At 47.4% G+C, this 72,089-nt stretch overlaps 7 non-coding genes across 7 annotated transcripts; all 7 read right to left on the reverse strand.

Moving 5' to 3' along the window:
• Positions 1 to 1,117: 1,117 nt before the first annotated feature.
• On the reverse strand, positions 1,118 to 1,224 carry LOC136588943 (U6 spliceosomal RNA). Its single transcript, XR_010787730.1, has one exon. It is a non-coding gene; the product is annotated as a U6 spliceosomal RNA (small nuclear RNA).
• A 2,542-nt stretch (positions 1,225 to 3,766) lies between these two features.
• On the reverse strand, positions 3,767 to 3,873 carry LOC136588944 (U6 spliceosomal RNA). Its single transcript, XR_010787731.1, has one exon. It is a non-coding gene; the product is annotated as a U6 spliceosomal RNA (small nuclear RNA).
• A 6,239-nt stretch (positions 3,874 to 10,112) lies between these two features.
• LOC136588945 (U6 spliceosomal RNA) lies at positions 10,113 to 10,219 on the reverse strand. Its single transcript, XR_010787732.1, has one exon. It is a non-coding gene; the product is annotated as a U6 spliceosomal RNA (small nuclear RNA).
• A 17,414-nt stretch (positions 10,220 to 27,633) lies between these two features.
• On the reverse strand, positions 27,634 to 27,740 carry LOC136588946 (U6 spliceosomal RNA). Its single transcript, XR_010787733.1, has one exon. It is a non-coding gene; the product is annotated as a U6 spliceosomal RNA (small nuclear RNA).
• A 26,486-nt stretch (positions 27,741 to 54,226) lies between these two features.
• On the reverse strand, positions 54,227 to 54,333 carry LOC136588865 (U6 spliceosomal RNA). The gene has a single exon (XR_010787669.1). It is a non-coding gene; the product is annotated as a U6 spliceosomal RNA (small nuclear RNA).
• Positions 54,334 to 62,458: 8,125 nt separating this feature from the next.
• LOC136588947 (U6 spliceosomal RNA) lies at positions 62,459 to 62,565 on the reverse strand. The gene has a single exon (XR_010787734.1). It is a non-coding gene; the product is annotated as a U6 spliceosomal RNA (small nuclear RNA).
• Positions 62,566 to 69,445: 6,880 nt separating this feature from the next.
• Positions 69,446 to 69,552, reverse strand: LOC136588948 (U6 spliceosomal RNA). Its single transcript, XR_010787735.1, has one exon. It is a non-coding gene; the product is annotated as a U6 spliceosomal RNA (small nuclear RNA).
• Positions 69,553 to 72,089: the final 2,537 nt, after the last annotated feature.

The following is a 72,089-nucleotide window of genomic DNA, read 5'->3' on the forward strand; positions in this document are numbered from 1 at the left end:
ATGCCCACCCGTATCACATCTTGTATCCAACCTAGAGGTGGTACAACAGGGTACTAGAGCCTCCATGCCTGTCTGTATTACATCTTGTATCCAAGCTAGAGGTGGTACAACAGGGTATTAGAGCCTCCATGCCTGTCTATATCACATCTTGTATCCAAGCTAGAGGCGGTACAACAGGGTACTAGAGCCTCCATGCCCACCTGTATCACATCTTGTATCCAAGCTAGAGGTGGTACAACAGGGTACTAGAGCCTCCATGCCCGCCCGTATCACATCTTGTATCCCAGCTAGAGGCGGTACAACAGGGTACTAGAGCCTCCATGCCCGCCTGTATCACATCTTGTATCTAAGCTAGAGGCGGTACAACAGGGTACTGGAGTCTTCGTACAAGGCATCAGTTTTCCGCAATAAGGGTGGTTTCACACAGGCAAGAAAATCGTGCGATTTTCGGCTGATGCGATAGTCAGTAAAAAAGCAGATTATGAAACCAACGGTTTCCTTCCCATCTGTGATGTTTTCACTGATGTGATGTTGAGAGAACAAAAAATAACGGCTGCTCTATCTTTCTGCGATGTGCGATTCTTTTTATCTCCCAGGTTTCGCTATGGAGCCGCTCCTTTTTATCGCCTCGCAATGCAACAAGATTGTGTTGCGATGCAATTTTGATAATGGAAAGTCCTATTCATTTTCGCAATAAAAAATTGTACATTTTTTATCGCGCAATTTTATTGTGGCCGTCAGCACTGCGATGGGAGATTATTCTAAAAAAAAAGCATTGCTGGCAACCAAATATTGCAGACACAAAATAGGGGGTCGCCCGTGTGAAAGTCGCCTAAATGATCCTTTTACTCCGATATTGTAATCACTCACTTATAACAACGTTACAATCACACAGACAAAAGTGTCATCCCACAACTTCTGGGGGGGGTTACACTGTACGTGGTTATGGCGCCTCGGGTACATTTGCTGTATGCCTGTAGTCACATGGCACAAAAAATACACCTTTTAGTGGTGGCACCGTGAGACAATTATTATTATTACTCCAAGTTAAAACCTATAAGGAGAAAAAAATGTTATGTTAGAATTTTTTTTTTTGTTCTAATTGAAGAATCGGTGCAAAAATATGGAACGCCTCACGAATTTGCGTGTCATCCTTGCGCAGGGGCCATGCTAATCTTCTCTGTATCGTTCCAATTTTAGTATATGTGCTGCCGAAGCAAGCACGATACTGCAGACAGCCCCGGCGGTATTTATGGTCCCGCGGGAGAGAAGTTCTTACATTGTGGAGAGATTACTTTTATAAATTAAAAATAATGTATCCTGCTGTGATATTTTACCTAATATGTCATGCCTGTAATAATAAAACCCATTAATATAGAGTATTTGGGCCAAACTGAAGAGCATTTTGTGACAATGTTATATGCAAATGAGAAGAAGCCGCAGTGCATGCTGGGAAGAATGCTGGTCTCGGAATACGGACCTTGTACCACAGAAGGCGCAGCTGGTGTGGAATGTACTGCGGATGACTGCAGCGCTCTGCTTCCATCAGGAGAGCAGCTGCTCACTGCTGCACCACTGGCTGACGGTCACATTAGGACGTGATTGCCGGCTCACGCCTACTGCTGCTGGACGTGGCGCTATAGCATTAGGGCTGGGCGTGCAGCAGTGCAGCGCCTTCTGCCCACCGGTCTGCCCTGGCCGGAGTACAGCGATGCGTGCCCTTACCTATCAGCTGACAAGTGTGCTCGGCCGCACACACAAGGGGGTCACAGGAATGTCCCACAACATTGTCACACTTCCGTGGCTGCCAGGTCAAATTTATCACCAAGATAACATGTATGGGACCATCTGGGAGACCAACTTCTACAACCTACAACTTTGCATGATCTAAAGGTTCAGTTACATAGCAAATGTGGAGCAATATGCCACAGGATACCATACAGAACCTGTATGCCGCCATGCCCGCCAGTATCACATCTGGTATACAAACTAGAGGCAGGGCAACAGGGTACTAGAGCCTCCATGCCCACCCGTATCACATCTGGTATCCAAGCTAGAGGCAGTGCAACAGGGTACTAGAGCCTCCATGCCCACCTGTATTACATCTTGTATCCAAGCTACAGGTGGTACAACAGGGTACTAGAGCCTCCATGCCTGTCTGTATCACATCTTGTATCTAAGCTAGAGGCAGTACAACAGGGAACTAGAGCCTCCATGCCCGCCCGTATCACATCTGGTATCCAAGCTAGAGGCAGTGCAACAGGGTACTAGAGCCTCCATGCCCACCCGTATCACATCTTGTATCCAAGCTACAGGTGGTACAACAGGGTACTAGAGCCACCATGCCTGCCTGTATCACATCTTGTATCCAAGCTAGAGGTGGTACAACAGGGTACTAGAGCCTCCATGCCTGCCTGTATCACATCTTGTATCCAAGCTAGAGGTGGTACTACAGGGTACTAGAGCCTCCATGCCTGTCTGTATCACATCTTGTATCCAAGCTAGAGGCAGTACAACAGGGTACTAGAGCCTCCATGCCCGGCCGTATCACATCTTGTATCCAAGCTAGAGGCAGTACAACAGGATACTAGAGCATCCATGCCCACCTGTATCACATCTTGTATCCAAGCTAGAGGCGGTACAACAGGGTACTAGAGCCTCCATGCCCACCTGTATCACATCTTGTATCCAAGCTAGAGGCGGTACAACAGGGTACTAGAGCCTCCATGCCCGCCCGTATCACATCTTGTATCCAAGCTAGAGGCGGTACAACAGGGTACTAGAGCCTCCATGCCCGCCTGTATCACATCTTGTATCCAAACTAGAGGCAGTGCAACAGGGTACTAGAGCCTCCATGCCCACCCGTATCACATCTGGTATCCAAGCTAGAGGCAGTGCAACAGGGTACTAGAGCCTCCATGCCCACCCGTATCACATCTTGTATCCAAGCTAGAGGCAGTGCAACAGGGTACTAGAGCCTCCATGCCCACCCGTATCACATCTTGTATCCAAGCTACAGGCGGTACAACAGGGTACTGGAGTCTTCGTACAAGGCATCAGTTTTCCGCAATAAGGGTGGTTTCACACAGGCAAGAAAATCGTGCGATTTTCGGCTGATGCGATAGTCAGTAAAAAAGCAGATTATGAAACCAAAGGTTTCCTTCCCATCTGTGATGTTTTCACTGATGTGATGTTGAGAGAACAAAAAATAACGGCTGCTCTATCTTTCTGCGATGTGCGATTCTTTTTATCTCCCAGGTTTCGCTATGGAGCCGCTCCTTTTTATCGCCTCGCAATGCAACAAGATTGTGTTGCGATGCAATTTTGATAATGGAAAGTCCTATTCATTTTCGCAATAAAAAATTGTACATTTTTTATCGCGCAATTTTATTGTGGCCGTCAGCACTGCGATGGGAGATTATTCTAAAAAAAAAGCATTGCTGGCAACCAAATATTGCCGACACAAAATAGGGGGTCGCCCGTGTGAAAGTCGCCTAAATGATCCTTTTACTCCGATATTGTAATCACTCACTTATAACAACGTTACAATCACACAGACAAAAGTGTCATCCCACAACTTCTGGGGGGGGTTACACTGTACGTGGTTATGGCGCCTCGGGTACATTTGCTGTATGCCTGTAGTCACATGGCACAAAAAATACACCTTTTAGTGGTGGCACCGTGAGACAATTGTTATTATTACTCCAAGTTAAAACCTATAAGGAGAAAAAATTTTTTTTTTTAATTCTAATTGAAGAATCGGTGCAAAAATATGGAACGCCTCACGAATTTGCGTGTCATCCTTGCGCAGGGGCCATGCTAATCTTCTCTGTATCGTTCCAATTTTAGTATATGTGCTGCCGAAGCAAGCACAATACTACAGACAGCCCCGGCGGTATTTATGGTCCCGCGGGAGAGAAGTTCTTACATTGTGGAGAGATTACTTTTATAAATTAAAAATAATGTATCCTGCTGTGATATTTTACCTAATATGTCATGCCTGTAATAATAAAACCCATTAATATAGAGTATTTTGGCCAAACTGAAGAGCATTTTGTGACAATGTTATATGCAAATGAGAAGAAGCCGCAGTGCATGCTGGGAAGAATGCTGGTCTCGGAATACGGACCTTGTACCACAGAAGGCGCAGCTGGTGTGGAATGTACTGCGGATGACTGCAGCGCTCTGCTTCCATCAGGAGAGCAGCTGCTCACTGCTGCACCACTGGCTGACGGTCACATTAGGACGTGATTGCCGGCTCACGCCTACTGCTGCTGGACGTGGCGCTATAGCATTAGGGCTGGGCGTGCAGCAGTGCAGCGCCTTCTGCCCACCGGTCTGCCCTGGCCGGAGTACAGCGATGCGTGCCCTTACCTATCAGCTGACAAGTGTGCTCGGCCGCACACACAAGGGGGTCACAGGAATGTCCCACAACATTGTCACACTTCCATGGCTGCCAGGTCAAATTTATCACCAAGATAACATGTATGGGACCATCTGGGAGACCAACTTCTACAACCTACAACTTTGCATGATCTAAAGGTTCAGTTACATAGCAAATGTGGAGCAATATGCCACAGGATACCATACAGAACCTGTATGCCGCCATGCCCGCCAGTATCACATCTGGTATACAAACTAGAGGCAGGGAACAGGGTACTAGAGCCTCCATGCCCACCCGTATCACATCTGGTATCCAAGCTAGAGGCAGTGCAACAGGGTACTAGAGCCTCCATGCCCACCTGTATTACATCTTGTATCCAAACTACAGGTGGTACAACAGGGTACTAGAGCCTCCATGCCTGTCTGTATCACATCTTGTATCCAAGCTAGAGGCAGTACAACAGGGAACTAGAGCCTCCATGCCCGCCCGTATCACATCTGGTATCCAAGCTAGAGGCAGTGCAACAGGGTACTAGAGCCTCCATGCCCACCCGTATCACATCTTGTATCCAAGCTACAGGTGGTACAACAGGGTACTAGAGCCACCATGCCTGCCTGTATCACATCTTGTATCCAAGCTAGAGGTGGTACAACAGGGTACTAGAGCCTCCATGCCTGCCTGTATCACATCTTGTATCCAAGCTAGAGGTGGTACTACAGGGTACTAGAGCCTCCATGCCTGTCTGTATCACATCTTGTTTCCAAGCTAGAGGCAGTACAACAGGGTACTAGAGCCTCCATGCCCGCCCGTATCACATCTTGTATCCAAGCTAGAGGCAGTACAACAGGATACTAGAGCATCCATGCCCACCTGTATCACATCTTGTATCCAAGCTAGAGGCGGTACAACAGGGTACTAGAGCCTCCATGCCCACCTGTATCACATCTTGTATCCAAGCTAGAGGCGGTACAACAGGGTACTAGAGCCTCCATGCCCGCCCGTATCACATCTTGTATCCAAGCTAGAGGCGGTACAACAGGGTACTAGAGCCTCCATGCCCGCCTGTATCACATCTTGTATCCAAACTAGAGGCAGTGCAACAGGGTACTAGAGCCTCCATGCCCACCCGTATCACATCTGGTATCCAAGCTAGAGGCAGTGCAACAGGGTACTAGAGCCTCCATGCCCACCCGTATCACATCTTGTATCCAAGCTAGAGGCAGTGCAACAGGGTACTAGAGCCTCCATGCCCACCCGTATCACATCTTGTATCCAAGCTACAGGTGGTACAACAGGGTACTAGAGCCACCATGAATGCCTGTATCACATCTTGTATCCAAGCTAGAGGTGGTACAACAGGGTACTAGAGCCTCCATGCCTGTCTGTATCGCATCTTGTATCCAAGCTAGAGGCAGTACAACAGGGTACTAGAGCCTCCATGCCCACCCGTACCACATCTGGTATCCAAGCTAGAGGCAGTGCAACAGGGTACTAGAGCCTCCATGCCCGCCCGTATCACATCTTGTATTGTGGTGGAAGCCCAGTATATATCTATATGGATCGGTGGGCCTTGGCAGTAGACAGTTGTCAATTTAACATTCTGTATACATATTTGCTTTCTGTCTTGCTACAAATATAATGTTCTTACAGTTATGCAATAGGTACTTCCGCTTATATGAAATATCTGTTTTATAAACTCTGCTGGATGGAATTTAGCACGCAACCAAGATATAAATATATCTGTTTGTCCGGTTGCATGGGTGATTAAAGGAACTAGGAAGTAGACAATGAACCGAATCTGAGACAAGCTTCCGCTTTCAAGTTACCGCGAAAATTTCCCCAGCAACTTTACTGGAAACGTATGCAAATAACATGGGAGGTTTGTGCAATTTATAGTTCATGATGTAACATCCAATCATATCGAAGGAACCACACGTGGCTCCAAGACAACCCACTCATCTCATCCACCACCTGATGGCCAATCACAGATGACCGGAGGATGGAAGAATTGCAAGATGCTTATCCAATAATTAAACAATACGTTGTATCTATGTAATCTTTGACCTGCCCAGATGGGCGGATGTGTTAAACTCTTAAAACAGGCTACACGCCGATCATTAAAGTTAGAATTGAGGAAGCTATGCATGCTGAACCTCGTGTCAGTGTGGAAACTTCTTATGCACATTATCAATTCAGAATTAATATGGAAGGGTGTAAACATTCCAAATTGAGTAAGCCGTGATTCCGCAAAGGAATTCTACGACAGTATCCAAGCTAGAGACGGTACAACAGGGTACTAGAGCCTCCATGCCCGCCCGTATCACATCTTGTATCCAAGCTAGAGGCGGTACAACAGGGTACTAGAGCCTCCATGCCCGCCCGTATCACATCTTGTATCCAAGCTAGAGGCGGTACAACAGGGTACTAGAGCCTCCATGCCTGTCTGTATCACATCTTGTATCCAAGCTAGAGGCAGTACAACAGGGTACTAGAGCCTCCATGCCCACCTGTATCACATCTTGTATCCAAGCTACAGGTGGTACAACAGGGTACTAGAGCCTCCATGCCTGCCTGTATCACATCTTGTATCCAAGCTAGAGGCAGTACAACAGGGTACTAGAGCCTCCATGCCCGCCCGTATCACATCTTGTATCCAAGCTAGAGGCGGTACAACAGGATACTAGAGCCTCCATGCCCACCTTTATCACATCTTGTATCCAAGCTAGAGGCGGTACAACAGGGTACTAGAGCCTCCATGCCCGCCTGTATCACATCTTGTATCCAAGCTAGAGGCGGTACAACAGGGTACTAGAGCCTCCATGCCCGCCCGTATCACATCTTGTATCCAAGCTAGAGGCGGTACAACAGGGTACTAGAGCCTCCATTCCCGCCTGTATCACATCTTGTATCCAAGCTAGAGGCGGTACAATAGGGTACTAGAGCCTCCATGCCCGCCCGTATCACATCTTGTATCCAAGCTAGAGGCGGTACAACAGGGTACCAGAGCCTCCATGCCTGTCTGTATCACATCTTGTATCCAAGCTAGAGGCGGTACAACAGGGTACTAGAGCCTTCATGCCCGCCCGTATCACATCTTGTATCCAAGCTAGAGGCAGTACAACAGGGTACTAGAGCCTCCATGCCCGCCCGTATCACATCTTGTATCCAAGCTAGATGCGGTACAACAGGGTACTAGAGCCTCCATGCCCACCTGTATCACATCTTGTATCCAAACTAGAGGCAGTGCAACAGGGTACTAGAGCCTCCATGCCCACCCGTATCACATCTGGTATCCAAGCTAGAGGCAGTGCAACAGGGTACTAGAGCCTCCATGCCCGCCCGTATCACATCTTGTATCCAAGCTAGAGGCGGTACAACAGGGTACTAGAGCCTCCATGCCCGCCCGTATCACATCTTGTATCCAAGCTAGAGGCGGTACAACAGGGGACTAGAGCCTCCATGCCCGCCTGTATCACATCTTGTATCCAAGCTAGAGGCAGTACAACAGGGTACTAGAGCCTCCATGCCTGACCGGATCACATCTTGTGTCCAAGCTACAGGCGGTACAACAGGGTACTAGAGCCTCCATGCCCGCCCGTATCACATCTTGTATCCAAGCTAGAGGCGGTACAACAGGGTACTAGAGCCTCCATGCCCGCCTGTATCACATCTTGTATCCAAGCTAGAGAGAATACAACAGGGTACTAGAGCCTCCATGCCCGCCCGTATCACATCTTGTATCCAAGCTAGAGGCGGTACAACAGGGTACTAGAGCCTCCATGCCCGCCTGTATCACATCTTGTATCCAACCTAGAGGCAGTACAACAGGGTACTAGAGCCTCCATGCCTGTCTGTATCACATCTTGTATCCAAGCTAGAGGTGGTACAACAGGGTATTAGAGCCTCCATGCCTATCTGTATCACATCTTGTATCCAAGCTAGAGGCGGTACAACAGGGTACTAGAGCCTCCATGCCCACCTGTATCACATCTTGTATCCAAGCTAGAGGCGGTACAACAGGGTACTAGAGCCTCCATGCCGGCCTGTATCACATCTTGTATCCAAGCTAGAGGCGGTACAACAGGGTACTAGAGCCTCCATGCCCGCCCGTATCACATCTTGTATCCAAGCTACAGGTGGTACAACAGGGTACTAGAGCCTCCATGCCTGTCTGTATCACATCTTGTATCCAAGCTAGAGGCAGTACAACAGGGTACTAGAGCCTCCATGCCCGCCCGTATCACATCTTGTATCCAAGCTAGAGGCGGTACAACAGGGTACTAGAGCCTCTATGCCCGCCCGTATCACATCTTGTATCCAAGCTAGAGGCGGTACAGCAGGGTACTAGAGCCCCCATGCCCGCCTGTATCACATCTTGTATCCAAGCTAGAGACGGTACAACAGGGTACTAGAGCCTCCATGCCTGTCTGTATCACATCTTGTATCCAAGCTAGAGGTGGTGCAACAGGGTATTAGAGCCTCCATGCCTGTCTATATCACATCTTGTATCCAAGCTAGAGGCGGTACAACAGGGTACTAGAGCCTCCATGCCCACCTGTATCACATCTTGTATCCAAGCTAGAGGCGGTACAACAGGGTACTAGAGCCTCCATGCCCGCCCGTATCACATCTTGTATCCAACCTAGAGGCGGTACAACAGGGTACTAGAGCCTCCATGCCCGCCCGTATCACATCTTGTATCCAAGCTAGAGGCGGTACAACAGGGTACTAGAGCCTCTATGCCCGCCTGTATCACATCTTGTATCCAAGCTAGAGGCGGTACAACAGGGTACTAGAGCCTCCATGCCTGTCTGTATCACATCTTGTATCCAAGCTAGAGGCGGTACAACAGGGTACTAGAGCCTCTATGCCTGCCTGTATCACATCTTGTATCCAAGCTAGAGGCGGTACAACAGGATACTAGAGCCTCCATGCCCGCCTGTATCACATCTTGTATCTAAGCTAGAGGCGGTACAACAGGGTACTGGAGTCTTCGTACAAGGCATCAGTTTTCCGCAATAAGGGTGGTTTCACACAGGCAAGAAAATCGTGCGATTTTCGCCTGATGCGATAGTCAGTAAAAAAGCAGATTATGAAACCAACGGTTTCCTTCCCATCTGTGATGTTTTCACTGATGTGATGTTGAGAGAACAAAAAATAACGGCTGCTCTATCTTTCTGCGATGTGCCATTCTTTTTATCTCCCAGGTTTCGCTATGGAGCCGCTCCTTTTTATCGCCTCGCAATGCAACAAGATTGTGTTGCGATGCAATTTTGATAATGGAAAGTCCTATTCATTTTCGCAATAAAAAATTGTACATTTTTTATCGCGCAATTTTATTGTGGCCGTCAGCACTGCGATGGGAGATTATTCTAAAAAAAAAGCATTGCTGGCAACCAAATATTGCAGACACAAAATAGGGGGTCGCCCGTGTGAAAGTCGCCTAAATGATCCTTTTACTCCGATATTGTAATCACTCACTTATAACAACGTTACAATCACACAGACAAAAGTGTCATCCCACAACTTCTGGGGGGGGTTACACTGTACGTGGTTATGGCGCCTCGGGTACATTTGCTGTATGCCTGTAGTCACATGGCACAAAAAATACACCTTTTAGTGGTGGCACCGTGAGACAATTATTATTATTACTCCAAGTTAAAACCTATAAGGAGAAAAAAATGTTATGTTAGAATTTTTTTTTTAATTCTAATTGAAGAATCGGTGCAAAAATATGGAACGCCTCACGAATTTGCGTGTCATCCTTGCGCAGGGGCCATGCTAATCTTCTCTGTATCGTTCCAATTTTAGTATATGTGCTGCCGAAGCAAGCACGATACTGCAGACAGCCCCGGCGGTATTTATGGTCCCGCGGGAGAGAAGTTCTTACATTGTGGAGAGATTACTTTTATAAATTAAAAATAATGTATCCTGCTGTGATATTTTACCTAATATGTCATGCCTGTAATAATAAAACCCATTAATATAGAGTATTTTGGCCAAACTGAAGAGCATTTTGTGACAATGTTATATGCAAATGAGAAGAAGCCGCAGTGCATGCTGGGAAGAATGCTGGTCTCGGAATACGGACCTTGTACCACAGAAGGCGCAGCTGGTGTGGAATGTACTGCGGATGACTGCAGCGTTCTGCTTCCATCAGGAGAGCAGCTGCTCACTGCTGCACCACTGGCTGACGGTCACATTAGGACGTGATTGCCGGCTCACGCCTACTGCTGCTGGACGTGGCGCTATAGCATTAGGGCTGGGCGTGCAGCAGTGCAGCGCCTTCTGCCCACCGGTCTGCCCTGGCCGGAGTACAGCGATGCGTGCCCTTACCTATCAGCTGACAAGTGTGCTCGGCCGCACACACAAGGGGGTCACAGGAATGTCCCACAACATTGTCACACTTCCGTGGCTGCCAGGTCAAATTTATCACCAAGATAACATGTATGGGACCATCTGGGAGACCAACTTCTACAACCTACAACTTTGCATGATCTAAAGGTTCAGTTACATAGCAAATGTGGAGCAATATGCCACAGGATACCATACAGAACCTGTATGCCGCCATGCCCGCCAGTATCACATCTGGTATACAAACTAGAGGTAGTGCAACAGGGTACTAGAGCCTCCATGCCCACCCGTATCACATCTGGTATCCAAGCTAGAGGCAGTGCAACAGGGTACTAGAGCCTCCATTACCACCTGTATTACATCTTGTATCCAAGCTACAGGTGGTACAACAGGGTACTAGAGCCTCCATGCCTGTCTGTATCACATCTTGTATCCAAGCTAGAGGCAGTACAACAGGGAACTAGAGCCTCCATGCCCACCCGTATCACATCTGGTATCCAAGCTAGAGGCAGTGCAACAGGGTACTAGAGTCTCCAAGCCCACCCGTATCACATCTTGTATCCAAGCTACAGGTGGTACAACAGGGTACTAGAGCCTCCATGCCTGCCTGTATCACATCTTGTATCCAAGCTAGAGGTGGTACAACAGGGTACTAGAGCCTCCATGCCTGCCTGTATCACATCTTGTATCCAAGCTAGAGGTGGTACAACAGGGGACTAGAGCCTCCATGCCTGTCTGTATCACATCTTGTATCCAAGCTAGAGGCAGCACAACAGGGTACTAGAGCCTCCATGCCCGCCCGTATCACATCTTGTATCCAAGCTAGAGGTGGTACAACAGGGTACTAGAGCCTCCATGCCCGCCTGTATCACATCTTGTATCCAACCTGGAGGCGGTACTACAGGGTACTAGAGCCTCCATGCCTGTCTGTATCACATCTTGTATCCAAGCTAGAGGTGGGACAACAGGGTATTAGAGCCTCCATGCCTATCTATATCACATCTTGTATCCAAGCTAGAGGCGGTACAACAGGGTACTAGAGCCTCCATGCCCATCTGTATCACATCTTGTATCCAAGCTAGAGGCGGTACAACAGGGTACTAGAGCCTCCATGCCGGCCTGTATCACATCTTGTATCCAAGCTAGAGGCGGTACAACAGGGTACTAGAGCCTCCATGCCCGCCCGTATCACATCTTGTATCCAAGCTACAGGTGGTACAACAGGGTACTAGAGCCTCCATGCCTGTCTGTATCACATCTTGTATCCAAGCTAGAGGCAGTACAACAGTGTACTAGAGCCTCCATGCCCGCCCGTATCACATCTTGTATCCAAGCTAGAGGCGGTACAACAGGGTACTAGAGCCTCCATGCCCGCCCGTATCACATCTTGTATCCAAGCTAGAGGTGGTACAACAGGGTACTAGAGCCTCCATGCCCACCTGTATCACATCTTGTATCCAAGCTAGAGGCAGTACAACAGGGTACTAGAGCCTCCATGCCTGTCTGTATCACATCTTGTATCCAGGCTAGAGGTGGTACAACAGGGTATTAGAGCCTCCATGCCTGTCTATATCACATCTTGTATCCAAGCTAGAGGCGGTACAACAGGGTACTAGAGTCTCCATGCCCACCTGTATCACATCTTGTATCCAAGCTAGAGGCGGTACAACAGGGTACTAGAGCCTCCATGCCCGCCCGTATCACATCTTGTATCCAAGCTAGAGGCGGTACAACAAGGTACTAGAGCCTCCATGCCCGCCTGTATCACATCTTGTATCCAAGCTAGAGGCAGTACAACAGGGTACTAGAGCCTCCTTGCCTGTCTGTATCACATCTTGTATCCAAGCTAGAGGTGGTACAACAGGGTATTAGAGCCTCCATGCCTGTCTATATCACATCTTGTATCCAAGCTAGAGGCGGTACAACAGGGTACTAGAGCCTCCATGCCCACCCGTATCACATCTTGTATCCAAGCTAGAGGCGGTACAACAGGGTACTAGAGCCTCCATGCCCGCCCGTATCACATCTTGTATCCAACCTAGAGGCGGTACAACAGGGTACTAGAGCCTCCATGCCCGCCCGTATCACATCTTGTATCCCAGCTAGAGGCGGTACAACAGGGTACTAGAGCCTCTATGCCCGCCTGTATCACATCTTGTATCCAAGCTAGAGGCGGTACAACAGGGTACTAGAGCCTCTATGCCCACCCGTATCACATCTTGTATCCAAGCTACAGGTGGTACAACAGGGTACTAGAGCCTCCATGCCTGCCTGTATCACATCTTGTATCCAAGCTAGAGGTGGTACAACAGGGTACTAGAGCCTCCATGCCTGTCTGTATCACATCTTGTATCCAAGCTAGAGGCAGTACAACAGGGTACTAGAGCTTCCATGCCCACCCGTATCACATCTTGTATCCAAGCTAGAGGCAGTACAACAGGATACTAGAGCATCCATGCCCACCTGTATCACATCTTGTATCCAAACTAGAGGCAGTGCAACAGGGTACTAGAGCCTCCATGCCCACCCGTATCACATCTGGTATCCAAGCTAGAGGCAGTGCAACAGGGTACTAGAGCCTCCATGCCCACCCGTATCACATCTGGTATCCAAGCTAGAGGCAGTGCAACAGGGTACTAGAGCCTCCATGCCCACCCGTATCACATCTTGTATCCAAGCTACAGGTGGTACAACAGGGTACTAGAGCCTCCATGCCTGCCTGTATCACATCTTGTATCCAAGCTAGAGGTGGTACAACAGGGTACTAGAGCCTCCATGCCTGTCTGTATCACATCTTGTATCCAAGCTAGAGGCAGTACAACAGGGTACTAGAGCCTCCATGCCCACCTGTATCACATCTTGTGTCCAAGCTACAGGTGGTACAACAGGGTACTATTGCCTCCATGCCTGCCTGTATCACATCTTGTATCCAAGCTAGAGGCGGTACAACAGGGTACTAGAGCCTCCATGCCCGCCCGTATCACATCTTGTATCCAAGCTAGAGGCGGTACAACAGGGTACTAGAGCCTCCATGCCCGCCTGTATCACATCTTGTATCCAAGCTAGAGGCAGTACAACAGGGTACTAGAGCCTCCATGCCTGTCTGTATCACATCTTGTATCCAAGCTAGAGGTGGTACAACAGGGTATTAGAGCCTCCATGCCTGTCTATATCACATCTTGTATCCAAGCTAGAGGCGGTACAACAGGGTACTAGAGCCTCCATGCCCACCTGTATTACATCTTGTATCCAAGCTAGAGGTGGTACAACAGGGTACTAGAGCCTCCATGCCTGCCTGTATCACATCTTGTATCCAAGCTAGAGGTGGTACAACAGGGTACTAGAGCCTCCATGCCTGCCTGTATCACATCTTGTATCCAAGCTAGAGGTGGTACAACAGGGTACTAGAGCCTCCATGCCTGTCTGTATCACATCTTGTATCCAAGCTAGAGGCAGTACAACAGGATACTAGAGCATCCATGCCCACCTGTATCACATCTTGTATCCAAGCTAGAGGCGGTACAACAGGGTACTAGAGCCTCCATGCCCGCCTGTATCACATCTTGTGTCCAAGCTACAGGTGGTACAACAGGGTACTTTTGCCTCCATGCCTGCCTGTATCACATCTTGTATCCAAGCTAGAGGCAGTACAACAGGGTACTAGAGCCTCCATGCCCGCCCGTATCGCATCTTGTATCCAAGCTACAGGTGGTACAACAGGGTACTAGAGCCTCCATGCCTGTCTGTATCACATCTTGTATCCAAGCTAGAGGCAGTACAACAGTGTACTAGAGCCTCCATGCCCGCCCGTATCACATCTTGTATCCAAGCTAGAGGCAGTACAACAGGGTACTAGAGCCTCCATGCCCGCCCGTATCACATCTTGTATCCAAGCTAGAGGCGGTACAACAGGGTACTAGAGCCTCCATGCCCGCCTGTATCACATCTTGTATCCAAGCTAGAGGTGGTACAACAGGGTACTAGAGCCTCCATGCCTGCCTGTATCACATCTTGTATCCAAGCTACAGGTGGTACAACAGGGTACTAGAGCCTTCATGCCTGTCTGTATCACATCTTGTATCCAAGCTAGAGGCAGTACAACAGGATACTAGAGCATCCATGCCCACCTGTATCACATCTTGTATCCAAGCTAGAGGCGGTACAACAGGGTACTAGAGCCTCCATGCCCGCCTGTATCACATCTTGTATCCAAGCTAGAGGCGGTACAACAGGGTACTAGAGCCTCCATGCCCGCCCGTATCACATCTTGTATCCAAGCTAGAGGCGGTACAACAGGGTACTAGAGCCTCCATGCCCGCCCGTATCACATCTTGTATCCAAGCTAGAGGCGGTACAACAGGGTACTAGAGCCTCCATGCCCGCCTGTATCACATCTTGTATCCAAGCTAGAGGCAGTACAACAGGGTACTAGAGCCTCCATGCCCGCCTGTATCACATCTTGTATCCAACCTAGAGGCGGTACAACAGGGTACTAGAGCCTCCATGCCTGTCTGTATCACATCTTGTATCCAAGCTAGAGGTGGTACAACAGGGTATTAGAGCCTCCATGCCTATCTATATCACATCTTGTATCCAAGCTAGAGGTGGTACAACAGGGTACTAGAGCCTCGATGCCCACCTGTATCACATCTTGTATACAAGCTAGAGGCGGTACAACAGGGTACTAGAGCCTTGATGCCCACCTGTATCACATCTTGTATCGAAGCTAGAGGCGGTACAACAGGGTACTAGAGCCTCCATGCCGGCCTGTATCACATCTTGTATCCAAGCTACAGGTGGTACAACAGGGTACTAGAGCCTCCATGCCTCTCTGTATCACATCTTGTATCCAAGCTAGAGGCAGTACAACAGTGTACTAGAGCCTCCATGCCCGCCCGTATCACATCTTGTATCCAAGCTAGAGGCGGTACAACAGTGTACTAGAGCCTCCATGCCCGCCTGTATCACATCTTGTATCCAAGCTAGAGGCAGTACAACAGGGTACTAGAGCCTCCATGCCTGTCTGTATCACATCTTGTATCCAAGCTAGAGGTGGTACAACAGGGTATTAGAGCCTCCATGCCTGTCTATATCACATCTTGTATCCAAGCTAGAGGCGGTACAACAGGGTACTAGAGCCTCCATGCCCACCTGTATCACATCTTGTATCCAAGCTAGAGGCGGTACAAAAGGGTACTAGAGCCTCCATGCCGGCCTGTATCACATCTTGTATCCAAGCTAGAGGCGGTACAAGAGGGTACTAGAGCCTCCATGCCCGCCCGTATAACATCTTGTATCCCAGCTAGAGGCGGTACAACAGGGTACTAGAGCCTCTATGCCCGCCTGTATCACATCTTGTATCCAAGCTAGAGGCGGTACAACAGGGTACTAGAGCCTCTATGCCTGCCTGTATCACATCTTGTATCCAAGCTAGAGGCGGTACAACAGGGTACTAGAGCCTCCATGCCCGCCCGTATCACATCTTGTATCCAAGCTACAGGTGCTATAACAGGGTACTAGAGCCTCCATGCCTGTCTGTATCACATCTTGTATCCAAGCTAGAGGCAGTACAACAGGGAACTAGAGCCTCCATGCCCACCCGTATCACATCTGGTATCCAAGCTAGAGGCAGTGCAACAGGGTACTAGAGCCTCCATGCCCACCCGTATCACATCTTGTATCCAAGCTACAGGTGGTACAACAGGGTACTAGAGCCTCCATGCCTGCCTGTATCACATCTTGTATCCAACCTAGAGGTGGTACAACAGGGTACTAGAGCCTCCATGCCTGCCTGTATCACATCTTGTATCCAAGCTAGAGGTGGTACAACAGGGTACTAGAGCCTCCATGCCCGCCTGTATCACATCTTGTATCCAAGCTAGAGGCGGTACAACAGGGTACTAGAGCCTCCATGCCCGCCCGTATCACATCTTGTATCCAAGCTAGAGGTGGTACAACAGGGTACCAGAGCCTCCAAGCCCACCCCTATCACTTTTTATATCCAAGCTAGAGGCGGTACAACAGGGTACTAGAGCCTCCATGCCTGTCTGTATCACATCTTGTATCCAAGCTAGAGGCGGTACAACAGGGTACTAGAGCCTTCATGCCCGCCCGTATCACATCTTGTATCCAAGCTAGAGGCAGTACAACAGGGTACTAGAGCCTCCATGCCCGCCCGCATCACATCTTGTATCCAAGCTAGAGGCGGTACAACAGGGTACTAGAGCCTCCATGCCCACCTGTATCACATCTTGTATCCAAACTAGAGGCAGTGCAACAGGGTACTAGAGCCTCCATGCCCACCCGTATCACATCTGGTATCCAAGCTAGAGACAGTGCAACAGGGTACTAGAGCCTCCATGCCCACCCGTATCACATCTTGTATCCAAGCTAGAGGCAGTGCAACAGGGTACTAGAGCCTCCATGCCCACCCGTATCACATCTTGTATCCAAGCTACAGGTGGTACAACAGGGTACTAGAGCCTCCATGCCTGCCTGTATCACATCTTGTATCCAAGCTAGAGGTGGTACAACAGGGTACTAGAGCCTCCATGCCTGTCTGTATCACATCTTGTATCCAAGCTAGAGGCAGTACAACAGGGTACTAGAGCCTCCATGCCCACCTGTATCACATCTTGTGTCCAAGCTACAGGTGGTACAACAGGGTACTATTGCCTCCATGCCTGCCTGTATCACATCTTGTATCCAAGCTAGAGGCGGTACAACAGGGTACTAGACCCTCCATGCCCGCCCGTATCACATCTTGTTTCCAAGCTAGAGGCGGTACAACAGGGTACTAGAGCCTCCATGCCCGCCTGTATCACATCTTGTATCCAAGCTAGAGGCAGTACAACAGGGTACTAGAGCCTCCATGCCTGTCTGTATCACATCTTGTATCCAAGCTAGAGGTGGTACAACAGGGTATTAGAGCCTCCATGCCTGTCTATATCACATCTTGTATCCAAGCTAGAGGCGGTACAACAGGGTACTAGAGCCTCCATGCCCACCTGTATTACATCTTGTATCCAAGCTAGAGGTGGTACAACAGGGTACTAGAGCCTCCATGCCTGCCTGTATCACATCTTGTATCCAAGCTAGTGGTGGTACAACAGGGTACTAGAGCCTCCATGCCTGTCTGTATCACATCTTGTATCCAAGCTAGAGGCAGTACAACAGGATACTAGAGCATCCATGCCCGCCTGTATCACATCTTGTGTCCAAGCTACAGGTGGTACAACAGGGTACTTTTGCCTCCATGCCTGCCTGTATCACATCTTGTATCCAAGCTAGAGGCAGTACAACAGGGTACTAGAGCCTCCATGCCCGCCCGTATCGCATCTTGTATCCAAGCTACAGGTGGTACAACAGGGTACTAGAGCCTCCATGCCTGTCTGTATCACATCTTGTATCCAAGCTAGAGGCAGTACAACAGGGTACTAGAGCCTCCATGCCCGCCCGTATCACATCTTGTATCCAAGCTAGAGGCAGTACAACAGGGTACTAGAGCCTCCATGCCCGCCCGTATCACATCTTGTATCCAAGCTAGAGGCGGTACAACAGGGTACTAGAGCCTCCATGCCCGCCTGTATCACATCTTGTATCCAAGCTAGAGGCAGTACAACAGGGTACTAGAGCCTCCATGCCTGTCTGTATCACATCTTGTATCCAAGCTAGAGGTGGTACAACAGGGTATTAGAGCCTCCATGCCTGTCTATATCACATCTTGTATCCAAGCTAGAGGCGGTACAACAGGGTACTAGAGCCTCCATGCCCACCTATATTACATCTTGTATCCAAGCTAGAGGTGGTACAACAGGGTACTAGAGCCTCCATGCCTGCCTGTATCACATCTTGTATCCAAGCTAGAGGTGGTACAACAGGGTACTAGAGCCTCCATGCCTGCCTGTATCACATCTTGTATCCAAGCTAGAGGTGGTACAACAGGGTACTAGAGCCTCCATGCCTGTCTGTATCACATCTTGTATCCAAGCTAGAGGCAGTACAACAGGATACTAGAGCATCCATGCCCACCTGTATCACATCCTGTATCCAAGCTAGAGGCGGCACAACAGGGTACTAGAGCCTCCATGCCCGCCTGTATCACATCTTGTATCCAAGCTAGAGGTGGTACAACAGGGTACTAGAGCCTCCATGCCCACCTGTATCACATTTTGTATCCAAGCTAGAGGCGGTACAACAGGGTACTAGAGCCTCGATGCCCACCTGTATCACATCTTGTATCCAAGCTAGAGGCGGTACAACAGGGTACTAGAGCCTCCATGCCCGCCCGTATCACATCTTGTATCCAAGCTAGAGGCGGAACAACAGGGTACTAGAGCCTCCATGCCCGCCTGTATCACATCTTGTATCCAACCTAGAGGCGGTACAACAGGGTACTAGAGCCTCCATGCCTGTCTGTATCACATCTTGTATCCAAGCTAGAGGTGGTACAACAGGGTATTAGAGCCTCCATGCCTATCTATATCACATCTTGTATCCAAGCTAGAGGCGGTACAACAGGGTACTAGAGCCTCCATGCCCACCTGTATCACATCTTGTATCCAAGCTAGAGGCGGTACAACAGTGTACTAGAGCCTCCATGCCCGCCCGTATCACATCTTGTATCCAAGCTAGAGGCGGTACAACAGGGTACTAGAGCCTCCATGCCCGCCTGTATCACATCTTGTATCCAAGCTAGAGGCAGTACAACAGGGTACTAGAGCCTCCATGCCTGTCTGTATCACATCTTGTATCCAAGCTAGAGGCGGTACAACAGGGTACTAGAGCCTCTATGCCTGTCTGTATCACATCTTGTATCTAAGCTAGATGCGGTACAACAGGGTACTGGAGTCTTCGTACAAGGCATCAGTTTTCCGCAATAAGGGTGGTTTCAGACAGGCAAGAAAATCGTGCGATTTTCGCCTGATGCGATAGTCAGTAAAAAAGCAGATTATGGGGGGGCGTGGCCTGGACGAGCTTAAGATGGCCGTGTAAATCCGGAGCTCCGCTCGGTCTTCCACCTAAAAGCTACCCTTAGCCGATGAAAAAGAGCTTCCCCTCTCGCAAAATACCTCCAGTAACCTCCCTGGACCTGAGCACTCATCAGGAAATGTCCCGACGCCGAGCTCAGCGCCCGCAGCCGAAGCGGCTGGAGGAGTTCTTCACAGCGCCGACAGCTAAACTGACACCTGCAGCGAGTGCTCCGAACTGTCCCGCGCCCTGCACAAGCATAGGAGGAGAAGGCTCTCTCTCTCCACTGGCACCGGAGGACTCCTCACCAGATCGGTCTCCTGGAATTGCGGTGAGTGAAACTGCAAACACCTCAGACCACATTAAAAAGACTGACAAAAGGCTTAGCAGTGCCCACAATATGCCCACAAAATGGCGCCCGGCACTCCCAGGCATACAACACCAGAGGAAACTGCTTGTTCTGCTTATTCAGACTGTTAAAAGCAGAGTTCTCGGTCTGGGGAGAGTTCCCCCACAGATCACGTATTACACACCTCTGACAGTGAGCTCCAAGAATCCCTAGCTCCTCATATGCCCGCAGAAAAAAGACATAACATGTCTCCACATGATGCCCACAAAATGGCGTCGGTCTCCTCTTCACTTGCAGTGAAAGGACAGTCCCCTACAATAAGTCCGCTCAAACAGAAACCCAGATTGGAAGAGCCATTAAACAAACAACTAAACACCCCATCTATAAAAGAGTACATTACAGCTCTCCCTTCATCCTCTCAACCAGCTTCAGAGTCTTTCATTAAGGAGATGGTAATCGCTTTCAGCGACTCCCTACAACACAATTTTAACTCTTTGAAAACCTCCCTTAAAGCCACATTAGAAGACCTAGGAGAAAGAGTATCTCATACAGAAAATAAAATGGGAGAATTCTCTCAGTCGCATAATGCATTGATAGATGCGCATTACGAGCTGGTAGAGGAAGTAACCCAACTTAAAACGAAATTAGCCGACATGGAGGATAGAAACAGGAGAAACAATATTAAATTCCGTGGAATCCCGGAAAACATCTCAACATCTGAAATTCCAACGTACTTAAAGAGCTTAATGGCTACTTTGCTCCCCAATGCCTCCAACCTAGATCTATCAATTGACAGAGCACATAGGCTACCCAAGCCTAGATTTCTCGCAGACTCTATCCCAAGAGACATTATTGCAAGAATACACTTTTTCCAGACAAAAGAAGCCCTCATGCTAGCCGCGAGGAAAGTAAATCCGCTACCAGCACCCTTAGAAAATATCCGTCTATATACAGATTTATCCAAAACCACTATGCAGGAGAGAAAGAGATTCTCCTCATTCACCGAAGCTCTACGCCATGAAAAAATTCCATATAGATGGGGCTTCCCGACTAAAATCCTGATAAAGAAAGACGACACTATCCACGTTATTCTCAAACCAGAAGATGCCGTCCAGATTTGCAGAAAATGGGGGATAAATATACCTCCACCAAATAACCAAAATACATTCTCAAAGAACAGCTACGCGAAAGATCAAAGGCCGCCTTACAACTAACCACCTTCTGAGAAGAGGAAGTTCCTTCAATTTTAACCTCTCGAAAATATGAGGTGGTCAGGCCCGGCGTATTCCAGGCGAACTTTCCCCCCCCAATATTTTTGGTACAGGTTTTTAACCTGAAACAAACCATACCTCACTCTATTTCACACCTGAAAAGTCAAATATTACTGTCTTGATTCTTAGTTGCATTCTTTCTCTTTTTCTTCCTTCCAATCTTAAAAGTAAAATTTGCAACGTTATTTTGCAATATTGAGATACTTTAGATATCTGTTAAGGAATATAAAAAGTGGTTTCACCGTTATTTTGTTAATCCTCTTAACCACTAACAGGTCCACGTAACGCCCGACTTTCCACGTCTCTCACCTCCTACTTCAACAAACGTAGAAACAATGCCAATAAAAATATTTTCTATAAACGCAAATGGGCTGAATTCCCCTTTTAAAAGATCCTCACTATGGAAGGAAGCAATTTCCCCCAATGCGGATGTTGTGTGTGTGCAGGAAACTCACCTTGCATCCTCCACCTCCTTGACACTACTTCACAAAAAATTTCCTAAAATTTTTACTGCATGCTCCTCAAAAAAGAAAGCAGGGGTTTTAATAGCATTTAGAGATACTATTCATACAGAAATTCTTTCAGAAACCGCAGATCCTGACGGTAGATATCTCATCCTGACAGGGTTATTAAACTCTAAACCATTTACACTTGTAAACCTATACGCGCCTAATTACGCCCCGCTACGCTTCTTAAATAAACTAATGAGGAAAATTAGGAAATGCGAAACAGGAACCTTAATCATATGCGGAGACTTTAATGCAGTCCCGGATAAATCAATGGACTCATCAAGAGGACAACTAAGATCCTCTCCCTCTCTGCTACCCTGGCTACATAAGGAAAATATCTTTGACACTTTCAGATGCTTAAACGCATCCTCAAAAGAATATTCCTTCTACTCGGCTAGATATAAGTCCTTCTCCAGAATTGATCTCATCCTAACCAACAAAAACGCTTTATCACTACTCACGAGAGCCCAAATAGGCAAAATAACATGGTCCGACCACGCCCCAACATTACTCTCCATAAATCTGGAAGGCTCACAGGGAAAAACAAAAACTTGGAGAAACAATACGTATCTCATGAAAATCCCGAAATTTCGTGAAAAAATCCAGACAGACCTAGGAGAATATTTTTCAAACAACACTACCTCTGAGGTATCCCCACTCACTATTTGGAATGCTCACAAAGCATTTATAAGAGGTTCCTTAATTACAATTAGTTCACAATACAAAAAGGAAAAAACGAAACACTTAGACACGCTTATAACTCAGATATCCATCACAGAACAAAAATTACGCGAGTCCCCTACGGAAAAGATACACGAGGAACTGTTTGAATTAAGACACAAACTTAGGAATACCCTGCTCGACAACTACGACAGAGAGCAGAAATCATTCCGCTCCACCTTCTACATTTCCAACAATAAACCCTCGCGCATGATGGCGAAAATGGTCAAAAAAAGAATACAAAAATCTTCAATTCCCTTCATTCTAGACCCAAACAACCAAAAGACAAAACTATTCCATCCCAACCAAATATCAGAAACCTTCCGACAATATTATAAAAAACTCTATAATTTAAGGGAAGATAAAGACACGCCCCAACCATCTCCCCAGATAATAAACTCCTTTCTAAAGAAAATAAAACTTCCAACCCTTACAGAAAAACACCTAACCTACTTAAATACTCCTATCTCACCCGAGGAAATTAAAGACACCATTCAAACCTTAAAACTACAGAAAGCACCTGGTCCAGATGGATTCTCGAATGATTACTACAAAACCTTTTACTCACCTCTGGTCTCTCATATGTCACAGGCTTTCAACCAAGGCATCCAACAACATTCTTTCCCCCCGGAGATGTTAGAAGCAACGATAGTCACAATTCCTAAACCCGGGAAAAATCCCACCTCTCCGGACAACTTTAGGCCTATCTCGCTACTTAATTGCGATATTAAAATCTATGCAAAAACCATCGCCCGCAGACTCATAAATATCCTACCTGATATAGTGCATTCAGATCAGGTAGGTTTCACTAGTGGAAGACAGGCATCAGATGCGACCAGAAGAATCCTAAATCTGATCCATAAAAATTCCAAAACTCAATCCCCTTCTATACTGGTGTCCCTGGATGCTGAAAAAGCATTTGACCGCCTGCATTGGGAATTTGCTTTTTCGACACTAAATAAATTTGGATTCAGCGGTAACATCTTTAACGCAATAACAGCACTATATACAACTCCATCAGCTAGAGTCCTAGTAGATGGGAATCTATCAAACTCATTTTCTATAACTAACGGTACTCGCCAAGGATGCCCCTTATCACCTCTATTATTTACACTGGTCATGGAACCCCTAGCTGAACACATTAGAAACAACTCAGACATACACGGCATTCACGCAGGACACCGCCAACACAAAATCAGTCTATTTGCAGACGACATCCTACTCACACTTACAAATCCACTTCAATCCCTCAGAAAAGTACACCATATCCTATCCGAATTCGCAGAGGCATCCTTTTACAAACTAAACATTACTAAATCCCAAATTCTGGGCATACACATAAATGAAAACCTAAAACAAGATATCAAAAGAGAATTCTTGTTCCAATGGCAGAATAATAGTATCCCATACTTAGGGATAAAATTATGCTACCCCATTTCAAACTTAAAGGAGATGTCTCGAGGAAGCAGTGATTTTTTTTTTTTGCCCAGTCCCCCCCATTAAGTATACATTACTAAGCCCCCCTGTAAATGACTTTTCTAGCTGGTTCGTACTTACCGTTCCAGCGTTTCAGCAACTTATAAAAGTTTCCCCAAGATGGCCGCCGACTCTTTTCCCGTCGCTCGCTGCAGCCCGACGTGCGCGCTCCCGAGACGCTGCCAGCTGTGTCTCCATGGCAACACGACGCCCCGCAGCCGCCGACCGGACCCACCGCAGCCGCCGACCAGTCACCCACCGCCAGGCAGCAGGTAACCGGCGCTAGCCCCCGGCTCGCCAGCGCTACGCTCCCGGCTCCCCAGCGCTACGCTCCCGGCTCCCCAGCGCTACACTCCCGGCTCCCCAGCGCTAGACCCTCAGCCCAGGTGAAGGCCCCGGAGCCCAGCGCTAGGCCCCGGAGCCCAGGTGAAGGCCCCGGAGCCCAGCGCTAGGTTCCGGAGCCCAGGTGAAGGCCCCGGAGCCCAGCGCTGGGTTCCGGAGCCCAGGTGAAGGCCCCGGAGCCCAGCGCTAGGTTCCGGAGCCCAGCGCTGGGTTCCGGAGCCCAGCGCTGGGTTCCGGAGCCCAGCGCTGGGCTCCGGGGCCTTCACCTGTCAGTGAACATCACCCCCGACCCATCACTTACCTGGGCGGCTTCTCGGGACAGCTGGACACCTGGGCAGCTTCTCAGGACGGCAGCTCCAGTTTCTGCACCTTCCTCTAACAGAGGAAGGTACAGAATGGCCGCTCCAGCGCGCTCCCGAGCAGTGACAGCTCGTCTGCGCATGCGCAGAAGAGCTGTAGCGGGGAGCACACTGAAGCGGCTCGTGCTGAATGGAGAAGACCGGACTGCGCAAGCGCGTCTAAAAAAGCAAGCTGCCAGCGAATTTAGACGGAACCATGGAGACGAGGACGCTAGCAACGGAGCAGGTAAGTGGAATAACTTCTGTATGGCTCATATTTAATGCACGATGTACATTACAAAGTGCATTAATATGGCCATACGGAAGTGTATAACCCCACTTGGTTTCGCGAGACCACCCCTTTAATCCCGGCTAACTTCTCCCCCCTCCTAACGGAGATACAAAAAGAACTAGACGCTTTCAGCACACGAAACCTATCGTGGTTGGGACGAGTGACAGCATACAAAATGATTATTCTCCCAAACATTTTACACTTCTTCAGAACCCTACCTATACAAGTTCCGAAACAAATAGTCCAAAGTTTTCAAAAACAACTATCCAAATATATTTGGCAAAATAAAAAACCAAGAATAGCACTCTCTATCCTATCATTAAATAGAGACCAGGGAGGTTTAAGCCTGCCCAATCTAGAATTCTATCGTAAGGCCACTATTTTAAGTCAAATATCCTCTTGGATAAAATATAACGCAAACATAAGTTGGCCTGCTTTGGAAACAGAATACAACAAACAGAGACCTCTAACTTTACTGTTATACGCACAAACTCTAGCCTCAACTGCTCCTCACTTTAACAAACACTTGAACCTCCCCGGTCTCTCTCCTACTATGCAGGCCACGTTGGAGGCCTGGAGGGATTTCTTACAAAAAACTGAAAAACATTCTAGCAACGTCTTTAACAAAATACCCCTCAGAACACTGGAATATTTCATTCCCGACCTCTATTTAAAACCATGGCTAGACAGAGGAATCATATATTTCTCTGACCTGTTTCCCAAGAAACACTTCATATCCTTCCAGGAACTTCAATCTAAATACCACATAACATCGCATGAAAAACTCAAATATCTCCAAATCGCTTCCTTTTTTCATTTACAAGATATTAAATCTCTGAAAATCCCCAAACCAGTGCTTATCATACTAAACAACACCCAAAAGATACCAAATACGAGATCTTTTTATGATGTTTTCACAGGCCTGCTGGGAACAACAAAAAAATGCCACTTACTTAACTGGGAAAGAGACTTAGAACATGAAATTCCCACAGACCATTGGAAGAAAGCATTTAGATGGGCAAAACGGGCCTCACGAGGGGCAAACTTGATAGAGACCCATTTAAAGGTACTTACCAGATGGTATTTCACTCCAACTCTGCTAAAAAGCAGAAATTTATCCCCAAATGACCTATGCTGGAGAGGATGTGGAGGTCGAGGTTCCCTGCTACACATCTTTTGGAATTGTCCACGCCTAAAACCTTTCTGGAAAGACACATACAAAATACTACAAGATGTTTCTGGAATTCGCCTACCTTTCAACCCAAAACTAGCCTTACTTCTAGTAGACTCGGATGGGATAGCTCCTCAAACAAAAAACCTCATAGGACATATCCTGTTGGGTGCCAAATTTCTGGTCACTAAAAACTGGAGGTCTGAATCCCTGCCGAGTCGGTCAGATCTCATACATTTGATATCTAAACATAGCTCATTTGAAAAAATACTAGCCCTAAGAAGTAATACGATTCTGAAATTTAATGAGACGTGGGGACCCTGGGTAAAACTATTCTCGAACAAAAACATTTCATCACTGGACCTACCTGAAGATTAAGTGCTGTTTATAGGCCTTGTTTATGGCCTTCCCTTGCTTCTAATTTACCTACCCATCTCACTTCCCCCACCCATCTACCCACCTCATCCCCCTTTTTACTCCTCGACCTTCCCTCTCCCTCCCCTCCCCCCCTCCCCCCCCCCCCCCCCACAATAACTAGCAGTCGCATGACACATTCGATAATGATGCAACAATTGTTTAAACTGTACAAATTATGCTACTGGTTTTTCTCTTTTATTCACCCCCCCCCCCCCCTTAATATTGAAAAATGTTTCGGACAGCATGCCAATGTTTAACATGTGATCCACCCGCTAAAGTAATGTAAGTAATAATTGTTTACTTCTCATACATGTCTACATGCAAAAGTATTTTGATAATTTGTATCACATACGCAAGCTGTCCAACAATAAAAATCTTTGATTTAAAAAAAAAAAAAGCAGATTATGAAACCAACGGTTTCCTTCCCATCTGTGATGTTTTCACTGATGTGATGTTGAGAGAACAAAAAATAACGGCTGCTCTATCTTTCTGCGATGTGCGATTCTTTTTATCTCCCAGGTTTCGCTATGGAGCCGCTCCTTTTTATCGCCTCGCAATGCAACAAGATTGTGTTGCGATGCAATTTTGATAATGGAAAGTCCTATTCATTTTCGCAATAAAAAATTGTACATTTTTTATCGCGCAATTTTATTGTGGCCGTCAGCACTGCGATGGGAGATTATTCTAAAAAAAAAGCATTGCTGGCAACCAAATATTGCAGACACAAAATAGGGGGTCGCCCGTGTGAAAGTCGCCTAAATGATCCTTTTACTCCAATATTGTAATCACTCACTTATAACAACGTTACAATCACACAGACAAAAGTGTCATCCCACAACTTCTGGGGGGGGTTACACTGTACGTGGTTATGGCGCCTCGGGTACATTTGCTGTATGCCTGTAGTCACATGGCACAAAAAATAGACCTTTTAGTGGTGGCACCGTGAGACAATTATTATTATTACTCCGAGTTAAAACCTATAAGGAGAAAAAAATGTTATGTTAGAATTTTTTTTTTAATTCTAATTGAAGAATCGGTGCAAAAATATGGAACGCCTCACGAATTTGCGTGTCATCCTTGCGCAGGGGCCATGCTAATCTTCTCTGTATCGTTCCAATTTTAGTATATGTGCTGCCGAAGCAAGCACGATACTGCAGACAGCCCCGGCGGTATTTATGGTCCCGCGGGAGAGAAGTTCTTACATTGTGGAGAGATTACTTTTATAAATTAAAAATAATGTATCCTGCTGTGATATTTTACCTAATATGTCATGCCTGTAATAATAAAATCCATTAATATAGAGTATTTTCGCCAAACTGAAGAGCATTTTGTGACAATGTTATATGCAAATGAGAAGAAGCTGCAGTGCATGCTGGGAAGAATGCTGGTCTCGGAATACGGACCTTGTACCACAGAAGGCGCAGCTGGTGTGGAATGTACTGCGGATGACTGCAGCGTTCTGCTTCCATCAGGAGAGCAGCTGCTCACTGCTGCACCACTGGCTGACGGTCACATTAGGACGTGATTGCCGGCTCACGCCTACTGCTGCTGGACGTGGCGCTATAGCATTAGGGCTGGGCGTGCAGCAGTGCAGCGCCTTCTGCCCACCGGTCTGCCCTGGCCGGAGTACAGCGATGCGTGCCCTTACCTATCAGCTGACAAGTGTGCTCGGCCGCACACACAAGGGGGTCACAGGAATGTCCCACAACATTGTCACACTTCCGTGGCTGCCAGGCCAAATTTATCACCAAGATAACATGTATGGGACCATCTGGGAGACCAACTTCTACAACCTACAACTTTGCATGATCTAAAGGTTCAGTTACATAGCAAATATGGAGCAATATGCCACAGGATACCATACAGAACCTGTATGCCGCCATGCCCGCCAGTATCACATCTGGTATACAAACTAGAGGCAGTGCAACAGGGTACTAGAGCCTCCATGCCCACCCGTATCACATCTGGTATCCAAGCTAGAGGCAGTACAACAGGGTACTAGAGCCTCCATGCCCGCCCGTATCACATCTTGTATCCAAGCTAGAGGCAGTACAACAGGGTACTAGAGCCTCCATGCCCGCCCGTATCACATCTTGTATCCAAGCTAGAGACGGTACAACAGGGTACTAGAGCCTCCATGCCCGCCCGTATCACATCTTGTATCCAAGCTAGAGGTAGTACAACAGGGTACTAGAACCTCCATGCCCGCCCGTATCACATCTTGTATCCAAGCTAGAGGCGGTACAACAGGGTACTAGAGCCTCCATGCCTGTCTGTATCACATCTTGTATCCAAGCTAGAGGCAGTACAACAGGGTACTAGAGCCTCCATGCCCACCTGTATCACATCTTGTATCCAAGCTACAGGTGGTACAACAGGGTACTAGAGCCTCCATGCCTGCCTGTATCACATCTTGTATCCAAGCTAGAGGTGGTTAAACAGGGTACTAGAGCCTCCATGCCTGTCTGTATCACATCTTGTATCCAAGCTAGAGGCAGTACAACAGGGTACTAGAGCCTCCATGCCCATCCGTATCACATCTTGTATCCAACCTAGAGGCGGTACAACAGGATACTAGAGCCTCCATGCCCACCTGTATCACATCTTGTATCCAAGCTAGAGGCGGTACAACAGGGTACTAGAGCCTCCATGCCCGCCTGTATCACATCTTGTATCCAAGCTAGAGGCGGTACAACAGGGTACTAGAGCCTCCATGCCCGCCCGTATCACATCTTGTATCCAAGCTAGAGGCGGTACAACAGGGTACTAGAGCCTCCATGCCCGCCTGTATCACATCTTGTATCCAAGCTAGAGGCGGTACAACAGGGTACTAGAGCCTCCATGCCGCCCGTATCACATCTTGTATCCAAGCTAGAGGTGGTACAACATGGTACCAGAGCCTCCAAGCCCACCCCTATCACTTTTTATATCCAAGCTAGAGGCGGTACAACAGGGTACTAGAACCTCCATGCCTGTCTGTATCACATCTTGTATCCAAGATAGAGGCGGTACAACAGGGTACTAGAGCCTTCATGCCCACCCGTATCACATCTTGTATCCAAGCTAGAGGCAGTACAACAGGGTACTAGAGCCTCCATGCCCGCCCGTATCACATCTTGTATCCAAGCTAGAGACGGTACAACAGGGTACCAGAGCCTCCATGCCCGCCCGTATCACATCTTGTATCCAAGCTAGAGGCAGCACAACAGGGTACTAGAGCCTCCATGCCCACCCGTATCACATCTTGTATCCAAGCTAGAGGCGGTACAACAGGGTACTAGAGCCTCCATGCCCGCCCGTATCACATGTATCCAAGCTAGAGTCGGTACAACAGGGTACTAGAGCCTCCATGCCCACCTGTATCACATCTTGTATCCAAACTAGAGGCAGTGCAACAGGGTACTAGAGCCTCCATGCCCACCCGTATCACATCTGGTATCCAAGCTAGAGGCAGTGCAACAGGGTACTAGAGCCTCCATGCCCGCCCGTATCACATCTTGTATCCAAGCTACAGGTGGTACAACAGGGTACTAGAGCCTCCATGCCTGCCTGTATCACATCTTGTATCCAAGCTAGAGGTGGTACAACAGGGTACTAGAGCCTCCATGCCTGCCTGTATCACATCTTGTATCCAAGCTAGAGGTGGTACAACAGGGTACTAGAGCCTCCATGCCTGTCTGTATCAAATCTTGTATCCAAGCTAGAGGCAGTACAACAGGGTACTAGAGCCTCCATGCCCGCCCGTATCACATCTTGTATCCAAGCTACAGGCAGTACAACAGGATACTAGAGCATCCATGCCCACCTGTATCACATCTTGTATCCAAGCTAGAGGCGGTACAACAGAGTACTAGAGCCTCCATGCCCGCCTGTATCACATCTTGTATCCAAGCTAGAGACGGTACAACAGGGTACTAGAGCCTCCATGCCCGCCCGTATCACATCTTGTATCCAAGCTAGAGGCGGTACAACAGGGTACTAGAGCCTACATGCCCGCCTGTATCACATCTTGTATCCAAGCTAGAGGCAGTACAACAGGGTACTAGAGCCTCCATGCCCGCCCGTATCACATCTTGTATCCAAGCTAGAGGCGGTACAACAGGGTACTAGAGCCTCCATGTCCGCCTGTATCACATCTTGTATCCAACCTAGAGGCGGTACAACAGGGTACTAGAGCCTCCATGCCTGTCTGTATCACATCTTGTATCCAAGCTAGAGGTGGTACAACAGGGTATTAGAGCCTCCATGCCTATCTATATCACATCTTGTATCCAAGCTAGAGGCGGTACAACAGGGTACTAGAGCCTCCATGCCCACCTGTATCACATCTTGTATCCAAGCAAGAGGCGGTACAACAGGGTACTAGAGCCTCCATGCCGGCCTGTATCACATCTTGTATCCAAGCTAGAGGCGGTACAACAGGGTACTAGAGCCTCCATGCCCGCCCGTATCACTTCTTGTATCCAAGCTACAGGTGGTACAACAGGGTACTAGAGCCTCCATGCCCACCTGTATCACATCTTGTATCCAAGCTAGAGGCAGTACAACAGTGTACTAGAGCCTCCATGCCCGCCCGTATCACATCTTGTATCCAAGGTAGAGGCGGTACAACAGGGTACTAGAGCCTCCATGCCCGCCCGTGTCACATCTTGTATCCCAGCTAGAGGCGGTACAACAGGGTACTAGAGCCTCCATGCCCGCCTGTATCACATCTTGTATCCAAGCTAGAGGCAGTACAACAGGGTACTAGAGCCTCCATGCCTGTCTGTATCACATCTTGTATCCAAGCTAGAGGCGGTACAACAGGGTACTAGAGCCTCTATGCCTGCCTGTATCACATCTTGTATCCAAGCTAGAGGCGGTACAACAGGATACTAGAGCCTCCATGCCCGCCTGTATCACATCTTGTATCTAAGCTAGAGGCGGTACAACAGGGTACTGGAGTCTTCGTACAAGGCATCAGTTTTCCGCAATAAGGGTGGTTTCACACAGGCAAGAAAATCGTGCGATTTTCGCCTGATGCGATAGTCAGTAAAAAAGCAGATTATGAAACCAACGGTTTCCTTCCCATCTGTGATGTTTTCACTGATGTGATGTTGAGAGAACAAAAAATAACGGCTGCTCTATCTTTCTGCGATGTGCCATTCTTTTTATCTCCCAGGTTTCGCTATGGAGCCGCTCCTTTTTATCGCCTCGCAATGCAACAAGATTGTGTTGCGATGCAATTTTGATAATGGAAAGTCCTATTCATTTTCGCAATAAAAAATTGTACATTTTTTATCGCGCAATTTTATTGTGGCCGTCAGCACTGCGATGGGAGATTATTCTAAAAAAAAAGCATTGCTGGCAACCAAATATTGCAGACACAAAATAGGGGGTCGCCCGTGTGAAAGTCGCCTAAATGATCCTTTTACTCCGATATTGTAATCACTCACTTATAACAACGTTACAATCACACAGACAAAAGTGTCATCCCACAACTTCTGGGGGGGGTTACACTGTACGTGGTTATGGCGCCTCGGGTACATTTGCTGTATGCCTGTAGTCACATGGCACAAAAAATACACCTTTTAGTGGTGGCACCGTGAGACAATTATTATTATTACTCCAAGTTAAAACCTATAAGGAGAAAAAAATGTTATGTTAGAATTTTTTTTAAAATTATACTCTGACTCAATAACATGGCTGTAAGCGTATCGGTTGAGGTAACTTCTCTTGTAGTTATGGACCAGTACTCACACCAGGTATATGTTGTCAGACAGCATCCAACTCGACTGCAGAGGCATGTGAGAAGATTCCAGGGTTTATTCAGGTAGAAATCTTGTATAATGCACATTCAGCAGTAGGTAAAAAGAATGATGGTTAGCCAGAGCACAGAGTAGAGACCTAAGACATAGGCTATAGACAGGAAACTCCCTAGCAGGAGGAAAGGGAGGGGTTATGCAACACAGGGGGGTACAGAGAACCAGGAGGGACAAACTAAAGAAGGCAAGCACTTACAGCTACAGTACAGGTTATACATGTCAATGAATAGAGTCAGGTAGATGAGACATGACACTCCCCGTCTGAAATCTTTAGATTTCACTGAATACTGTTTTGACATAATGTCCTTCAAAGTCCAGAAATTCTTGTTCAACCTAAAAACGAATAAACAAATGCAACAGCAATAATAAATGAATAGAGATGAGCGAGCACCAAAATGCTCGGGTGCTCGTTATTCGGGACGAACTTTTCGCGATGCTCGAGGGTTCGTTTCGAGTATCGAACCCCATTGAAGTCAATGGGCGACCCGAGCATTTTTGTATTTCGCCGATGCTCGCTAAGGTTTCCTTGTGTGAAAATCTGGGCAATTCAAGAAAGTGATGGGAACGACACAGCAACGGATAGGGCAGGCGAGGGGCTACATGTTGGGCTGCATCTCAAGTTCACAGGTACCACTATTAAGCCACAATAGCGGCAAGAGTGGGCCCCCCCTCCCAAAAACTTTTACTTCTGAAAAGCCCTCATTAGCATGGCATACCTTTGCTAAGCACCACACTACCTCCAACAAAGCACAATCACTGCCTGGATGACACTCCGCTGCCACTTCTCCTGGGTTACATGCTGCCCAACCCCCCCCCCTCTCCCCTCCCCCCCACAGCGCACACCAAAGTGTCCCTGCGTAGCCTTCAGCTGCCCTCATGCCACACCACCCTCATGTCTATTTAGAAGTGCGTCTGCCATGAGGAGGAACCGCAGGCACACACTGCAGAGGTTGGCACGGCTAGGCAGCGACCCTCTTTAAAAGGGGCGGGGCGATAGCCCACAATGCTGTACAGAAGCAATGAGAAATAGAATCCTGTGCCACCGCCATCAGGAGCTGCACACGTGGGCATAGCAATGGGGAACCTATGTGTCACACACTATTCATTCTGTCAAGGTGTCTCTGCATGCCCCAGTCAGACCGGGCTTTTTAATTCATAGACACAGGCAGGTACAACTCCCTATTGTGAAGTCCCTGTCGACCGACAGCATGGGTGGCTTCCTGGAACCCACCGGCGATACACAAAAATATCCCATTACATTGCCCAACACAGCTGAGGTAGTAATGTCGTGCTTAATGCAGGTGGGCTTCGGCCCACACTGCATGCCCCAGTCAGACTGGGGTTCTTTACAAGTGGACACATGTAGGTTAAACTCCCTGTGGACCCACAGCATGGGTGGCTCCCTGGAACCCACCGGCGATACACAAAAATATCTCATTGCATTGCCCAACACAGCGGATGTAACGTCAGCTGTAATGCAGGTGGGCTAAAAATTCATTTGATTACACTGTAGGCGAGGGCCCACAAAAATTGCTGTATCAACAGTACTAATGTACATCCAAAAAATTGGCCATGGCCAACCAAGAGGGCAGGTGAAACCCATTAATCGCTTTGGTTAATGTGGCTTAAGTGGTAACTAGGCCTGGAGGCAGCCCAGTTTAGCGAAAAATTGGTTCAAGTTAAAGTTTCAACGCTTTTGAGAGCATTGAAACATATAAAAATTGTTTAGAAAAATTATATGAGTGAGCCTTGTGGCCCTAAGAAAAATTGCCCGTTCGGCGTGATTACGTGAGGTTTCAGGAGGAGGAGCAGGAGGAGGAGGAGGAATATTAGACACAGATTGATGAAGCAGAAATGTCCCCGTTTTGGATGGTGAGAGAGAACAATGCTTCCATCCGCGGGTGCAGCCTACGTATTGCTTAGGTATCGCTGCTGTCCGCTGGTGGAGAAGAGAAGTCTGGGGAAATCCAGGCTTTGTTCATCTTGATGAGTGTTAGCCTGTCGGCACTGTCGGTTGACAAGCGGCTACGCTTATCTGTGATGATTCCCCCAGCCGCACTAAACACCCTCTCTGACAAGACGCTAGCCGCAGGGCAAGCAAGCACCTCCAGGGCATACAGCGCGAGTTCAGGCCACGTGTCCAGCTTTGACACCCAGTAGTTGTATGGGGCAGAGGCGTCACGGAGGACGGTCGTGCGATCGGCTACGTACTCCCTCACCATCCTTTTACAGTGCTCCCGCCGACTCAGCCTTGACTGGGGAGCGGTGACACAGTCTTGCTGGGGAGCCATAAAGCTGGCAAAGGCCTTGGAGAATGTTCCCCTGCCTGCGCTGTACATGCTGCCTGATCTCTGCGCCTCCCCTGCTACCTGGCCCTCGGAACTGCGCCTTCTGCCACTAGCGCTGTCGGATGGGAAGTTTACCATCAGTTTGTCCACCAGCGCCCTGTGGTATAGCATCATTCTCGAACCCCTTTCCTCTTCGGGAATGAGAGTGCAAAGGCTCTCCTTATACCGTGGATCAAGCAGTGTGTACACCCAGTAATCCGTAGTGGCCAGAATGCGTGTAACGCGAGGGTCACGAGAAAGGCATCCTAACATGAAGTCAGCCATGTGTGCCAGGGTACCTGTACGCAACACATGGCTGTCCTCACTAGGAAGATCACTTTCAGAATCCTCCTCCTCCTCCTCTTCCTCCTCCTCAGGCCATACACGCTGAAAGGATGACAGCCCAGCAGCATGTGTACCCTCACCAGTGGGCCAAGCTGTCTCTTCCCCCTCCTCCTCCTCCTCATGCTCCTCCTCCTCCTCCTCAACGCGCTGAGATATAGACAGGCGGGTGCTCTGACTATCCAGCGACATACTGTCTTCCCCCGGCTCTGTTTCCGAGCGCAAAGCGTCTGCCTTTATGCTTTGCAGGGAACTTCTCAAGATGCATAGCAGAGGAATGGTGACGCTAATGATTGCAGCATCGCCGCTCACCACCTGGGTAGACTCCTCAAATTTTCCAAGGACCTGGCAGATGGCTGCCAACCAGGGCCACTCTTCTGTAAATAATTGAGGAGGCTGACTCCCACTGCGCCGCGCAAGTTGGAGTTGGTATTCCACTATAGCTCTACGCTGCTCATAGAGTCTGGCCAACATGTGGAGCGTAGAGTTCCACTGTGTGGGCACGTCGCACAGCAGTCGGTGCACTGGCAGATTAAACCTATGTTGCAGTGTCCGCAGGGTGGCAGCGTGCGTGTGGGATTTGCGGAAATGTGCGCAGAGCTGGCGCACCTTTCCGAGCAGGTATGACAAGTGGGGGTAGCTTTTCAGAAAGCGCTGAACCACCAAATTAAACACATGGGCCAGGCATGGCACGTGCGTGAGGCTGCCGAGCTGCAGAGCCGCCACCAGCTTACGGCCGTTGTCACACACGACCATGCCCGGTTGGTGGCTCAGCGGCGCAAGCCAGTGGTCGGTCTGCTCTGTCAGACCCTGCAGCAGTTCGTTGGCCGTGTGCCTCTTCTCTCCTAAGCTGAGTAGTTTCAGCACGGCCTGCTGACGCTTGCCCACCGCTGTGCTGCCACGCCGCGTGACACCGACTGCTGGCGACGTGCTGCTGACACATCTTGATTGCGAGACAGAGGTTGCGTTGGAGGAGGAGGAGGAGGAGGAGGAGGAGGAAGGTGCTTTAGTGGAGGAAGCATACACCGCCGCAGATACCACCACCGAGCTGTGGCCCGCAATTCTGGGGGTGGGTAGGACGTGAGCGGTCCCAGGCTCTGACTCTGTCCCAGCCTCCACTAAATTCACCCAATGTGCCGTCAGGGAGATATAGTGGCCCTGCCCGCCTGTGCTTGTCCACGTGTCCGTTGTTAAGTGGACCTTGGGAGTAACCGCGTTGGTGAGGGCGCGTACAATGTTGCGGGAGACGTGGTCGTGCAGGGCTGGGACGGCACATCGGGAAAAGTAGTGGCGACTGGGAACCGAGTAGCGCGGGGCAGCCGCCGCCATCATGCTTTTGAAAGCCTCCGTTTCCACAAGCCTATACGGCAGCATCTCTAGGCTGATCAATTTTGCAATGTGCACGTTTAATGCTTGAGCGTGCGGGTGCGTGGCGTCGTACTTGCGCTTGCGCTCAAACTGTGGCACTAGCGACGTCTGGACGCTACGCTGAGAGACATTGCTGGATGGGGCCGAGGACAGCAGAGGTGAGGGCGTGGGTGCAGGCCAGGAGACGGTAGTGCCTGTGTCCTCAGAGGGGGGTTGGATCTCAGTGGCAGGTTGGGGCACAGGGGAAGAGGCAGTGGTGCAAACCGGAGGCGGTGAACGGGCATCGTCCCACCTTGTGGGGTGCTTGGCCATCATATGCCTGCGCATGCTGTTGGTGGTGTCTCCCCAGCTGATCTTGGCGCGACAAAGGTTGCACACCACTGTTCGTCGGTCGTCAGGCGTCTCTGTGAAAAACTGCCACACCGTAGAGCACCTTGACCTGTGCAGGGTGGCATGGCGCGAGGGGGCGCTTTGGGAAACAGTTGGTGGATTATTCGGTCTGGCCCTGCCTCTACCCCTGGCCACCTCACTGGCTCGGCCTGTGCCCACACCCTCACTTGGCCCTCCGCGTCCTCGGCCGCGTCCACGTCCTCTAGGCCTACCCCTACCCCTCAGCATGCTGTATTACCAGTGATTTGATTTCCCAGGCAGGAAATAAATTGGCGCAAGCCTGCAGGCCAAATATAATTTTTTCGCTTTTTTGCAAAGGGAAGGCCCCACTGCGTATATTCAATGAACAATACGTTTAATAACTGTGGTGTGGCCCTGAAAAAGTGTCACACAACTTTAGTGTAGCAGAGTTATTAACTCTAGCAGAGCAGGTATTTGCCAGTCAGGAAAGACAATGGCGCAAGCCTGCAGTAAACCGTAGCTGGTTGCGTCTGATTTTTGTACGTTGTCCACGCAGCACACACGTACACGGAGACCTTAGGACTGACACAGGCTGGCCAAATATAATTTTTTGTCCTTTTTAGCAAAGGGAAGACCCCACTGCGTATATTCAATGAACAAGAAGTTTAATATCTGTGGTGTGGCCCTCAAAAAGTGTCACACAACTATAGTGTAGCAGAGTTATTAACTCTAGCAGAGCAGGTATTTGCCAGTCAGGAAAGACAATGGCGCAAGCCTGCAGTAAACCGTAGCTGGTTGCGTCTGATTTTTGTACGTTGTCCACGCAGCACACACGTACACGGAGACCTTAGGACTGACACAGGCAGGCCAAATATAATTTCTTTTCCTTTTTTGCAAAGGGAAGCACCCACTGCGTATATTCAATGAACAAGAAGTTTAATATCTGTGGTGTGGCCCTCAAAAAGTGTCACACAACTATAGTGTAGCAGAGTTATTAACTCTAGCAGAGCAGGTATTTGCCAGTCAGGAAAGACAATGGCGCAAGCCTGCAGTAAACCGTAGCTGGTTGCGTCTGATTTTTGTACGTTGTCCACGCAGCACACACGTACACGGAGACCTTAGGACTGACACAGGCTGGCCAAATATAATTTTTTGTCCTTTTTAGCAAAGGGAAGACCCCACTGCATATATTCAATGAACAATAACTGTGTTGTGGCCCTGCCTACACAATTCTGTCCCTGTAGTATCAATGGACGGTGCAATGCTCTGCACAGACGATTTTTAGAGAAAAAAAAATATGCAACACTGCTAACAGCAGCCAGCACAGTACTGCACACGCTTAAATTTGGCCCTAGAAAGGACCGTTGAGGTTCTTGAAGGCTACACTCACTCCTAACACTCTCCCTGCCTATGCACCACTTCTGTCCCTAATGCCGGGTGCAATGCTCTGCACTGCCGATTTTGAGAAAAAAAAAGAAAAAAACACTGCTAGCAGCAGCCTGCACACAGGTAGATGTGGCCCTGAGAAGGACCGTTGGGGTTCTTGAAGCCTACACTGACTCCTAACGCTCTCCCTACAGCAGCACCAGCACGATAGTACTTTCCCTCAGCTAACTCACAAGGCATGTGTGGCGAGCCGCGGGAGGGGCCGACTTTTATACTCGGGTGACATCTGATCGCCCCAGCCACTCACTGCAGGGGGGTGGTATAGGGCTTGAACGTCACAGGGGGAAGTTGTAATGCCTTCCCTGTCTTTCAATTGGCCAGAAAAGCGCGCTAACGTCTCAGAGAGGAAACTGAAAGTAACCAGAACACCGCGTGGTATTCGTTTCGAGTAACAAGCATCCCGAACACCCTAATATTCGCACGAATATCAAGCTCGGACGAGTACGTTCGCTCATCTCTATAAATGAACAAATCAACTGTTGTGGCAAAGGTAATCCACAGGTGGACTTCTTCAGTTTCTCTCAGTTGCAGTCTGCGGTGATATGCTCCCCGCCATGAGCTGTGTAGGATAATCATAGCTTCCTTAGGTCACTTCCTGCCTTGGAAGAAAAAGCACTAGTTCAAATTCTGCGGCTGTAGGGTGTGCCTTACACATATGCCAACCACTACACTCCAATGATGCGTTCTTGTCAGACGCAGGGTCCACCAGATCATAGATGGCATTGGTAGGTAAAAAACAAGGATCTTCGTATAGAAAACTTGGAGGTGAAGACCATATGTGGTCTAGCAGATTTGGTGTTGGTGCGGCTCTTGTTCCCCGGTCGGCTGGATTAAGTTCTGTAGGGATGTAATGCCACTGGTTAGGGGTGGAGAAACTTCTGATCCTTTCTACTCGGTGTCCTACATACACGTAGAATTGTTTTGTTTGGTTGTGTATATAACCGAGAACAACCTTACTGTCTGTGTAAAAGGTGAATGAATCAAATGCGACGTCCATTTCATCCCTTATCACTTCGGCGATCTCTACTGCTAGCACGGCTGCACAGAGTTCAAGTCTTGGTATGGAATGCGCAGGTTTTGGGGTTAGTTTGGCCTTACCTAGTACGAATCCACAGTGTAGCTCATTGTTGGCTCCTGAGATCTTCAGATAGGCCACTGCGGCTATGGCTTCCATTGATGCATCAGAGAAGATGTGTATTTCCCTTTTGACAGCAGCTGAAAGAGAACTGGGAGCATAACAGTGCGGTACTTGGAGTTGTTCTAATACTTTCAAGGACCTTTTCCATTTTTCCCACCTTTGTTGTTTCTCGACAGGTAAGGGAGCGTCCCAATCCATATTCTCAGTAGTAAGCTGTCTCAGAAGTATCTTGCCCTGAATAGTGATGGGGGCTATGAATCCGAGAGGATCATAAAAACTGTTCATGACCGATAAAACTCCACGCTTGGTGAAAGGTTTGTCGCAAGCTAATACTTGAAATATAAATGTATCTTGTTCGATATTCCAGAGCAATCCTAGGCTGCGTTGTATAGGAAGAACCTCAGAGCTGAGGTCAAGGTCCCGCAAGTTGATTGCATGATCGTCAGATGGAAAGGCCTTCATTACTTCCTTGCTGTTGGAGGTAATCTTGTGAAGCCTAAGGTTTGCGGCAGACAGCATTTCCTTGGTTCTGGTGAGGAGATCAATCACCTCTGCGCTTGTGGGTAAGGATTTAAGTCCGTCGTCTACGTAGAAGTTCTTCTCGACGAATTGCCGAGCATCCGATCCGTGCTCCTTCTCACCTTCTTGGGCTGTCCTTCTCAGTCCATAGATTGCTACAGCAGGTGATGGACTGTTGCAAAAGACATGTACCTTCATCCGGTAATCTATGACCTCTTTGCTGACATCATTGTCCTTGTGCCATAGGAACCTGAGATAGTTTCTGTCGTCTTCCTTAACGATGAAGCAATGGAACATCTGCTGGATGTCAGCCATAACCGCAACGGGTTCTTGTCTGAAGCGAATTAGAACGCCCATGAGGCTGTTGTTTAGGTTAAGGCCTGTGAGGAGAAGGTTGTTGAGAGAGACACCTTCATGCTGAGCACTGGAATCAAACACAACTCTGATTTGTTCAGGCTTGCGGGGGTGATACACGCCAAAGGACGGAAGGTACCAGCATTCTTCTCCTTCCCTTACCGGTGGCGCAGGTTCTGCATGGTCTCTATCGAATACCTTCTGCATGAAGTCTACGAAATGTTTTTTCATTACTGGTTTTCTCTCAAGAGTGCGTTTCAGAGAGGAGAATCTAGTGGTAGCTTGCTGCCTATTGTTAGGTAGCTTTACTCTTGGAGAACGGAAGGGTAAGGGAGCTACCCAGCTATTGGAGTCATCTTGGGTGAATTCCCTTTCCATGACCTTGAGAAATTCAATGTCTTCTCTAGCAGGTGCCAACTTGTTATCGTCACTTGTTGTATTGAACACTGTTGATCCAAGACTGTCATCCCAGAGGAAACTGTTTGTACTGTCTTGTTGGTCATGGTGCCACTTACTGTTAGTCAGTTTCTCCTTCACCCGATAATGGTGTGGGCATGGATGAAAATAAGTACCGCGACCATTTGGCAAGATGTGTGTTTTAAATGAGGAAATCTTGGTTGGCTTTTTCATCTTGTCTATACAGACATTGCCTATGATGACCCATCCTAAGTCAAGGCACTGGGCAAATGGTGCATCATGAGGTCCATTAATTTGCTGACGTATTTTGTGCACCCTAAGAATGTCTCTACCCAGCAGAAGTAGGATCTCTGCGCTCTTGTCAAGGGCTGGTATTTCGTTAGCTATAGCCCTTAGGTGGGGATGATGGAAAGCGGCCTCTGGTGTAGGGATCTCTCCCCTATTGGATGGTATCTGATTACATTCAACAAGTGTGGGCAAGGGTATCTCAAGATTGCCCTTAAGAGAGGCTACTACAAGTCCGCTGGCTCTTCTCCCCGAGACCTCTGTCACTCCACTACATGTACCCAAGGTGTATGGGTAAACATCTCCCTTTATGTTAAACAAATCAAAGAGTTCTGACCTTGCAAGTGATCGGTTGCTCTGGTCATCGAGGATGGTGTACACCTTCATAGTCCTTTCTGGTTGACCCTGGGGGTACACATCGACTAGGCATATCCTTGCACAGGACTGGTCACAAATGCCTTCTCCACAGACTTCTGTGCATGAAGAAGATACAGTGGTAGGACTTGCTGCTTGATCTGTGTTCTCCCCGCCGTACGTTGGTGGGGTAGGGAAACTTGTAGCTGGTGCGGTTCTAGGTTGAGATGGGTGAAGAGCTTGTACATGATCTTCACAACCACACTCAATGCATTTGATGGCATTTTTACAGTCTTTAGCAATGTGTTCAGTAGAAGCGCAACATCTGAAACATACCCCAAACTTCTTTAGAAGCTCCTTGCGTTCCTGGAGTGGTTTCTTCCTGAAGCCGATGCACTTCTTGAGGGGATGAGGCTTCTTATGTAAGGGACACAGGCGATTAGGGTTTTCAACCTTTTCATCTTGATTGCTCTTGTAACTGACTCCCTGTGAAGCTGACAAAGTAGAGGGAAAAATATCAGTCTTTTTTACTGACACTGGACCTCTGCGGCCTTTGTAGTCGATGCGTGGGTTGTCAGACTTGAATGGATGTGGACCGGGATTGGATTCCTCATGAGAGAAGCTTGGATCGTTCTTGGATTCTGCAATGTTTTTGATGAACTCACAGAAGTAGGAAAATGGAGGAAAGGAGACTTGATTTTCTCTCTTATATCTTGACCCCAGAGCGGTCCATTTCTCTTGAAGGTTGTATGGCAGCTTTGACACGATTGGGTTTACTCCACGAGCAGTGTCCAGGTAACTGAGGCCAGGTAGGTGAGTGTCTCCCTTGGCCAGCTGTAGCTCTAGCAGTAAGTCACAGAGCTCTTGGAATTTCTGATTGTCTTTAGCAGATATCCTTGGAAAGGTTTGCAAACGTTTGAACAGAGCATTTTCTATTGCTTCAGGACTACCATAGGTTCTCTCCAGTCTCTCCCAAGCGGCTGCAAGGCCTGCTGCTGGATTTTCAATGTGGACAGATCTGAGTCTCTTTACTCGTTCTGTAGACTGTGGGCCAAGCCACCGGATCAGTAGATCTAGTTCCTCCGAAGCAGTAATGCCGAGATCGTGAGTTGCAGTTCTGAAGGCACATTTCCAGCCTCTGTAATTCTCAGGCTGGTCGTCGAACCTTATCAGTCCTGTCTTGGTTAGCTCACGACGTACCATGTATTTTGGAAACTCTGACATGTCGGTTTTCTCTGACTTCAGGTGTGAAATTGGTCGAGTGGTGCTAATCACATCGTTTGTGGTGTTTTGCATGAGAGACGTAGGTACATATGGGGCTGCCAGGGTATTCAGCCTGGGAGCTGGTTTGAAGTCCATAGGTTTGGTGACATGTGGATATGGAACCGTGTAATTGCTAGAGGTTTGGAGAACCGCTGGTATTTTGAATTGTCCATGAATACCGGTATATTGAGCTTGCTGGGGTGCAGAGCCTTGGTGCTCCATATAAGATGGAAGGTTGGTGTGAGGAACGAGCGGAGTTCTGTGCTGACTTTGCATGCCTGGTGCTGTGGAAGGATGTGCGGCCTGCCGCTCTGGAGAGACGTCTGTTTTGTCTGGAATGTTTGCGGCAGATGGGGAATTGAAACATTGGCTTAGTACATAGTCTCTTGTACGCTTGAGAGGTTCCTCTGCATCCATTCCGCTGAAGTCAATACTGTCTCTTTCGCTCTGACTCGTGGCTTGTTCTAAAACTCTTAACCGTGCTACGGCTGTAGCATGTTCGCATTGTTTCTCCAGAGCCTCTATTTCCGCCTTTCTATGTGCAGCTTCCACTTCTGCTTCCTTATGTGCAGCTTCCACTTTCGCTTTTCTATGTGCAGCTTCCACTTCTGCTTCTGTAGAGAGAATTTGTTTACCAAGAAGAAGACTATCAGATTCCGTGTAGTAATCTGAGCTCAGGAGAAATACAAATTAATACCAGTAGTATCAAGTGATTTCTGCTTTAATTTTAAGGTGGTCAAAGATTATATATTATAAATGACATCACAGCAAAAGTTTATACCTCCAAGGTGAATAAGGATATATGATAGGCTTAAAATATAAGTGATTAACATAAGTTACACCTCCTTAAGTGTATCTATTACATACAATAAGACCGTCATAAATTCAGGGAGAAGGAAGGCCTGGGAAGGTGCCATACAGTCTAGTCACTTCTCCCTGTGTATGTTATACTATAAACATACATGAGTGATTTAATAGACTGTCTTATCTCCTAATCTTTCTTCCTCAGAAGACATGCAGGCCTATAGAAGAGTTTCGTTTAACCCCTTCACTGCTATATATTCCTAGTCTACAATGCAATATAGAATAATTAACTGATACATTGATCTACAATTTTCTTAACATTCCCCACTTTAGATCAATATGTCAACACAGTAAATACACATATATAATGACTCTACCTACCACAGACCCCCTGGCTACGGCCCGAAGCTTTATTACCAGGAGGCCTGGGTTCACACCAATACTAAGTATGTAATTATTTCATATAAAAGTATTACATTGATGCATATATATATATGTGAAGTCATTCCACTAATTGTACCCAAAATTAGGCCCGCCCCCCAAGAGAAGCTTGGCCTTGATTTATCATGAAATTGATGCTCCTTTCTTCATATATAAATGATTGTCCATCATGATATAAAATCTTACTTATTGAAGTGTCCATCAGTTATTAGAGCGATCCTCCGGTACAATCAGGACACACTGGAATCAAAATGTCACACTTCAAAATCATCAAAGTAAAATGGCGCTTTCTTCGTAGAACTTTTAACCATCACTTGTCATACAGAGGTGGTCACCTGACCCAGTAAGGCATCTTGTTCTTCGTCATCTTGTATATTTTGAAACATAGTTTTGGTGATGGAAGTGTTAATAAGGTTTTGTAACAGTCCTCGAATACATGGAATACAACAACAACCGCAAAGTACTAGAATGGAGGCAAATACTGACATAGAGACTAATGTGGAGTATATGACTTGTGACCAGTGTCCGAACAAGTTTTCCAACCAGTCTGTGAATGGATTGTCTATACCAGAGTTCTCAGCTAGTTCATTTGATAATGCATTTAACCCTTCCAGTGCTCGAGTAACACTACCATCAGGTGCAGTGTTATTAGGAATGAAAGTACAACAATATCCTCCAATCATTTTACAAACTCCTCCTTTTTCTGCTAGTAACATATCAAGAGCCATTCTATTTTGCCATGCAATGAGTGAGGTAGGTCCTAGTTGTTCCGCTAGGCCCTTGATTGCATCTCTTGTATAATTAACAAATCTCTGTTGGTTATAATATATATAATTAATCCAGTCTACATTTTTATTCACTGTTACCCACCATGCAAGAAGAGACTCAAACCCCGCAGCTATCTGATTCCTTGCCTTATACTCGTCCGGTACCCCCCTTGGGACCCCGATGGTGTCAATGTAAACATTGGCGTCAAAGGAACCTTTGGGAGAGGTGTCCCTAGTTCTCCGGACACGGCCCTTGCTGTTGTCCTCGGAGGTCATGAGGTACACAGGCATTATCAGTTGTACCAAAGCACAATCCCCGTTGAGGTCCGTACCTGGCACCTGTTTTAAACGCCTGTCCCCACACAACCACCACACGTCTGCACGTGCTCTCTGTAGCTCAGGCCATATCCCAGAAAATAGCGTACCCTTTACAGTTATCCTCTCCGCACAGTATCCCTTAGGCAGTCTCCCGTAGTCTGCCTCGGTCCCATTACCAGGTAATGCGAAGCAAGTATAATTCCCAGGATAAGAGACAACGGCAGGTGGTATTTGGTCCCCGCTCACAGGTGGAAACAGCAAACTCAATGTATAACATGGATCACTTATCTGTGGGGTGTAGGTAGAATTGAAAAGCTTAATCATACATTTTAACCCTTCAGGATCAGTAGCATTGCTGAGTGGAAAAGGTATTGTGCCCAAGTGTGGTCTGGCTGTGGCACAAATGATACAATTTTCTTTTCTCAAACTATGTGCAGTGTATCTTAACCATTCCAACCATTTATTCTTTTCCTCATATCCCACTTCTAAAGCTAACTGGTCTTCCATTGTGAGATTTGTAAACCTTATAGTGTCACCGAAATCTTCAACCATTGTGTCACTCTGTGTTTTAGTTACTTCCATATATTTTGTTTTATTTAGAATTACTTGTATAAAGAAATGTCCTATTGGATTTATTCCAGATACCCATGCACCTATAGCAAACAGCCTTTGGTCTTTTAAGATAGGGTTTTGCAGTGTGATTAACAATTGATTACAATCTTTGCTATGTGTGCATGGGGAGTTTACTGCCTTTATTACAGATAATCTTTTCTTCAAGCTTTGTGCATCTGTCCTTGACATTGTATAACCCCAATCCTGGGCCGCAGTGGTCCACAAGGCTTGAGACCAACCTGTACATTCAGTTCCAATATCAAGAAAACAAATATATTTGTCTGCCCAGGTAAGTTTCTTTGCTGCAGTGTGATCCCCACAGTTCATCAACTGACACATGTCTACTAGTATGGTGCTTGTCACTCCTTCTATAAACGTTAAATTTAGAGCTCTACCAGTATCCTCCCATTGTGTAGGATCAGGGTAAATATGATGATGACCTCTGACAATTTCAGGGGTGTCATCAATAGCATTCCCCAGACTCACCAATACACCAAAAAGAAATGCTATTCCTGCCATTTTGTCTTTACCGAGGAGGCCTTTGGGGAAAGGGGTGTGGATTTCTTCACCGGTTTGAGACGAGGACCACCTAATGTGGCCCCCCCCTTTGTAGTGGGCTTTTTAAACCAGAACCTCCTCAGCACTCTGTCCCTGCCCTGCCTGTGTTACCTTTTTACAGTGAGATTGGTGAATCCAGGTTTGCCGTTCAGCAATCTTTATTGCTGTGGGGGTGGTGAGGAGTACTTGGTAAGGTCCTTCCCACTTTGGGGTCTTCCAGCTCTTTTTCTTTATAACTTTGATTAGGACCCAATCACCTGGTATTATTTTCTCGTCCCATTGTACTGGTTCTTCTGGAACAGAATTGGAAAGAATGATTTCTTTAGATTGCAATAATTTAGCCATGTATTCTGCAAGAGTCCTATCTGCTTCTTCATCCCCCCTTACTATATTAAGTTGAGGTATTTTAAATGGTTTACCATACATTATTTCAAATGGACTTAAACCTTCCTTAGTGGGGGTAATATGCATACTAAGTACTGCTAGAGGTAAGCAATATATCCAATTCCTTCCCGTCTGCTCCATGGCTTTCTTAAGTTTGTTTTTAAGTATACCATTATGTCTTTCTACCAATCCTGCTGATTGAGGATGGTAGGCACAGTGATGTTTCAACTCTATATTTAATACTTCTCCTAGCTTGGAGATGACTTCGTTCACAAAATGGGCTCCATTGTCACTATAAATCCTCTCTGGTACTCCAAACCTAGGTATTATTTCCCTTAGTAATGCTTTAGCCACTGTGGCTGCATCTGACTGACCCGTGGGAAACACTTCTATCCACTTAGTTAAAGCATCTATAATAACTAGGCAGTATTTCTTACCTTCACATTTGTTTAATTCAATATAATCCATACAAATGTGCTGGAAGGGATACTGAGGTGTCGGAAAATGCCCCCTTTTTGGTCTTATATTCCCTTGTGCATTGTGTTTTGCACAGACAAGACAGGACAAACAAAATTTTTTTGAGTAATTTGTGAAGCCATACACTGTGAATACTTTAGATATCAGTGCAACCATCCCTCCTGTTGAGACATGGCAGAGACCATGGCTCAATACTGCTGCATATCTGAATAGTGACTTAGGTAGGATGGGTTTATCGTCTGTGGAAACGTATAATCCATCCTTTTGTACAGCTCCTTTGTTTATCCAGTATTGTATCTCATTTTGTGGGGCATGTGTTTGCATATCTCTGAGTATTTGCATGTCTAGGGTTACAGTTTCTGGCATATACATTTGTTGTGTCTGTGAAGCTTCCTTTGCAGCCTCATCTGCTCTTCTGTTCCCTATAGAAATGGGATCTTGGTTGGACGTATGCGCTTGACATTTACAAATTGCTAGTTGTGCGGGTAGTTGTATAGCATCAAGTAATTGTAAAATCAAATCTTTATGGTTTATGTCTTTCCCTGTGGAGGTGACCATCCCCCTGTTTTTCCATTGTTGTGCAAACACGTGTACTGTAGAAAAGGCATATTGGCTATCAGTGTAAATAGTGACCTTCTTACCCTGTGCCCACTGACAGGCCTTAGTCAGAGCTACTAGTTCTGCTGCTTGTGCAGAGTAGTGCTTTGGCAAGGACCCAACTATTACAGTCTGTTCCAGTGTAACCACGGCATATCCGGTGGCGTTAGTGCCATCAGGGTTTTTCCTGGATGACCCATCTACAAAGAGAGTGTATTCAGCATCCATAAGAGGTATATCCTGTAGATCTGGTCTGGGTAAAACATTTTGCGCTATCTCCCCCAGACAGTTATGTGGAGTACCGTCTGAAGAAATAGGCAGTAAGGTAGATGGATTGAGTGTTGTGCATCTCTCAATTGTCAGATGTGGCTGTGAGAGCAGTAATGTCATGCAGGAGAGATGTCTGGAAGGACTAAGATATGAGATCTTGTTTTGCAGGAGAATAACTGCAACAGCGTGTGGTACTTTCAGTGTAAGTGGGTGGAAGAGTACTATAGTGGCAGAAGATTTGATTGCTTCAGCTGCTGCTACTACCGCTTGTACACAGGGGGGGAGCGCACGGGCCACTGGATCTAATCTGCAAGAGTAATATGCTAGCGGTCTCTGTTTACCACCGTGTTCCTGAGTTAACACGGAGGTCATATATCCTTCCCTTGAGTCAACAGTTTGCACAAAGGGCTTGCTGTAATTTGGGAGGCCCAAGACAGATGTGCCCACCAGAGTCTGTTTTAATGTAACAAAGGCTTCTTCAGAGGGCGCATCCCACTGGATCTTATCAGCTGCAGCCAGAGGTTCATCATAGATGAGTCTGGTAAGAGGTGCTGTCAGAGATGCATAGTTTGGGATCCAGGCTCTGCAGAAGTTTGTCATTCCCAAAAAAGACATCATTTGTTTTTTTGTTTGTGGTTTTGGGACTTCCAGGATTGCTTTTTTTCTGATGTCGTCTAAATGCCTACCTTCATGGGACAGATTATACCCCAAATATTTAACTGTTTGCTGACAATATTGGAGTTTCTTCCTATTTACTTTATGGCCTTGCTCATAGAGAAACCTCAAGAGTGCAATTGTGTCCTCCCTACAATTCTCCTCACTGTCTGCTGCCAGCAGTATGTCATCAACATACAGTAGTAGCTGACTACCTTTAGGAGGTTGGAACTGGGCTAAGTTTGCTGACATAGCCTGGGAGAAAATTGTAGGAGACTCACAATACCCCTGTGGTACCCTGGTAAAGGTATATCTTTTTCCCCTATACGTGAAAGCAAACCAAAATTGGTGATCAGGGTGTACAGGTATGCTAAAAAAAGCATTACTAATATCCAAAACAGTAAAATGAGTAGATTCTGGTCTGAGGTCATTAAGTAAGGTATGTGGATCTGGTACTGTGGGGGCTCTTGGAATTACGGCCTTATTAACTTGTTGTAAATCCTGCACCATCCTCCATCCCATGGATGGAGGAGCCTTTTTAACTGGGAACAGAGGTGTGTTGCAGGGACTGTCTGGACATGGCACAATGACTCCTGCTTGTAACAGATCTTTGATTATAGGCTCTATGCCAAGTTCAGCTTCTGGTTTAAGGGGGTACTGTCTCTGATGTGGACGGAAGGTAGATCTAGGAGTAATAGTGACTGGTTCTACTCCCTTTATCAATCCAACATCAGCTGGCCCTTTTGACCACAGACTATCAGGCAACTGTTCAAGGTCAGTCTCCTGCACTGTAAGGTTTATGTGTCAGGGTAACAACGATCCTTCTGAAATCAAGGCTTCAGGATGTGCTACCAAAGTAGTTTGGACTATTTTTGCAAATGATTTTAACTTAGGATTTTCCCAGATGCCATCTGACCTCCGGATCCAATCCTTACTTTGTTTACAAGCACGTATAAATTGGCCTAGTTCTTTCCATTCTGCGTTTGGTGGTTTTGAGAGGGATATATGGGGGCTTAGTCCTTTGTATAGTGACTGCATGTGTTCACTAAGGATACATGAGGCTGCGGAAAATCCCTCTGTATCCCAGAATATCTGTTCCACTGTGATGGATGTGGGACTCTCTCTAAACAATTCCTTTTCATACGAGATATCCGGCCCTTGATAGAACCGGTACCACATAGTACAATGAAGATTTAGTTCTGGCTGAAACTCCACCCTGGCGGAAAGCGTTTTTTCACCAGGATGGCATTGCAGTGCTGTAATTACTTGTTTCTCTGCCTCCTTCATTATGTTGTTCACTTCCCACCTACATTGCTCCACTGCTATCTTCAGTGTGTAGTATGTCTGCAGTTCTCCAGGGGCTGTTCTAACTTCAAATTTATTTCCCTTGGGGATAATAGAAATACCTAATTCCGTCATCATATCACGTCCCAATAAATTTACTGGACATATTCGAGACACTATAATCTGACATTTTACAGACTTATTTGTCTCTGGGTCCGTTATGATAACGGGTTCAGAGAGGGATTCCCTGTGGGTCCGGCCATTAACCCCTCTTACCATGATATGACTGTTACTGCATTTTACATCAGGTACATCATTGGGATGTATTAATGTCCTGGTCGCTCCTGAGTCCACCAGGAAAGTAATCATCCGCCCATTCACCTGGAGATCTATCTCAGGCAGAGTAGAAATTGCCAAGAGATCCTCCAAGTGTTGTACATCCACCTCTTCTAGTCATTTTTCCCATGGTGTCCGAGAGTATTCGTTCTCTGGACATCCTCGGGCAATATGACCAGATTTCCCACAATTCCAACACACAATTGAGTCCCTGAACGGCGCCCGACCTCTGCTTCTCCCTCTACCTCTACCTCCACGTCCTCTCGCTGTCCAATGACCTCTCTGACTTTCCTGAACCATCGTATCACATTCTTCTCCCTGTATAAAAACTCTCACTCTCTCACCCTTCTTTCCCTTTTCTTTGTAAAATTTTTCCGCATGTTTTGCATACTCCAAAACATCCTGCAATGATCCTGTTCTAAGGGTAACCATATGCTTCGTTATATAACCTCCTATTTCTTTCTTAAGTCCACTTACAAACGCATTCTTTAACTGCTGATTATATGCAGCATTCGGATCATCTCTCTCTTCCTGATTTCCCTCTGGTGCCTCTAGTCCACTATAGATGTCAAATACTTCCTTCAGTCTATGATAATACTGATCTACATCCTCATCATCTCTCTGAGTACATCTATTTATTTCCACCCAATTCGTCCTTCTAGCCCACCTATTCCTACATCTTTGAATTAAATTGTTTGTTCTTTCTATTAAATCCTGATTATCATGTGGAAGGGGTCTACCATCTCCTCCCCTCCCATTCCAATTGCCTTCTACAGAACTCCAATCTGGCCCTAGAATTCTTCTAGCTGCTCTCTCTATTTCTTCCCCATTCAATTTATAGCTTCTCATTAACCCTCTGAATTGTTCATCAAACTGTCGGGGGTCTATTTTTGGATGCTTAATATGCTCTGTTGCTTTTACAACATCCTTCTCTGTCCATGGTCTGTATACTTCCATGGTGGCAGGATGTTGACCCCCCTGGCCATCATCTAGCCCACCCCGGGGGTTTGGGACATCAATCATAGGGAAGACATCCTTACTCTGTTGCGCTACTCGTTGAATCATTTGTCTCTCACTCCTGCGGGGGCCCTGGGTTACAGGAATCTTGAGATTACTATCATCTAACGAGGAATCTATATGATGATTTGGCAATGGAGGAGCATTAGGTGTAGAATTTTGCCCATATGGGGGTGGTTGGGCACTATCCAAACCCCCATATGCAGCTACAGGGATAGGTGGCACAGTTTGTACAGGGCAGACTAAATGATCATCTTCTTTATCTACTAGAGGCATCATTTCAGTTTTTGCTGCATTGGATCTACTTTTTATCTGAGTATGGCGGGTTTGGGCTTCTTTTAACCAGGCTTCAGCAGCGGATAATCCGTATTTCTGCTGATCTTTAGTTGATTTTGTCCGTATTTTATCACATAATTCTTTACAACTAGTGACTTTCAATTTATTTTTAAATCCATATTTCTTTTCCCACTTGTCACAATATTTGACATAGTCAGGATCTAACTTGTGCATGTACTTCTTATCCCCTTCAAGGACTTCCTGTCGTTGGCAACAACAACATAGACACGCGCAGGAAAATGCCTTACAGTTTGTATTTCCCATTGTTAGTAATTATGTTCTTGGCGCCGATTTACAAGACAAACAACATAAAACAAGCCTCTGGCCACTAAAATATATAGTGAAAACGCAAAGGTCCCTTACCAGAATCGCTGCTTCGCTTTATACACGAAGACCCCCTTTCAGTTTCACCGAGTAGGGCCTGTGAACATCGAACACAATAAGGGACTTGTCCGAAAACAACCTGCACAGCGAGGCTGGTCCTTAATGTGTCCTAGAGGTCAATGCCCACGTATCGGATCCACTCATCTCAATCACTCACACATTCAATATAAGACAGCAATACAAATATTACAATATGTTAGTAGGCGGCCGCCCTCTTTGTATATTCTTAGTTATTCTATAACATAATATCAAGGAAAAAAGAAGTAGTAAGGAAATAATGAGTAAAGTTCCCTCAACACAAAACTTATCACAATGTTGTACTCTTGGCGACACCCATGTGTCGTTAGACGTCATTTAACCCCTTGTTTAACGTGCAGCACGGAGTGATTCTTTCCTGTAGCCTTCTCACAATGGCTATGGTCTCACATAGACTACTGCTATTGCCCCCTTGGCAACCAATTCGTCTATACTTCCTTCTCATTTACTATACACATTTTAAAATTGTCTAAGCAATGAAGAATACAGAAAAGGCAGAAAGATGAAGGAAAAAGGTATACAATCGGTATACTTACTACACGTTATCTGGAAGGCCTCTAAATTCTCAGGCTAGTTCGGAAAAACGTCACTGTTTCGGACAGGATGCCCAACTGGCCTCTAATGACGTCTAAGCAAGACGGAGGTCTTTTAGTGATCGGAGAGTACTTCAGACCCACCTGTTCAGTCAGTGTCCTGTCCCTCTGCAGTGAGAGTTTCCGGCTCGAAGGACCAAAAATGTAGAGAGAATTTGTTTACCAAGAAGAAGACTATCAGATTCCGTGTAGTAATCTGAGCTCAGGAGAAATACAAATTAATACCAGTAGTATCAAGTGATTTCTGCTTTAATTTTAAGGTGGTCAAAGATTATATATTATAAATGACATCACAGCAAAAGTTTATACCTCCAAGGTGAATAAGGATATATGATAGGCTTAAAATATAAGTGATTAACATAAGTTACACCTCCTTAAGTGTATCTATTACATACAATAAGACCGTCATAAATTCAGGGAGAAGGAAGGCCTGGGAAGGTGCCATACAGTCTAGTCACTTCTCCCTGTGTATGTTATACTATAAACATACATGAGTGATTTAATAGACTGTCTTATCTCCTAATCTTTCTTCCTCAGAAGACATGCAGGCCTATAGAAGAGTTTCGTTTAACCCCTTCACTGCTATATATTCCTAGTCTACAATGCAATATAGAATAATTAACTGATACATTGATCTACAATTTTCTTAACAGCTTCCTTATGCGCAGCTTCCACTTCCGCTTTCTTCTGCGCAAAGACGGCCTGTATCTTAGTCGCTTCTGCTTCTACGCGTGCTTTTAGAAGCTGCTCACTGAGGGTGGAATGCTTTGAAGATCGTGACCTAGATGTACGCTTGGAGTGCCTGGTAGAGTCAGAAATGTGAGATGACACCTTCTGAAGTTGCGCAATTCTCACTTCTGTCTTAGACTTAATGTCGCGTACTAAGCTGTCTCTTCCTACACTGAGATGTTGGAAGCTTTGCAATTCCTCTATGGAATCCTCTGTGTTTAATTTTCTCAAAGCATTTTCGTACTCCTGGACCTTTATATTATAATGTTCATACGTTGCACGAAGCTGTTGCAGGGCTCCCTCTAGTCGTGACACATGGAGTGAAGACAGACTCTGCTGAATGTTGGAGACATGACTTAGTAATGTTTCCCACAGTTTTAAAATGTCAGAGGAAAGTTCCTGCTTGAGACTTTCAAGGTTCTCTCTAACTTTCCAGGTTGGCTTATTAGAGCGTCTGTCTCTCTCACTAGACTGCAGACTAGGGTCCATGCTAGCTTGTGCCTCAGAGTGTCCTTCAGCCATGATGCAGCACACAGGATGGAGGTAACACTGAGGAGAGTTATAGCTTGGTGGGAGATTATGAGCTGCAGCTGTGGTTGTATGTGGAGCTGCTGGAGGAGTCTTTACAGCAGTGTCTGGCTGTATTTATACATTCTTTTTACTATTCTGACTCAATAACATGGCTGTAAGCGTATCGGTTGAGGTAACTTCTCTTGTAGTTATGGACCAGTACTCACACCAGGTATATGTTGTCAGACAGCATCCAACTCGACTGCAGAGGCATGTGAGAAGATTCCAGGGTTTATTCAGGTAGAAATGCACATTCAGCAGTAGGTAAAAAGAATGATGGTTAGCCAGAGCACAGAGTAGAGACCTAAGACATAGGCTATAGACAGGAAACTCCCTAGCAGGAGGAAAGGGAGGGGTTATGCAACACAGGGGGGTACAGAGAACCAGGAGGGACAAATTAAAGAAGGCAAGCACTTACAGATACAGTACAGGTTATACATGTCAATGAATAGAGTCAGGTAGATGAGACATGACAAATTATAATTGAAGAATCGGTGCAAAAATATGGAACGCCTCACGAATTTGCGTGTCATCCTTGCGCAGGGGCCATGCTAATCTTCTCTGTATTGTTCCAATTTTAGTATATGTGCTGCCGAAGCAAGCACGATACTGCAGTCAGCCCCGGCGGTATTTATGGTCCCGCGGGAGAGAAGTTCTTACATTGTGGAGAGATTACTTTTATAAATTAAAAATAATGTATCCTGCTGTGATATTTTACCTAATATGTCATGCCTGTAATAATAAAACCCGTTAATATAGAGTATTTTGGCCAAACTGAAGAGCATTTTGTGACAATGTTATATGCAAATGAGAACAAGCCGCAGTGCATGCTGGGAAGAATGCTGGTCTCGGAATACGGACCTTGTACCACAGAAGGCGCAGCTGGGGTGGAATGTACTACGGATGACTGCAGCGTTCTGCTTCCATCAGGAGAGCAGCTGCTCACTGCTGCACCACTGGCTGACGGTCACATTAGGACGTGATTGCCGGCTCACGCCTACTGCTGCTGGACGTGGCGCTATAGCATTAGGGCTGGGCGTGCAGCAGTGCAGCGCCTTCTGCCCACGGGTCTGCCCTGGCCGGAGTACAGCGATGCGTGCCCTTACCTATCAGCTGACAAGTGTGCTCGGCCGCACACACAAGGGGGTCACAGGAATGTCCCACAACATTGTCACACTTCCGTGGCTGCCAGGTCAAATTTATCACCAAGATAACATGTATGGGACCATCTGGGAGACCAACTTCTACAACCTACAACTTTGCATGATCTAAAGGTTCAGTAACATAGCAAATGTGGAGCAATATGCCACAGGATACCATACAGAACCTGTATGCCGCCATGCCTGCCAGTATTACATCTGATATACAAACTAGAGGCAGTGCAACAGGGTACTAGAGCCTCCATGCCCACCCGTATCACATCTGGTATCCAAGCTAGAGGCAGTGCAACAGGGTACTAGAGCCTCCATGCCCACCCGTATCACATCTTGTATCCAAGCTACAGGTGGTACAACAGGGTACTAGAGCCTCCATGCCTGTCTGTATCACATCTTGTATCCAAGCTAGAGGTGGTACAACAGGGTACTAGAGCCTCCATGCCTGTCTGTATCACATCTTGTATCCAAGCTAGACGCAGTACAACAGGGTACTAGAGCCTCCATGCCCACCCGTATCACATCTGATATCCAAGCTAGAGGCGGTGCAACAGGGTACTAGAGCCTATATGCCCACCCGTATCACATCTTGTATCCAAGCTACAGGTGGTACAACAGGGTACTAGAGCCTCCATGCCTGTCTGTATCACATCTTGTATCCAAGCTACAGGTGGTACAACAGGGTACTAGAGCCTCCATGCCTGCCTGTATCACATCTTGTATCCAAGCTAGAGGTGGTACAACAGGGTACTAGAGCCTCCATGCCTGTCTGTATCACATCTCGTATCCAAGCTAGAGGCAGTACAACAGGGTACTAGAGCCTCCATGCCCGCCCGTATCACATCTTGTATCCAAGCTAGAGGCGGTACAACAGGATACTAGAGCCTCCATGCCCACCTGTATCACATCTTGTATCCAAGCTAGAGGCGGTACAACAGGGTACTAGAGCCTCCATGCCCACCTGTATCACATCTTGTATCCAAGCTAGAGGCGGTACAACAGGGTACTAGAGCCTCCATGCCTGTCTGTATCACATCTTGTATCCAAGCTAGAGGCAGTACAACAGGGTACTAGAGCCTCCATGCCCGCCCGTATCACATCTTGTATCCAAGCTAGAGGCGGTACAACAGGATACTAGAGCCTCCATGCCCACCTGTATCACATCTTGTATCCAAGCTAGAGGCGGTACAACAGGGTACCATAGCCTCCATGCCGGCCTGTATCACATCTTGTATCCAAGCTAGAGGCGGTACAACAGGGTACTAGAGCCTCCATGCCTGTCTGTATCACATCTTGTATCCAAGCTAGAGGCGGTACAACAGGGTACTAGAGCCTCCATGCCCGCCTGTATCACATCTGGTATCCAAGCCAGAGGCAGTGTAACAGGGTACTAGAGCCTCCATGCCCACCCGTATCACATCCGGTATCCAAGCTAGAGGCAGTGCAACAGGGTACTAGAGCCTCCATGCCCACCCGTATCACATCTTGTATCCAAGCTACAGGTGGTACAACAGGGTACTAGAGCCTCCATGCCTGCCTGTATCACATCTTGTATCCAAGCTAGAGGAGCCCCTACAGCAGTGGTCCCCAACCTTTTTGGCACCAGGGACCGGCTTCAAGCAAGAACATTTTTACAAGGCCCGGCAGGGTGGGGCGGGACATGGGCGGGGCTTTGGTTATATGGGGCGGAGTTATGAAGGGGGTTGGAGTTTAGTGCATACTCATTTAATTATGACATTTAGAATGCCCTGGCAGTACACACACAGGGCAGTATAATATATCCCCCCTGCCACCCCCCCCCCACCGCCTGGCAGCACTCACATAGGGCAGTATATAATCTATTCCCCCCCCCCACAGCACACACATAGGGCAGCATATAATTTATCTCCTCCCCAGTAATAAGCAGCCTCCCCCCAGTAATAACCAGCCCCCCCACCAGTAATAGGCAGCGCCCCAGTAATAAGCAGCCCCCCCAAGAATAATCAGCCCCCCCCAGTAGTAAGCAGCCCCCCCAGTAGTAAGCAGCCCCCCCCCCCCCAGTAGTACATATCCACAACACGAGGGTCAGCAGCAAAAGAGGCATCCAAAATAGGTGGAACAGGTCGTCTGCAGCGCCCACTGTGGTCTAGATCCAAATTAGACCACAAGAAATGCAATGTGAAGAAAGTTGATTTAGGCAGCAGTTGGGGTGCAAATACAAAGCGGTTTTTATTCCTCCCAAAATGTGACGTTTCGACTCAACGAGTCTTTGTCAAATATACAAAATGTGTGAACAACAAACATACATATAGCAGTCCACCCACAGAGTGGACCTATCACAGAACAGAGCATATCAACAAAATTAAAATCACCCAGTAGTAAGCAGCCCCCCCAGTTGTAAGCAGCCCCTCCCCCAGTTCTAAGCAGCCCCCCCCCCGTAGTAAGCAGGCCCCCCCAATAACAGGCAGCCACCCCAGTAATAAGCAGCCCCCCAGTAGTAAGCAGCCCCCCCAGTTGTAAGCAGCCCCCCCAGTTGTAAAGAAGCCCCCCTCCAGTAACAGGCAGCCCCCCAAGTAGTAAGCAGCCCCCCCTAGTAATAAGCATCCCCCCAACCCATATACTTACCTCCTCCCTGCTGTTAGTGTCGCTCTCTCTCTACTTGCCCTGACGTCAATGTGCAGCCCGGCACGCTTCCTCCCCGAGTCCTCTCCTGCGGAACTAATGAGCAGGGGACTCGAGGAGGAGGATCCTGGCTGCACACTGACATCAGTGTGCGCCAGGATCAGTGCAATTACCAACGGGGAGCTACGGCGCCCCTGCTGGTAATCGCTTCAGTAGTGAGCGGCGTCGGCACGCCGCGGGCCACATAACACGAGGCAGCGGGCCGGATTCAGCCTGCGGGCTTTGTGTTTAGAAGAAAAGTTCCCAGCGGTACCGCGGACCGGCACTAAGCATCTAACAGTCCGGCCCCGGTCTGCGGACCGGTGGTTAGGGACCCCTGCCCTACAGAATACTAGAGCCTCCAGGCCCACCCATATCACGTTTTGTATCCAAGCTAGAGGTGGCACAACAGGGTGCTAGAGCCTCCATGCCCACCCATATCATGTCTTGTATCCAAGCTAGAGGCGATACAACAAAGTTCTGGAGCCTCCATGCTCTCCGTACCACATCCAGTATGCAAGCTAGAGGCGGTACATCAGGGTACTAGAGCCTTTATGTCCACCAGTATCACATCTTGTATTCAAGCTAGAGGTGGTACAACACGGTACTAGATCCTCCATGCCTGCCCGTATCAAATCTTGTATCTAAGCTTGAGGCGGTACCACAAAGTATTCAAAGCTTGCCTGTATCACATCATGTATCCAAGCTAGAGGTGGCACAACAGAGAACTATAGCCTCCATGCCCGCCCGTATCACATCTTGTATCCAAGCTAGAGGTGGTACAACAGGGTACCAGAGCCTCCAAGCCCACCCCTATCACTTTTTATATCCAAGCTAGAGGCGTGTGCAGATCACATCTTGTATCCAAACTAGAGGCGGTACAACAGGGTACTAGAGCCTCCATGCCCGCCTGTATCACATCTTGTATCCAAGCTAGAGGCGGTACAACAGGGTACTAGAGCCTCCATGCCCGCCTGTATCACATCTTGTATCCAAGCTAGAGGCGGTACAACAGGGTACTAGAGCCTCCATGCCCGCCCGTATCACATCTTGTATCCAAGCTAGAGGCGGTACAACAGGGTACTAGAGCCTCCATGCCCGCCTGTATCACATCTTGTATCCAAGCTAGAGGCGTTACAACAGGGTACTAGAGCCTCCATGCCCGCCTGTATCACATCTTGTATCCAAGCTAGAGGCGGTACAACAGGGTACTAGAGCCTCTATGCCCGCCTGTATCACATCTTGTATCTAAGCTAGAGGCGGTACAACAGGGTACTGGAGTCTTCGTACAAGGCATCAGTTTTCCGCAATAAGGGTGGTTTCACACAGGCAAGAAAATCGTGCGATTTTCGGCTGATGCGATAGTCAGTAAAAAAGCAGATTATGAAACCAACGGTTTCCTTCCCATCTGTGATGTTTTCACTGATGTGATGTTGAGAGAACAAAAAATAACGGCTGCTCTATCTTTCTGCGATGTGCGATTCTTTTTATCTCCCAGGTTTCGCTATGGAGCCGCTCCTTTTTATCGCCTCGCAATGCAACAAGATTGTGTTGCGATGCAATTTTGATAATGGAAAGTCCTATTCATTTTCGCAATAAAAAATTGTACATTTTTTATCGCGCAATTTTATTGTGGCCGTCAGCACTGCGATGGGAGATTATTCTAAAAAAAAAAGCATTGCTGGCAACCAAATATTGCAGACACAAAATAGGGGGTCGCCCGTGTGAAAGTCGCCTAAATGATCCTTTTACTCCGATATTGTAATCACTCACTTATAACAACGTTACAATCACACAGACAAAAGTGTCATCCCACAACTTCTGGGGGGGGTTACACTGTACGTGGTTATGGCGCCTCGGGTACATTTGCTGTATGCCTGTAGTCACATGGCACAAAAAATACACCTTTTAGTGGTGGCACCGTGAGACAATTATTATTATTACTCCAAGTTGAAACATGGCTTGATGATAAGTGCGATTGGGCGGTGAATTTGCAGGGGTACAATCTCTTCAGAAGAGACCGAAGGAACCAGAAAGGGGGAGGGGTATGTCTGTACGTCAAATCGAACTTGAAGCCGAGGCTACGGGAGGATATAGGGGTAGGAGACGAACAGGTGGAATCTCTGTGGGTAGAAATACAGGGAGGAAAAAATAACAAAATCCTGATAGGGGTCTTTTATCGACCACCAAAAGCAACAGAAGAAACTGAAGACTTACTACTAAGGCAGATAGAAGAGGTGTCAAAACGAAACGAAGTAATTATCATGGGGGACTTTAATTACCCAGATATAACATGGGAGAACGAAACCTGCAAATCTCACAGGGGTGATAAGTTCTTGAGAGTAATTAAAGATAATTACCTGAACCAACTTGTGCAGGAACCAACAAGAGGGAGAGCCATTCTGGACCTAGTGCTAACTAACAAACCGGAACGTATAAAGGGGGTGCAGGTTGAGGGGCACTTGGGGAACAGCGACCACAATATAATCAACTTCCAGCTGTCAATCAATAGGAAGCCTTATCAGGGAGTGACAAAGAAACTAAACTTTACTAAAGCAAAATTTGATGAGCTTAGAACTACTATCGGTAACATTAATTGGGACAACATCCTCAAAAATATCAGTACGGAGGAAAAATGGGAAAAGTTCAAAAGGATCCTAATCGCCTCATGTGAGCAGTCCATTCCCTTTAAAAATAAAAGAAACTCAGCTAAAAGGAAACCAATGTGGTTCGACAAGACGGTACGAGGGGCAATAAACGAAAAGAAGAAAGCGTTCAAACTACTAAAGCAAGAAGGCAGAGAAGAAGCGCTAAAATCATACAGGGAAAAAAACAAAATATGCAAAGACACGATTAAAACTGCCAAGGAGGAAGCAGAAAGACGGATCGCAAAAGAGAGCAGAAACAACCCGAAGCTATTTTTCAACTACATAAACAGCAAAAGGATTTGCAGGGAGAGCGCTGGCCCTTTAAAAAACAATGCAGGAGAAATCATTGATGATGACGAAGGGAAAGCAAATCTACTAAACAGTTTCTTCTCAAGTGTATTCACCAAAGAAAAGGAAATGCCACACGAGATGCAGGGGAATAAAACGAACTCCTCACAAAATATCTCATACCTAACGCAGGAGGAGGTGCGGAAGCGTCTAAAGAAAACTAAGATTGATAAATCACCGGGCCCAGATGGATTACACCCAAGGATACTAAAGGAACTAAGTGACGAGATAGCTAGGCCGCTATACCTAATATTTCTAGACACTATCAAGACCGGAGTAGTACCATTGGACTGGCGCATTGCCAACGTGGTTCCAATTTACAAAAAAGGGAGCAAAAGTGAGCCTGGTAACTACAGGCCAGTAAGTCTCACTTCAGTAACGGGAAAAATTTTCGAGGGGATTCTGAGAGACGCCATCGATGAGTACCTCAAGGAGATTAAGGGAATAACTCCTCACCAGCACGGATTCATGAAGGGTCGCTCATGTCAGACAAATCTGATCAGCTTCTACGATGAAGTAAGCTCTAAGCTGGACCAGGGAGAATCTATTGATCTTGTATATCTGGACTTCTCTAAAGCCTTTGACACCGTGCCACATAATAGGCTAATATACAAAATGAGGCAGCTCGGACTGGGCGAAAACGTGTGTAAGTGGGTAAAAAATTGGCTCAACGATAGAAAGCAGAGGGTGATAATAAATGGTTCGTACTCTGATTGGACCACAGTCGCTAGCGGGGTGCCACAGGGTTCAGTATTAGGCCCCACTCTGTTCAACATATTTATCAATGACCTGATAGAGGGGCTGCACAGCAAAATATCAATATTTGCAGATGACACAAAATTATACAATATAATTAATGCAACGGAGGACAATGTGCGGCTACAAACGGACCTGGATAAGCTGGGGGCTTGGGCAGAAAAATGGCAAATGAAGTTCAATGTTGAAAAATGTAAGACTATGCACATGGGCAAGAGGAACGGATGTCACCAATATACACTAAATGGGGTACCACTAGGGAAAAGTGATATGGAAAAGGATCTGGGGGTATTAGTGGATAATAGACTAAACTGGAGTAACCAATGCCAGTCAGCCGCTGCAAAGGCAAATAAAGTCTTGGGGTGCATCAAAAGAGGTATAGGGGCGAAGGACGAGAACATTATCCTTCCATTATATAAGGCACTTGTCAGGCCTCACATGGAATACTGCATACAATTCTGGACACCGGTGCTCAGGAAAGATGTCACAGTGCTTGAGGGGGTTCAAAGAAGAGCGACTAAACTAATACATGGAATGACGGGACTGGAATACCCAGAGAGGCTGTCCAAATTGGGACTATTTACTCTAGAAAAAAGAAGGTTAAGAGGCGACCAAATAACCATGTATAAGTACATGAGGGGACAACACATGGATCTCTCCCGTGATCTGTTTACACCCAGGACTGCGACGGTAACAAGAGGACATCCGCTACGATTAGAGGAAAGTAGGTTTCATCACCAACACAGAAAGGGGTTCTTTACTGTAAGAGCAGTTAGACTGTGGAACTCTCTACCGGAGGAAGTGGTGATGGCAAAATCCATAGAGGAGTTTAAAAGGGGACTTGATGTCTTTCTGAAGAAGGATATTACAGGATATAAATTTTAGGTTAAGTGTCAATCCTGCTATATAGGCAGGTAGGAACTATTAGGGGTTGATCCAGGGAACAGTCTGATTGCCATTAGGGAGTCGGGAAGGAATTTTTTCCCCAAAAGGGCTAATTGACTTCTGGCCTTGGGGTTTTTTGCCTTCCCCTGGATCAACACAGTAGGATAGACAGGCTGGACTAGATGGACAATGTCTTCATTCGGCCTTACATACTATGTTACTATGTAAGATAAAACGTATAAGGAGAAAAAAATGTTATGTTAGAATTTTTTTTTTAATTCTAATTGAAGAATCGGTGCAAAAATATGGAACGCCTCACGAATTTGCGTGTCATCCTTGCGCAGGGGCCATGCTAATCTTCTCTGTATCGTTCCAATTTTAGTATATGTGCTGCCGAAGCAAGCACGATACTGCAGACAGCCCCGGCGGTATTTATGGTCCCGCGGGAGAGAAGTTCTTACATTGTGGAGAGATTACTTTTATAAATTAAAAATAATGTATCCTGCTGTGATATTTTACCTAATATGTCATGCCTGTAATAATAAAACCCGTTAATATAGAGTATTTTGGCCAAACTGAAGAGCATTTTGTGACAATGTTATATGCAAATGAGAAGAAGCCGCAGTGCATGCTGGGAAGAATGCTGGTCTCGGAATACGGACCTTGTACCACAGAAGGCGCAGCTGGTGTGGAATGTACTGCGGATGACTGCAGCGCTCTGCTTCCATCAGGAGAGCAGCTGCTCACTGCTGCACCACTGGCTGACGGTCACATTAGGACGTGATTGCCGGCTCACGCCTACTGCTGCTGGACGTGGCGCTATAGCATTAGGGCTGGGCGTGCAGCAGTGCAGCGCCTTCTGCCCACCGGTCTGCCCTGGCCGGAGTACAGCGATGCGTGCCCTTACCTATCAGCTGACAAGTGTGCTCGGCCGCACACACAAGGGGGTCACAGGAATGTCCCACAACATTGTCACACTTCCGTGGCTGCCAAGTCAAATTTATCACCAAGATAACATGTATGGGACCATCTGGGAGACCAACTTCTACAACCTACAACTTTGCATGATCTAAAGGTTCAGTTACATAGCAAATGTGGAGCAATATGCCACAGGATACCATACAGAACCTGTATGCCGCCATGCCCGCCAGTATCACATCTGGTATACAAACTAGAGGCAGGGCAACAGGGTACTAGAGCCTCCATGCCCACCCGTATCACATCTGGTATCCAAGCTAGAGGCAGTGCAACAGGGTACTAGAGCCTCCATGCCCACCTGTATTACATCTTGTATCCAAGCTACAGGTGGTACAACAGGGTACTAGAGCCTCCATGCCTGTCTGTATCACATCTTGTATCCAAGCTAGAGGCAGTACAACAGGGAACTAGAGCCTCCATGCCCACCCGTATCACATCTGGTATCCAAGCTAGAGGCAGTGCAACAGGGTACTAGAGCCTCCATTCCCACCCGTATCACATCTTGTATCCAAGCTACAGGTGGTACAACAGGGTACTAGAGCCTCCATGCCTGCCTGTATCACATCTTGTATCCAAGCTAGAGGTGGTACAACAGGGTACTAGAGCCTCCATGCCTGCCTGTATCACATCTTGTATCCAAGCTAGAGGTGGTACAACAGGGGACTAGAGCCTCCATGCCCGCCCGTATCACATCTTGTATCCAAGCCAGAGGCAGTACAACAGGGTACTAGAGCCTCCATGCCCGCCCGTATCACATCTTGTATCCAAGCTAGAGGCAGTACAACAGGATACTAGAGCATCCATGCCCACCTGTATCACATCTTGTATCCAAGCTAGAGGCGGTACAACAGGGTACTAGAGCCTCCATGCCCGCCTGTATCACATCTTGTATCCAAGCTAGAGGCGGTACAACAGGGTACTAGAGCCTCCATGCCCGCCCGTATCACATCTTGTATCCAAGCTAGAGGCGGTACAACAGGGTACTAGAGCCTCCATGCCCGCTTGTATCACATCTTGTATCCAACCTAGAGGCGGTACTACAGAGTACTAGAGCCTCCATGCCTGTCTTTATCACATCTTGTATCCAAGCTAGAGGTGGTACAACAGGGTACTAGAGCCTCCATGCCTGCCTGTATCACATCTTGTATCCAAGCTAGAGGTGGTACAACAGGGTACTAGAGCCTCCATGCCTGTCTGTATCACATCTTGTATCCAAGCTATAGGCAGTACAACAGGGTACTAGAGCCTCCATGCCCGCCCGTATCACATCTTGTATCCAAGATAGAGGCAGTACAACAGGGTACTAGAGCCTCCATGCCCGCCTGTATCACATCTTGTATCCAAACTAGAGGCAGTGCAACAGGGTACTAGAGCCTCCATGCCCGCCCGTATCACATCTGGTATCCAAGCTAGAGGCAGTGCAACAGGGTACTAGAGCCTCCATGCCCACCCGTATCACATCTTGTATCCAAGCTAGAGGCAGTGCAACAGGGTACTAGAGCCTCCATGCCCACCCGTATCACATCTTGTATCCAAGCTACAGGTGGTACAACAGGGTACTAGAGCCTCCATGCCTGTCTGTATCACATCTTGTATCCAAGCTAGAGGCGGTACAACAGGGTACTAGAGCCTCCATGCCCGCCCGTATCACATCTTGTATCCAAGCTAGAGGCGGTACAACAGGGTACTAGAGCCTCCATGCCCGCTTGTATCACATCTTGTATCCAACCTAGAGGCGGTACTACAGAGTACTAGAGCCTCCATGCCTGTCTTTATCACATCTTGTATCCAAGCTAGAGGTGGTACAACAGGGTACTAGAGCCTCCATGCCTGCCTGTATCACATCTTGTATCCAAGCTAGAGGTGGTACAACAGGGTACTAGAGCCTCCATGCCTGTCTGTATCACATCTTGTATCCAAGCTATAGGCAGTACAACAGGGTACTAGAGCCTCCATGCCCGCCCGTATCACATCTTGTATCCAAGATAGAGGCAGTACAACAGGGTACTAGAGCCTCCATGCCCGCCTGTATCACATCTTGTATCCAAACTAGAGGCAGTGCAACAGGGTACTAGAGCCTCCATGCCCGCCCGTATCACATCTGGTATCCAAGCTAGAGGCAGTGCAACAGGGTACTAGAGCCTCCATGCCCACCCGTATCACATCTTGTATCCAAGCTAGAGGCAGTGCAACAGGGTACTAGAGCCTCCATGCCCACCCGTATCACATCTTGTATCCAAGCTACAGGTGGTACAACAGGGTACTAGAGCCTCCATGCCTGTCTGTATCACATCTTGTATCCAAGCTAGAGGCAGTACAACAGGGTACTAGAGCCTCCATGCCCGCCCGTATCACATCTTGTATCCAAGCTAGAGGCGGTACAACAGGGTACTAGAGCCTCCATGCCCGCCCGTATCACATCTTGTATTGTGGTGGAAGCCCAGTATATATCTATATGGATCGGTGGGCCTTGGCAGTAGACAGTTGTCAATTTAACATTCTGTATACATATTTGCTTTCTGTCTTGCTACAAATATAATGTTCTTACAGTTATGCAATAGGTACTTCCGCTTATATGAAATATCTGTTTTATAAACTCTGCTGGATGGAATTTAGCACGCAACCAAGATATAAATATATCTGTTTGTCCGGTTGCATGGGTGATTAAAGGAACTAGGAAGTAGACAATGAACCGAATCTGAGACAAGCTTCCGCTTTCAAGTTACCGCGAAAATTTCCCCAGCAACTTTACTGGAAACGTATGCAAATAACATGGGAGGTTTGTGCAATTTATAGTTCATGATGTAACATCCAATCATATCGAAGGAACCACACGTGGCTCCAAGACAACCCACTCATCTCATCCACCACCTGATGGCCAATCACAGATGACCGGAGGATGGAAGAATTGCAAGATGCTTATCCAATAATTAAACAATACGTTGTATCTATGTAATCTTTGACCTGCCCAGATGGGCGGATGTGTTAAACTCTTAAAACAGGCTACACGCCGATCATTAAAGTTAGAATTGAGGAAGCTATGCATGCTGAACCTCGTGTCAGTGTGGAAACTGCTTATGCGCATTATCAATTCAAAATTAATATGGAAGGGTGTAAACATTCCAAATTGAGTAAGCCGTGATTCCGCAAAGGAATTCTACGACAGTATCCAAGCTAGAGACGGTACAACAGGGTACTAGAGCCTCCATGCCCGCCCGTATCACATCTTGTATACAAGCTAGAGGCAGTACAACAGGGTACTAGAGCCTCCATGCCCACCTGTATCACATCTTGTATCCAAGCTAGAGGCGGTACAACAGGGTACTAGAGCCTCCATGCCCGCCCGTATCACATCTTGTATCCAAGCTAAAGGCGGTACAACAGGGTACTAGAGCCTCCATGCCTGTCTGTATCACATCTTGTATCCAAGCTAGAGGCAGTACAACAGGGTACTAGAGCCTCCATGCCCACCTGTATCACATCTTGTATCCAAGCTACAGGTGGTACAACAGGGTACTAGAGCCTCCATGCCTGCCTGTATCACATCTTGTATCCAAGCTAGAGGTAGTTAAACAGGGTACTAGAGCCTCCATGCCTGTCTGTATCACATCTTGTATCCAAGCTAGAGGCAGTACAACAGGGTACTAGAGCCTCCATGCCCGCCCGTATCACATCTTGTATCCAAGCTAGAGGCGGTACAACAGGATACTAGAGCCTCCATGCCCACCTGTATCACATCTTGTATCCAAGCTAGAGGCGGTACAACAGGGTACTAGAGCCTCCATGCCCGCCTGTATCACATCTTGTATCCAAGCTAGAGGTGGTACAACAGGGTACCAAAGCCTCCATGCCCACCCGTATCACTTTTTATATCCAAGCTAGAGGCGGTAGAACAGGGTACTAGAGCCTCCATGCCTGTCTGTATCACATCTTGTATCCAAGCTAGAGGCGGTACAACAGGGTACTAGAGCCTTCATGCCCGCCCGTATCACATCTTGTATCCAAGCTAGAGGCAGTACAACAGGGTACTAGAGCCTCTATGCCCGCCCGTATCACATGTTGTATCCAAGCTAGAGACGGTACAACAGGGTACTAGAGCCTCCATGCCCGCCCGTATCACATCTTGTATCCAAGCTGGAGGCAGTACAACAGGGTACTAGAGCCTCCATGCCCACCCGTATCACATCTTGTATCTAAGCTAGAGACGGTACAACAGGGTACTAGAGCCTCCATGCCCGCCCGTATCACATCTTGTATCCAAGCTAGAGGCGGTACAACAGGGTACTAGAGCCTCCATGCCCACCTGTATCACATCTTGTATCCAAGCTCGAGGCAGTGCAACAGGGTACTAGTACCTCCATGCCCACCCGTATCACATCTGGTATCCAAGCTAGAGGCAGTGCAACAGGGTACTAGAGCCTCCATGCCCACCCGTATCACATCTTGTATCCAAGCTACAGGTGGTACAACAGGGTACTAGAGCCTCCATGCCTGCCTGTATCACATCTTGTATCCAAGCTAGAGGTGGTACAAGAGGGTACTAGAGCCTCCATGCCTGTCTGTATCACATCTTGTATCCAAGCTAGAGGCAGTACAACAGGGTACTAGAGCCTCCATGCCCACCTGTATCACATCTTGTGTCCAAGCTACAGGTGGTACAACAGGGTACTATTGCCTCCATGCCTGCCTGTATCACATCTTGTATCCAAGCTAGAGGCGGTACAACAGGGTACTAGAGCCTCCATGCCCGCCCGTATCACATCTTGTATCCAAGCTAGAGGTGGTACAACAGAGTACTAGAGCCTCCATGCCCGTCTGTATCACATCTTGTATCCAAGCTAGAGGCAGTACAACAGTGTACTAGAGCCTCCATGCCTGCCCGTATCACATCTTGTATCCAAGCTAGAGGCGGTACAACAGGGTACTAGAGCCTCCATGCCCGCCCGTATCACATCTTGTATCCAAGCTAGAGGCGGTACAACAGGGTACTAGAGCCTCCATGCCTGTCTGTATTACATCTTGTATCCAAGCTAGAGGTGGTAAAACAGGGTATTAGAGCCTCCATGCCTGTCTATATCACATCTTGTATCCAAGCTAGAGGCGGTACAACAGGGTACTAGAGCCTCCATGCCCACCTGTATCACATCTTGTATCCAAGCTAGAGGCGGTACAACAGGGTACTAGAGCCTCCATGCCCACCCGTATCACATCTTGTATCCAACCTAGAGGTGGTACAACAGGGTACTAGAGCCTCCATGCCTGTCTGTATTACATCTTGTATCCAAGCTAGAGGTGGTACAACAGGGTATTAGAGCCTCCATGCCTGTCTATATCACATCTTGTATCCAAGCTAGAGGCGGTACAACAGGGTACTAGAGCCTCCATGCCCACCTGTATCACATCTTGTATCCAAGCTAGAGGTGGTACAACAGGGTACTAGAGCCTCCATGCCCGCCCGTATCACATCTTGTATCCCAGCTAGAGGCGGTACAACAGGGTACTAGAGCCTCCATGCCCGCCTGTATCACATCTTGTATCTAAGCTAGAGGCGGTACAACAGGGTACTGGAGTCTTCGTACAAGGCATCAGTTTTCCGCAATAAGGGTGGTTTCACACAGGCAAGAAAATCGTGCGATTTTCGGCTGATGCGATAGTCAGTAAAAAAGCAGATTATGAAACCAACGGTTTCCTTTCCATCTGTGATGTTTTCACTGATGTGATGTTGAGAGAACAAAAAATAACGGCTGCTCTATCTTTCTGCGATGTGCGATTCTTTTTATCTCCCAGGTTTCGCTATGGAGCCGCTCCTTTTTATCGCCTCGCAATGCAACAAGATTGTGTTGCGATGCAATTTTGATAATGGAAAGTCCTATTCATTTTCGCAATAAAAAATTGTACATTTTTTATCGCGCAATTTTATTGTGGCCGTCAGCACTGCGATGGGAGATTATTCTAAAAAAAAAGCATTGCTGGCAACCAAATATTGCAGACACAAAATAGGGGGTCGCCCGTGTGAAAGTCGCCTAAATGATCCTTTTACTCCGATATTGTAATCACTCACTTATAACAACGTTACAATCACACAGACAAAAGTGTCATCCCACAACTTCTGGGGGGGGTTACACTGTACGTGGTTATGGCGCCTCGGGTACATTTGCTGTATGCCTGTAGTCACATGGCACAAAAAATACACCTTTTAGTGGTGGCACCGTGAGACAATTATTATTATTACTCCAAGTTAAAACCTATAAGGAGAAAAAAATGTTATGTTAGAATTTTTTTTTTTGTTCTAATTGAAGAATCGGTGCAAAAATATGGAACGCCTCACGAATTTGCGTGTCATCCTTGCGCAGGGGCCATGCTAATCTTCTCTGTATCGTTCCAATTTTAGTATATGTGCTGCCGAAGCAAGCACGATACTGCAGACAGCCCCGGCGGTATTTATGGTCCCGCGGGAGAGAAGTTCTTACATTGTGGAGAGATTACTTTTATAAATTAAAAATAATGTATCCTGCTGTGATATTTTACCTAATATGTCATGCCTGTAATAATAAAACCCATTAATATAGAGTATTTGGGCCAAACTGAAGAGCATTTTGTGACAATGTTATATGCAAATGAGAAGAAGCCGCAGTGCATGCTGGGAAGAATGCTGGTCTCGGAATACGGACCTTGTACCACAGAAGGCGCAGCTGGTGTGGAATGTACTGCGGATGACTGCAGCGCTCTGCTTCCATCAGGAGAGCAGCTGCTCACTGCTGCACCACTGGCTGACGGTCACATTAGGACGTGATTGCCGGCTCACGCCTACTGCTGCTGGACGTGGCGCTATAGCATTAGGGCTGGGCGTGCAGCAGTGCAGCGCCTTCTGCCCACCGGTCTGCCCTGGCCGGAGTACAGCGATGCGTGCCCTTACCTATCAGCTGACAAGTGTGCTCGGCCGCACACACAAGGGGGTCACAGGAATGTCCCACAACATTGTCACACTTCCGTGGCTGCCAGGTCAAATTTATCACCAAGATAACATGTATGGGACCATCTGGGAGACCAACTTCTACAACCTACAACTTTGCATGATCTAAAGGTTCAGTTACATAGCAAATGTGGAGCAATATGCCACAGGATACCATACAGAACCTGTATGCCGCCATGCCCGCCAGTATCACATCTGGTATACAAACTAGAGGCAGGGCAACAGGGTACTAGAGCCTCCATGCCCACCCGTATCACATCTGGTATCCAAGCTAGAGGCAGTGCAACAGGGTACTAGAGCCTCCATGCCCACCTGTATTACATCTTGTATCCAAGCTACAGGTGGTACAACAGGGTACTAGAGCCTCCATGCCTGTCTGTATCACATCTTGTATCTAAGCTAGAGGCAGTACAACAGGGAACTAGAGCCTCCATGCCCGCCCGTATCACATCTGGTATCCAAGCTAGAGGCAGTGCAACAGGGTACTAGAGCCTCCATGTCCACCCGTATCACATCTTGTATCCAAGCTACAGGTGGTACAACAGGGTACTAGAGCCACCATGAATGCCTGTATCACATCTTGTATCCAAGCTAGAGGTGGTACAACAGGGTACTAGAGCCTCCATGCCTGCCTGTATCACATCTTGTATCCAAGCTAGAGGTGGTACAACAGGGGACTAGAGCCTCCATGCCCGCCCGTATCACATCTTGTATCCAAGCTAGAGGCAGTACAACAGGGTACTAGAGCCTCCATGCCCGCCCGTATCACATCTTGTATCCAAGCTAGAGGCAGTACAACAGGATACTAGAGCATCCATGCCCACCTGTATCACATCTTGTATCCAAGCTAGAGGCGGTACAACAGGGTACTAGAGCCTCCATGCCCGCCTGTATCACATCTTGTATCCAAGCTAGAGGCGGTACAACAGGGTACTAGAGCCTCCATGCCCGCCCGTATCACATCTTGTATCCAAGCTAGAGGCGGTACAACAGGGTACTAGAGCCTCCATGCCCGCTTGTATCACATCTTGTATCCAACCTAGAGGCGGTACTACAGAGTACTAGAGCCTCCATGCCTGTCTTTATCACATCTTGTATCCAAGCTAGAGGTGGTACAACAGGGTACTAGAGCCTCCATGCCTGCCTGTATCACATCTTGTATCCAAGCTAGAGGTGGTACAACAGGGTACTAGAGCCTCCATGCCTGTCTGTATCACATCTTGTATCCAAGCTAGAGGCAGTACAACAGGGTACTAGAGCCTCCATGCCCGCCCGTATCACATCTTGTATCCAAGATAGAGGCAGTACAACAGGGTACTAGAGCCTCCATGCCCGCCCGTATCACATCTTGTATCCAAGCTAGAGGCGGTACAACAGGGTACTAGAGCCTCCATGCCCGCCCGTATCACATCTTGTATACAAGCTAGAGGCAGTACAACAGGGTACTAGAGCCTCCATGCCCACCTGTATCACATCTTGTATCCAAGCTAGAGGCGGTACAACAGGGTACTAGAGCCTCCATGCCCGCCCGTATCACATCTTGTATCCAAGCTAAAGGCGGTACAACAGGGTACTAGAGCCTCCATGCCTGTCTGTATCACATCTTGTATCCAAGCTAGAGGCAGTACAACAGGGTACTAGAGCCTCCATGCCCACCTGTATCACATCTTGTATCCAAGCTACAGGTGGTACAACAGGGTACTAGAGCCTCCATGCCTGCCTGTATCACATCTTGTATCCAAGCTAGAGGTAGTTAAACAGGGTACTAGAGCCTCCATGCCTGTCTGTATCACATCTTGTATCCAAGCTAGAGGCAGTACAACAGGGTACTAGAGCCTCCATGCCCGCCCGTATCACATCTTGTATCCAAGCTAGAGGCGGTACAACAGGATACTAGAGCCTCCATGCCCACCTGTATCACATCTTGTATCCAAGCTAGAGGCGGTACAACAGGGTACTAGAGCCTCCATGCCCGCCTG

This window comes from Eleutherodactylus coqui, chromosome 13, assembly GCF_035609145.1.
Source record: "Eleutherodactylus coqui strain aEleCoq1 chromosome 13, aEleCoq1.hap1, whole genome shotgun sequence".
In the NCBI taxonomy this organism is placed as follows: Eukaryota; Metazoa; Chordata; class Amphibia; order Anura; family Eleutherodactylidae; genus Eleutherodactylus; species Eleutherodactylus coqui.